The sequence below is a fragment of the Leiobunum rupestre genome, chromosome 7 (assembly GCF_980474605.1).
Source record: "Leiobunum rupestre chromosome 7, qqLeiRupe1.1.hap1, whole genome shotgun sequence".
NCBI lineage: Eukaryota > Metazoa > Arthropoda > Arachnida > Opiliones > Sclerosomatidae > Leiobunum > Leiobunum rupestre.
Window position 1 is genome coordinate 48631790 of NC_143390.1, and position 67346 is coordinate 48699135.

The 67346-nt window shown below is 33.6% G+C and overlaps 1 protein-coding gene across 3 annotated transcripts; it reads left to right on the top strand.

Annotated features, from left to right (window-relative positions):
- The first annotated feature begins 20417 nt into the window (after positions 1-20417).
- On the top strand, positions 20418-60547 carry LOC149936612 (choline O-acetyltransferase-like). Of its 3 annotated transcripts, none has more exons than XM_090181222.1 (14): positions 20418-20612; positions 30000-30118; positions 31256-31309; positions 31378-31540; positions 33538-33793; positions 36130-36335; positions 38226-38326; positions 42503-42649; positions 45869-45991; positions 46077-46215; positions 46821-46883; positions 46959-47150; positions 53325-54995; positions 57869-57980. In XM_090181222.1, exons 1-13 carry the CDS (start codon positions 20448-20450, stop codon positions 53571-53573), a joined length of 1977 nt encoding a protein of 658 aa, XP_090037348.1. In that variant the 5' UTR covers positions 20418-20447; the 3' UTR covers positions 53574-54995; positions 57869-57980. The 3 variants fall into 3 exon arrangements, with proteins under 3 accessions (XP_090037348.1, XP_090037347.1, XP_090037346.1); XM_090181220.1 differs by lacking the exons at positions 20418-20612; positions 53325-54995; positions 57869-57980 and adding exons at positions 59948-59990; positions 60072-60118; positions 60446-60547 and having other exon boundaries at positions 30024-30118; XM_090181221.1 differs by lacking the exon at positions 53325-54995 and having other exon boundaries at positions 57895-58337.
- Positions 60548-67346: the final 6799 nt, after the last annotated feature.

Sequence of the window (67346 nt, forward strand, 5' to 3'; positions counted from 1 at the left end):
CTTAGCTAACTTTTTAAAAGCTTCCCGGAAATTCGTCATAGCACTGCCAACTTCTATAACGCATTTCCTCGATCGAGGTTGGCCGTGGTCAAAACCTAGGGCTGGGCTACTTCACTAAGCCTAGGTTAAAAATGTGTTCTAATCTATAAGTCTTTTTTACAATTTTAAGTCAGAGACTTAACATCACGATCACAATAATAATAATACTAATGTGGTCGTTAAATTAAGTTTAATAAATTAATATTTTTTTTCTATTAAAAAAGTATACATATTTAAAAACATAACTTTTACCACAAAATTTTAACTATGACTTTCTTTAAAAGTTAAACTTTTAAAGATTTGTTCAATGAAGCTGGAAGTCGCTGTTCCACGGTCAACTTTAAAGCAATTTTATAACCACGTGACTACTTTTAAACGTTTCTACCGTTTGATGTCGCTCAAATGTTTCCCGAAAGAAATTTTACCCAGTATACCTCGCAATTTACGCTATCGCCTATTATATCTAAAGACTGAGTTCAAATCTCCATGGTAACGCAGGATTTGTAGAGGAAAATGATTTCAGAAATTTTGGCCCGTTAACACGGTGATTAGAGCGCTGATGGTTTGGTTGGGTTAATTTATTCGCGTGAAGGCTTGGTATAGAACCAGCCATACCGGGTATAGCCACATGGTTAAATCCGGCTCTAGCCACTTGAAAAAATGCTTTTTTTTGCCTTTTTAAAAAAAATTACAATATGAATATTTTAGTAAAATAATAGTTTTTATTTAGAAATTTAGTTTATTTTTTGTTTCATATTTAGAAACCGGTATAGTTTTACCAGTTTTTCGGTATTTTCGTAACCAAGTCGGTTACGTAATTTAGTCCAAACTAGTCCATATGTTGAAAATATTCTTTCTTGGCCAGCTGCCTCTGTCGGCGCGTCATACACAAAAACTAGGGGGAATTTCCCGAGGAAATCAAAAGAATTCAGTTATTTTATATTGTTATTTCGCTTTATTTGTTTAGTTTCTTATTTACGACAATAACTGCAGACAATTTCTACTTACATAAGTAAAAGGTACTGTTTAAATTTTAGCCGGTTATAACGAAAAAAACCCGGTTATAGCCAATTAAAACCACTGGTCTGGATTTTTTCAAAAAAGCCGTTTTTTTTCCAACCCGACGCGTGTCCGCTGGGTGGCGAGTTAAACGCTGACGTCCTTTAACGAAAAGTTATTTACTTCGCGATTCAAGCAGGGTGGTTCGTTCGATCGCCTTTACGCGATGACGTCATGAGTACGTCAAACTCTCTAAACAATAAGCCGTGAATTGCAAAAATAGTAAGTAATTTCCCGCTCGAAAGGATCACTCCGCGCGCAAACGCCCAGGAAAGTAAATTATTTTAGCGAGGCGTTGAAAAGCTCAAAGGGAAGATTGAAAAGTGTAGTTAATTCGCGGTTCATTCGTCGCTACCGCGGAAACCTCCGCGCCCCATCCAGCCCGCTTACAAAAATAATAAAGAAAGTGATAGAAGCGTTCGGATATTACAACTCTTCGTCGCGTCTCCGAAGAAAGTGGCCGGGACCAAGGTTCCCTCCCGTAATGGGAACGCGACTTTCGGGAGGCGCATTTTTGAGAGACAGTTTTGGAAATGGCTTCGAGGAAGGTCGCCGAATGTTTTCGTTGAGCGTTCGCCGGTGTGGAAGACGGCCCCTGCCTGAGACGTGTCAATCACGAAACGCCGGAAAAATTACGACCATTTGTATATTTGACGCGCTTGGCCCGGGCCCTGGGCGCCTCGTGGCTGCGGGGGGGTTTCGGAAATCGAAAGCTCCCTGGAGATGATCTCGGACGCCGAGCGCAGGTGTCTGAATCTCACCCCTCTCCGGAAGGAACCGTAATCAAATTATCCTCGCGAGAGAACGCGTCTATCTCTCCCTTTTTTTTAGTCCGGCGCGTTCAATCGAGCGCCGGAATTATACGCTGATCAAGGAACCAATTTCATCAATTTCCTTTTGACTGACGTCATTGCCAAAAGGAAAGCGGATCTTGGGTATCTGCAAATTGACATTCAGGGTATACAGGGAGAGTTTATAAAGGGCTTCGTCGCTGTCTGTTCTAGGAATTTGGAGGCGACTTACTTATGGGGCTGGGCCGCTGGAGTTAACGCTTAAAAGTGTAATTTTAGAATTTAATTATTTTTATTAAGCTAAAATTAAGAATTCGATTATTGTTATTAAGCTAAAATTAAGAATTCGATTATTGTTATTAAGCTAAAATTAAGAATTCGATTATTGTTATTAAGCTAAAATTAAGAATTCGATTATTGTTATTAAGCTAAAATTAAGAATTCGATTATTGTTATTAAGCTAAAATTAAGAATTCGATTATTGTTATTAAGCTAAAATTAAGAATTCGATTATTGTTATTAAGCTAAAATTAAGAATTCGATTATTGTTATTAAGCTAAAATTAAGAATTCGATTATTGTTATTAAGCTAAAATTAAGAATTCGATTATTGTTATTAAGCTAAAATTAAGAATTCGATTATTGTTATTAAGCTAAAATTAAGAATTCGATTATTATTATTAAGCTAAAATTAAGAATTCGATTATTATTATTAAGCTAAAATTAAGAATTCGATTATTATTATTACTAAGCTAAAATTAAGTATTTAATTATTATTATTAAGCTAAAATTAAGAATTTAATTTTTATTATTAAGCTAAAATTAAGAATTTAATTATTATTATTAAGCTAAAATTAAGAATTTAATTATTATTATTAAGCTAAAATTAAGAATTTAATTATTATTATTGAGCTTAAATTAAGAATTACACAAATATTCAGTTAAAATTAAGAATTACACAAATATTCAGTTAAAATTAAGAATTACACAAATATTCAGTTAAAATTAAGAATTACACAAATATTCAGTTAAAATTAAGAATTACACAAATATTCAGTTAAAATTAAGAATTACACAAATATTCAGTTAAAATTAAGAATTACACAAATATTCAGTTAAAATTAAGAATTACACAAATATTCAGTTAAAATTAAGAATTACACAAATATTCAGTTAAAATTAAGAATCACACAAATATTCAGTTAAAATTAAGAATCACACAAATATTCAGTTAAAATTAAGAATCACACAAATATTCAGTTAAAATTAAGAATCACACAAATAAGTTTTAAATTAATGTTTAATAAAAATTCGGAATTAAATTTATTAAAAATTTGAGAATATTTAATATTAACTAAAAAATATTTCATTTAATATTAACTTAAAAAACAGTTCATTTAATTATAACTTAAAAAAGAGATAATTGAATTAAAATAATATGTTAAATTTAATAATGAAATTATTATTGAATTATAACTAAGAATTCCATAAATAATAAAATAGTATGTTAAATTTAATAATGAAATTATTATTGAATTATAACTAAGAATTCCATATCGTCAGTCCCCCTGTTATCGGACAACTTATAGAAAATTCATATTTAAACTAAGGTAAACAGCAGATAGCCTTTTTTAAACTTCAGAACTATGGAATTTGGAACATTATTGACCAGATGCTCTCGAAATTGTTTTAAAAAAATATGTAAATTAGTGCTAAGTTGAAAAATTAATTGGCTGGTACGAGTACCTATTATCGGACATTTGGATAATGAATCGGACACCACTGGTTCTTTTATCGGACGATGTACCTTTGGTTCGGACACTAGGAGCTTAGAACCGGACACACGAACTTAAGTTTCGGACACCAGTGCCTTCTAGCTGGACAAAATAACTTAAGTTTCGGACACCGGTTCCTTTCAACCGGACAAAGGGCCCTTAAAACCAGACATTTTCTACATTTCCACTGGTTCTGACTTCATCGAGCGTGTTGCGGGCCCCGTTAAAAATACAGCTTCAATACTGATCCTAGACATCACCGGGTTTCATTGCGGGCCCGAGTAATAATTGCGCTTCTTTAAGGCCCTGTACATCATTGAGCTTCGCTGCGGGCCCTATTAATAATAGCTCTTCATACCGATATCATGGAAACTCGTTACGAGCCCCGGTATCTGCATAACTTTTTATGGGCCCCTGATATCATCAAACTTCACTACGGGCCCTTGAAACCTTTGAGCATCGTTGCAGGCCCCAGATTTCATGGAACCTTGATATCGGGCCCCAGATATCATTTAACCTCGTTACGGGCCCCAGATATCAATTAAACTTGTTACGGGCCCCAGATAGCATTAAACCTCATTATGGGCCCCAGATAGCATCAAACCTCGTAACGGGCCCCAGATAGCATCAAACCTAGTTACGGGCCCCAGATAGCATCAAACCTCGTTACGGGCTCTAGAAAGCATTGGTCCTATATTTTGACCCCTAGACATCATCGAGCCTCGATAATTCACCTCGGATTACAGGTATTTCGATGTAAAATGATCTGGTTCACACTTCTCTAATTGTAACTAATATAATCGTTCTAGTAATAATTTTTAATGACCTTGACGACTTGGTTCAAGGTCATTGTATTTCCCGTATTCAGTGACCCCCTAAGCGAGCTATGCCACATGAATAGTTTAGGTTTTCCGTGAACTTCAATATCTCTCGTGGTAGTGTCCTAATGTTAAACAAAGACCAAATATTCTAGAGGGTGGTCGTTATCTGAGGGTTTCACCCCCCTAACGTCGGAAAATATCATCCCCCCTTATTTAACTTTATTTAATGAATCAATTCCCGTTTATTTTCCCTTGTTTATAATTTTTTTGTGTTAAATCCTTATTTTTCTGAACTAATAGGCATGATAGATGTCTGACACACAATCCGAAAATTAGTATAAGACGTGTCCGATAACAGGGTTTTAATTACAACACCTAATCGAATTGTTTCTTTGCAATAAGAAAACGCAAAGCCATTTTTGCTTTAAGAAAATTATAGTTAAATTTTCAGTCTTTTCATTGATACCCAGAATGTATAATTGGCAACTACTAAAGCACTTGAAAATATTATCCAAAAACCGGAGGGAAAGTAATTTCCTCTCCCCCTTCTTAATTTAAAACAAAGAAAACTTAGTGACCCTGGTTCGATGTTACTTTCTTCTTACCACCGGGTCCCGCACCCTTGTTAACTATTCTGAAATATAAATGGAGATACCACCTATTGAAAAATGTATTTTGTTTGGTTTTTCTTTCGCGGGAGTTTTTTTGTATAATATTATACAAAATTCTGTCCGATAATAGCAGCGTCCGATAATAGGGGGTCTGACCCTAAATATTAAAATGGTATGTTAAATTTAATAATGAAATTATTATTGAATTATAACTAAGAATTCCATAAATATTAAAATAGTATGTTAAATTTAATAATGAAATTATTATTGAATTATAACTAAGAATTCCATAAATATTAAAATAGTATGATAAATTTAATAATGAAATAATTATTGAATTATAATTAAGAATTCCATAAATAATAAAATAATATGTTAAATTTAATAATGAAATTATTATTAAATTATAACTAAGAATTACATAAATATTAAATTATAACTAAGAATTCAATAAATATTAAATTATAACTAAGAATTCAATAAATATTAAATTATAACTAAGAATTCAATAAATATTAAACTATAACTAAGAATTCAATAAATATTAAATTATAACTAAGAATTCAATAAATATTAAATTATAACTAAGAATTCAATAAATATTAAATTATAACTAAGAATTCAATAAATATTAAATTATAACTAAGAATTCAATAAATATTAAATTATAACTAAGAATTCAATAAATATTAAATTATAACTAAGAATTCAATAAATATTAAATTATAACTAAGAATTCAATAAATATTAAATTATAACTAAGAATTCAATAAATATTAAACTATAACTAAGAATTCAATAAATATTAAATTATAACTAAGAATTCAATAAATATTAAATTATAACTAAGAATTCAATAAATATTAAATTATAACTAAGAATTCAATAAATATTAAATTATAACTAAGAATTCAATAAATATTAAATTATAACTAAGAATTCAATAAATATTAAATTATAACTAAGAATTCAATAAATATTAAATTATAACTAAGAATTCAATAAATATTAAACTATAACTAAGAATTCAATAAATATTAAATTATAACTAAGAATTCAATAAATATTAAATTATAACTAAGAATTCAATAAATATTAAATTATAACTAAGAATTCAATAAATATTAAAATAGTATGATAAATTTAATAATGAAATAATTATTGAATTATAATTAAGAATTCCATAAATAATAAAATAATATGTTAAATTTAATAATGAAATTATTATTGAATTATAACTAAGAATTACATAAATATTAAATTATAACTAAGAATTCAATAAATATTAAATTATAACTAAGAATTCAATAAATATTAAATTATAACTAAGAATTCAATAAATATTAAATTATAACTAAGAATTCAATAAATATTAAATTATAACTAAGAATTCAATAAATATTAAATTATAACTAAGAATTCAATAAATATTAAATTATAACTAAGAATTCAATAAATATTAAATTATAACTAAGAATTCAATAAATATTAAATTATAACTAAGAATTCAATAAATATTAAATTATAACTAAGAATTCAATAAATATTAAATTATAACTAAGAATTCAATAAATATTAAATTATAACTAAGAATTCAATAAATATTAAACTATAACTAAGAATTCAATAAAAATTAAATTATAACTAAGAATTCAATAAATATTAAATTATAACTAAGAATTCAATAAATATTAAATTATAACTAAGAATTCAATAAATATTAAATTATAACTAAGAATTCAATAAATATTAAATTATAACTAAGAATTCAATAAATATTAAACTATAACTAAGAATTCAATAAATATTAAATTATAACTAAGAATTCAATAAATATTAAACTATAACTAAGAATTCAATAAATATTAAATTATAACTAAGAATTCAATAAATATTAAACTATAACTAAGAATTCAATAAATATTAAATTATAACTAAGAATTCAATAAATATTAAATTATAACTAAGAATTCAATAAATATTAAATTATAACTAAGAATTCAATAAATATTAAATTATAACTAAGAATTCAATAAATATTAAATTATAACTAAGAATTCAATAAATATTAAATTATAACTAAGAATTCAATAAATATTAAATTATAACTAAGAATTCAATAAATATTAAACTATAACTAAGAATTCAATAAATATTAAATTATAACTAAGAATTCAATAAATATTAAATTATAACTAAGAATTCAATAAATATTAAATTATAACTAAGAATTCAATAAATATTAAATTATAACTAAGAATTCAATAAATATTAAACTATAACTAAGAATTCAATAAATATTAAATTATAACTAAGAATTCAATAAATATTAAATTATAACTAAGAATTCAATAAATATTAAATTATAACTAAGAATTCAATAAATATTAAATTATAACTAAGAATTCAATAAATATTAAATTATAACTAAGAATTCAATAAATATTAAATTATAACTAAGAATTCAATAAATATTAAATTATAACTAAGAATTCAATAAATATTAAACTATAACTAAGAATTCAATAAATATTAAATTATAACTAAGAATTCAATAAATATTAAATTATAACTAAGAATTCAATAAATATTAAATTATAACTAAGAATTCAATAAATATTAAACTATAACTAAGAATTCAATAAATATTAAATTATAACTAAGAATTCAATAAATATTAAATTATAACTAAGAATTCAATAAATATTAAATTATAACTAAGAATTCAATAAATATTAAATTATAACTAAGAATTCAATAAATATTAAATTATAACTAAGAATTCAATAAATATTAAATTATAACTAAGAATTCAATAAATATTAAATTATAACTAAGAATTCAATAAATATTAAACTATAACTAAGAATTCAATAAATATTAAATTATAACTAAGAATTCAATAAATATTAAATTATAACTAAGAATTCAATAAATATTAAATTATAACTAAGAATTCAATAAATATTAAACTATAACTAAGAATTCAATAAATATTAAATTATAACTAAGAATTCAATAAATATTAAATTATAACTAAGAATTCAATAAATATTAAATTATAACTAAGAATTCAATAAATATTAAATTATAACTAAGAATTCAATAAATATTAAATTATAACTAAGAATTCAATAAATATTAAATTATAACTAAGAATTCAATAAATATTAAATTATAACTAAGAATTCAATAAATATTAAACTATAACTAAGAATTCAATAAATATTAAATTATAACTAAGAATTCAATAAATATTAAATTATAACTAAGAATTCAATAAATATTAAATTATAACTAAGAATTCAATAAATATTAAACTATAACTAAGAATTCAATAAATATTAAATTATAACTAAGAATTCAATAAATATTAAATTACAACTAAGAATTCAATAAATATTAAATTATAACTAAGAATTCAATAAATATTAAATTATAACTAAGAATTCAATAAATATTAAATTATAACTAAGAATTCAATAAATATTAAATTATAACTAAGAATTCAATAAATATTAAATTATAACTAAGAATTCAATAAATATTAAACTATAACTAAGAATTCAATAAATATTAAATTATAACTAAGAATTCAATAAATATTAAATTATAACTAAGAATTCAATAAATATTAAACTATAACTAAGAATTCAATAAATATTAAATTATAACTAAGAATTCAATAAATATTAAATTATAACTAAGAATTCAATAAATATTAAATTATAACTAAGAATTCAATAAATATTAAATTATAACTAAGAATTCAATAAATATTAAATTATAACTAAGAATTCAATAAATATTAAATTATAACTAAGAATTCAATAAATATTAAATTATAACTAAGAATTCAATAAATATTAAATTATAACTAAGAATTCAATAAATATTAAATTATAACTAAGAATTCAATAAATATTAAATTATAACTAAGAATTCAATAAATATTAAACTATAACTAAGAATTCAATAAATATTAAATTATAACTAAGAATTCAATAAATATTAAATTATAACTAAGAATTCAATAAATATTAAACTATAACTAAGAATTCAATAAATATTAAATTATAACTAAGAATTCAATAAATATTAAATTATAACTAAGAATTCAATAAATATTAAATTATAACTAAGAATTCAATAAATATTAAATTATAACTAAGAATTCAATAAATATTAAATTATAACTAAGAATTCAATAAATATTAAATTATAACTAAGAATTCAATAAATATTAAATTATAACTAAGAATTCAATAAATATTAAATTATAACTAAGAATTCAATAAATATTAAACTATAACTAAGAATTCAATAAATATTAAATTATAACTAAGAATTCAATAAATATTAAATTATAACTAAGAATTCAATAAATATTAAATTATAACTAAGAATTCAATAAATATTAAATTATAACTAAGAATTCAATAAATATTAAATTATAACTAAGAATTCAATAAATATTAAATTATAACTAAGAATTCAATAAATATTAAATTATAACTAAGAATTCAATAAATATTAAACTATAACTAAGAATTCAATAAATATTAAATTATAACTAAGAATTCAATAAATATTAAATTATAACTAAGAATTCAATAAATATTAAATTATAACTAAGAATTCAATAAATATTAAACTATAACTAAGAATTCAATAAATATTAAATTATAACTAAGAATTCAATAAATATTAAATTATAACTAAGAATTCAATAAATATTAAATTATAACTAAGAATTCAATAAATATTAAATTATAACTAAGAATTCAATAAATATTAAATTATAACTAAGAATTCAATAAATATTAAATTATAACTAAGAATTCAATAAATATTAAATTATAACTAAGAATTCAATAAATATTAAACTATAACTAAGAATTCAATAAATATTAAATTATAACTAAGAATTCAATAAATATTAAATTATAACTAAGAATTCAATAAATATTAAATTATAACTAAGAATTCAATAAATATTAAACTATAACTAAGAATTCAATAAATATTAAATTATAACTAAGAATTCAATAAATATTAAATTATAACTAAGAATTCAATAAATATTAAATTATAACTAAGAATTCAATAAATATTAAATTATAACTAAGAATTCAATAAATATTAAATTATAACTAAGAATTCAATAAATATTAAATTATAACTAAGAATTCAATAAATATTAAATTATAACTAAGAATTCAATAAATATTAAACTATAACTAAGAATTCAATAAATATTAAATTATAACTAAGAATTCAATAAATATTAAATTATAACTAAGAATTCAATAAATATTAAATTATAACTAAGAATTCAATAAATATTAAATTATAACTAAGAATTCAATAAATATTAAATTATAACTAAGAATTCAATAAATATTAAATTATAACTAAGAATTCAATAAATATTAAATTATAACTAAGAATTCAATAAATATTAAACTATAACTAAGAATTCAATAAATATTAAATTATAACTAAGAATTCAATAAATATTAAATTATAACTAAGAATTCAATAAATATTAAATTATAACTAAGAATTCAATAAATATTAAATTATAACTAAGAATTCAATAAATATTAAATTATAACTAAGAATTCAATAAATATTAAATTATAACTAAGAATTCAATAAATATTAAATTATAACTAAGAATTCAATAAATATTAAACTATAACTAAGAATTCAATAAATATTAAATTATAACTAAGAATTCAATAAATATTAAATTATAACTAAGAATTCAATAAATATTAAATTATAACTAAGAATTCAATAAATATTAAATTATAACTAAGAATTCAATAAATATTAAATTATAACTAAGAATTCAATAAATATTAAATTATAACTAAGAATTCAATAAATATTAAATTATAACTAAGAATTCAATAAATATTAAACTATAACTAAGAATTCAATAAATATTAAATTATAACTAAGAATTCAATAAATATTAAATTATAACTAAGAATTCAATAAATATTAAATTATAACTAAGAATTCAATAAATATTAAATTATAACTAAGAATTCAATAAATATTAAATTATAACTAAGAATTCAATAAATATTAAATTATAACTAAGAATTCAATAAATATTAAATTATAACTAAGAATTCAATAAATATTAAATTATAACTAAGAATTCAATAAATATTAAATTATAACTAAGAATTCAATAAATATTAAATTATAACTAAGAATTCAATAAATATTAAATTATAACTAAGAATTCAATAAATATTAAACTATAACTAAGAATTCAATAAATATTAAATTATAACTAAGAATTCAATAAATATTAAATTATAACTAAGAATTCAATAAATATTAAATTATAACTAAGAATTCAATAAATATTAAACTATAACTAAGAATTCAATAAATATTAAATTATAACTAAGAATTCAATAAATATTAAATTATAACTAAGAATTCAATAAATATTAAATTATAACTAAGAATTCAATAAATATTAAATTATAACTAAGAATTCAATAAATATTAAATTATAACTAAGAATTCAATAAATATTAAATTATAACTAAGAATTCAATAAATATTAAATTATAACTAAGAATTCAATAAATATTAAACTATAACTAAGAATTCAATAAATATTAAATTATAACTAAGAATTCAATAAATATTAAATTATAACTAAGAATTCAATAAATATTAAATTATAACTAAGAATTCAATAAATATTAAATTATAACTAAGAATTCAATAAATATTAAATTATAACTAAGAATTCAATAAATATTAAATTATAACTAAGAATTCAATAAATATTAAATTATAACTAAGAATTCAATAAATATTAAACTATAACTAAGAATTCAATAAATATTAAATTATAACTAAGAATTCAATAAATATTAAATTATAACTAAGAATTCAATAAATATTAAATTATAACTAAGAATTCAATAAATATTAAATTATAACTAAGAATTCAATAAATATTAAATTATAACTAAGAATTCAATAAATATTAAATTATAACTAAGAATTCAATAAATATTAAATTATAACTAAGAATTCAATAAATATTAAACTATAACTAAGAATTCAATAAATATTAAATTATAACTAAGAATTCAATAAATATTAAATTATAACTAAGAATTCAATAAATATTAAATTATAACTAAGAATTCAATAAATATTAAATTATAACTAAGAATTCAATAAATATTAAATTATAACTAAGAATTCAATAAATATTAAATTATAACTAAGAATTCAATAAATATTAAATTATAACTAAGAATTCAATAAATATTAAACTATAACTAAGAATTCAATAAATATTAAATTATAACTAAGAATTCAATAAATATTAAATTATAACTAAGAATTCAATAAATATTAAATTATAACTAAGAATTCAATAAATATTAAATTATAACTAAGAATTCAATAAATATTAAATTATAACTAAGAATTCAATAAATATTAAATTATAACTAAGAATTCAATAAATATTAAATTATAACTAAGAATTCAATAAATATTAAACTATAACTAAGAATTCAATAAATATTAAATTATAACTAAGAATTCAATAAATATTAAATTATAACTAAGAATTCAATAAATATTAAATTATAACTAAGAATTCAATAAATATTAAATTATAACTAAGAATTCAATAAATATTAAATTATAACTAAGAATTCAATAAATATTCAAGTTACGAACTAAATAAATTAAATTATGTTATATTATTATTAATGATATATGATTCTACTGCGTTTCTCGCCAAGTTCGGTTTCACGAATGCAGATAGGCATCGCACTATATTTGGTCTTTGGACAACTTGTTATATATGTTTTTATACGTAGCCGACGCTTAAGCGGGCACATGTGTGCCTATCTATCTCTCGCTGCTGGAGGAGTCTAACTGCGGTGGCCAGTGACGTTAATTTTTAAACAGCCCAGATGTGCCGTTTTCCGTTTCTCCCGTCGCGTAGCGCCAGCTCCTCCTTGCTTCTCAATATATTTATACGAGCAGTGGTAAACCCTTGTGGCTATAGTTTGCTACGAACACGGTGGACGTGAGTGCGAAAATTATTCACCGAAATTGGGACCAAAAGTTTTCCATTTTTACTATTTTACAAATTATTAGCTTCTCAATTTTGCATTAACCCCAAATCGTAAACTATTGGTAGAATAGAGCGTTCTATAAAATCGGCCCAAAACTGGCTAAACTTTTCATACAGACTTTAGAGCTAGTTCAGCAGGACTAACAAAATTTGTTATTTTTTGGTTTAAGAGAATTCGGCTTATGACAGGCTGTCTTTATATGAATATTTTAGAGACGAACCTTTTCGGAGTTGTAGGAGGGACCCTAGGTGCTGAAGTATGTTTGGGGTTAAGAATATTTTCATGATCTAAGTTTCTTATTAAACCCGTGGATTTGGGACTAGTATTTTGCTTACTTACCATCATACATTTATTACAAAAATCATTTATAATAAGAAAAACGGCGCGGAAAGCCGGAAATTAGTAAAGACTAGGCTGCAACTACGCTACTCCTAAAAATCGACTGCTCTCAATTTCTTACGGGTTTGCCAGATTAATATTTATGATTTATCTCTCACACGAAAAACCGGCCAAACCTTCACCTACTCCGAACTCAAAAGGGGGAAAGCACACCACACCGATTTTATAGAACGCGCTTTTGTAGAGTACTTTGGACGTTTGTGGTTACACTTCTTAAAACTTAATTTCCACGAGCGGGCGTCAGTGCCGTAGCTAGGGGGGGGGGCGTTTTGGGGGTGACACCCGACCGTTTAAACTTACACAAATTCGAAAAAACCTTTTTACACGTTTTGACTAAAAAGTAGCCCACCATGATATCCGCACTGGGCGCCACCCATGCTATAGTAAGTTGCAGGCTAAGAAAGACAAAATATATAGTACAGTCGGCGCAAGGATACCTCAGACCATTTCCGGCCAGTCGACCGCGCGTAATTTAAATTTGACCACTTTACGGTAAATTTAAAATTTCGTGAGTTTCATCGTTTTTTCGCGCCATCTAGGAACCGAAATTGGAATCTATTTTTTAAATTCATGTTGTCATAAGTGTAATTACTGAATGCAGCTAAAGAAGGTTCGATAATTGAAGCTCCAAATATTTTAAATAGCCCAAGAGGTGACTATAAAAAGCATGATAATGGTTTATTGTTAACAAATAAAGAGAAAAATATAATTTTAAACGTCTATAGCTCATTAAGACAACGTTACCCCCAAGAAAGCGTGGTAACTATTTTAAAAGATACTGCCTATTTAACTGGTAAGAGGTAGAAATAAATTTACAAAATTAAATAAGTATACATTCTATTTTAAATTTAAGAATGATAGGAATGCCTTATCTTTTAAATTTGCTGGCCACCACAATTACGAAATTAAAAATAAAGATTCCAATTTCGGTCTCTAGATGGCGCTAAAAGACGACAAAAAGAGCAAAATTCGAATTTGACCGTAAAATGGCCAAATTCAAATTTCGCGCGGTGGAATGACCGGAAACGATCTGAGGCATCCTTGCGCCGATTGTACTATATACTTTGTCTTTCTTAGCCTGCAACTCACTATAGGTACACGACTGGCACTCGTAACGACGTGTCACTCAACTTTGGGACGTACAAATGTTTTTACGGGCGTTAAAATATTAACATTACCAAGCTTTACTCCTGGTTGGGAGTAGTACAAAGCGGTGTAAATAAAGAAACACGACTGATTGGTCCTAATTGTAGTCTGATGTATAAATTCGTCTGCTGCTTCCAATTGGATTGGCTAATGCGAATTAATCGTCAAAGCATTTAGGTTAAAAGCAACAGAACCATAAGTAAAATTCGAACAGAATTTCAAGTGGCTTTTCCAGCCATTTGGGTTAAACTCTGACGCCGTCTTGGAAAATATCTTTATTCTTTTTACGCTACAGATAAGTGAATAATTTCCGCCTGTGAGCTTAAAGGGAGTTTACTCTAAAACGAGAAACGGTCTTCGACTAGTTTTTACGTAACTAGTGTCAATTACCGCTAGGGATAATTTATTGGAGTGTAGATTGTACGCAAAAAAAGCTACGTCTAAAATCTTACCAGTTTCCCTATACTGAGTAAAATTCAGAAATATTAAGGGGGAAGACTACTGTGGCCATTGTCTACTTTCACGCTATTTCAAGCTGAACTCTTTTAATTTTGTATTTTAACTTATATAATTAATATTTAAATGTAGAACAGCCTTTTATTTAGTGCCTAAAATAATTTTGACCATTTTAAATTTAAAAGTAATTAAGTTATTACGTTTTAATTCGAGCCCCCGGAGCTAAACAAGTTGGGCAAGTGCCCAAACTACCCTTTAGTTAGAACCTTATATCTCGTTAACTATTAATATTAGAATTATCAAAATTATTTTAAGCCCTAGAGGAAGGTTCAGCCTAATAAAAAAAATATAATTCACTTATGTGATTGTTAAAACAGAAACGTTCAGCTTGAACGAAAAAGAGGCTTTTACTGTATTCTTCCCCCTTAAAGGTATATTTTACGAGAGTATAGCTCCGACTTCCCTCTATTCAATTCAATTCAATTCAATTTTTAACTCAAAATACCATATTTTATCCCGGAAAAGCTAAAAAAAAAGAGGTTAGATTTTTGACCAGTAGGTGGCTCTGAGATCAATTGAACGTCTATATTACAGATTCTAAATCGAAAGAGGAAAAAATATCTTTCCCATCTTTTCTAGCTAACCTTTTTTTCATTCTCGGAAAGATATAGCTTTTATTCTTCGTCGTTGCTACGGAGCCCGATCTTTTCGGCAATTTACGTAGATGTAAAGACTACCCGTGATCAAAAAGCTTTCTAAATTGTTTATTCCGTATTACTTTATGGCCCTATAAACGTCGTGTTTCGTAGACGAAACGTTATACTTCAGCTACTGAATATAAGCTACTAGTGTATTTGTCATTGTTAGCAGAATGAGTTTTAGGTTACGTTTATCTCAAATTTCAAAATAAGTACCTTTAATAACGAAGAGTGTTTATAATCATAAATTATAATTTCCGATTCAATATTTGGTCATTATTTCGTCGTAGTAAACGCGTCAGTTTTCACTGAAAGAGTTTTAACTTTCAATACTCCCTGAACGCGTCAAAATTCTAAGAATTCTTCCCTTAATAGTGGGCTTCTACCAGTGGCGTCGCTAGGGTGTTTTAGGCGGCGCTTGAGCCACCTGTCAAATTTCTGAAGCGCCACCTAAAATTTCCTAGAAGCGCCACCTAAAATTCCCAATTTTTCCAATTCACTTGTCGAAAAGTTTCTTCGAACTTAAAAATGGGTATCAAAAATTTAATTTTTCATAGTCAGCCTCAATATTTCAACTTTAAAAACCTTTTTGGGAGCTCCCCCCCTCCCCCATATCACTCACTATAGGACGCCCCTGACCAGTGCTAATGGCTTAAGCGCCACCAGTTTTGAAATCCTGGTGACGCCACTGGCTTCTACTTCTCAAAAGGTCCTTCTCACAGGAAGTGACGTAATTTCTTCCCACGATTTCTCTTGAGCATTCTCATTTGGTCAAAAAGGGGGATATTATAATTAAAAATGGTAGCTAATATTCTAATCAGTTTACTTGGTGCTGAAGAAAATAACTATGATATTTTTGTGGATGAAAATAAATTTCAGATAATTTCCGATGAAATCTTCCTTTTAAATTAAAACTCAATTATTTTCTTCCGTTATATAATGCCATGAAATTGTGTAAAAATAATATTAATTGTCAAAGGCTTAGTTTAAAACGTTCGTGGGAATATCGTAAGCCGCCATCTTTAGAAGAATCTTTTTACTTTTGACGCTCTTTAGCGAGATCTCACGGAGAGTAAAATTCTCACGAAGAACTCTTCTCAAGAGCAAAATTCCTTCTTAGAATTTTGACGTTTACCCTTGGCCTCAAGCAAAAATTAGTTACCCGGAAATGAAACGGAGAGCCCTCCAAATTCGCTCGCGGCGTAGTGTGAACTACTTCATCAGGTTGAAAAGTTTTTAATGTATCAAAGAGGTGTATAGTACCTTAAATAAATTAACTAATCCTAAGATGAAAGTGTAGTAAATCGAAGCGAGTAAGACGTTTAGAAGAAACGAATACGGAGCGAACGAGAGTATTTTCCCCGCTAGCAACCTGGCAGGGGGCAGTGTTATCGGGCCATCGTTTTTGCCCAATTTCTGAAATCGATGACTCAGTAGGTAGCTTGTATATACGTATCAGACACTGGTGGTCCTTTTCCAAAATAGATCCGCTTCAGTCTGGTGGTAGTCGTGGAGCGGAATCGCTCGTTATTGCCTCCGAGGGATCTACACCCGAGGATCTATCCAGACTAAGAGAGAGAGAGAGGTGCCGGGGGGGGGGAGGGGGCCAAAGGTTGCGCCTATGCCCCTATTACCTCTACACTCCTGCAGGGCAGAGTCGGAGAACATTTTCTACTTTGGCCCATTTTATCCCGAGCTTCCGCGAAGGTAGACTAAAAATACCAACCCTTATCGCCCACCCTTGGCCCCCTGAACCTCCCAGGAACCCCGCGTACCTCCCTCTCCGTATCTCCATTGAATTCATCGCTCGAGATAGTATATTTTCGTGGGTGGGGAGGGCTGAGGCGTGCTTCGAATCTTTGTCGATTCATTACTGGCCAGTTTCTGGGCCGAAGTTTTTTTGTCGGCATCGCTGCGGGGATAGAACGCCATCTCCCGGCATATTCTGGCGCGCATTTGCAATGACAAGTTAAGCTCCTTTGAGAGAGAACGCTCCGGCTAACTAGAAATCCCCGGCACGCCACCACTCGCGCCCGACCCCCTCGTTACATCATGGTTAGTTCGGAGACAAAAACACAGGGGGTGCTTGGGAAAGATATAGCAAAAAGTGGTAACGAACCTGCCACCCGCGGATACAGGGTGTTTCAACAGGTTGCGCAAAAATTTGAAGGAGTTGTAGGGGGTGAGTTGAGAAGTATGCCTGTTTTTGTCCCATTTTCCTACGATGAGTTAAAAGAGCGCCAGAGAGCTTCCAAGTGTGGCCTACTAGCCCCTGCAACGAGCGCAAAACCAAGCAGCGGGGAAACGCGAAAATTAAGGTTTGGATTCGTGTGATAGATAAAAAAGGACTTTGTAAACAAATCGAGGTAACCAGCGTAAAAAAGTAAACCTAAACAATATTTAAAGTCCCCGCTGCTTGGTTTTGCGCTCGTTGCAGCCTACTTCCAGAGGCTAGTAGGCCACACTTTGAAGCTCTCTGGCGCTCTTTTAACTCATCGTAGGAAAATAGGGTAAAACAGGCATACTTCTCAACTCACCCCCTACAACTCCTTCAAATTTTTGCATCACCTTTTGAAACACCCTGTATAGAACCAAACGTTTCCTTTCGGGGATTTTTTCTGGATATTTTTTTAACTCTCTGGCTCCAAATAATAGATCATAATCTTATTTATCGCCGCGACAATGGAGTCGCACATTCGTCCAACATTTTCTTTTGATACGTAGATTAAATTCGTTTCAGCGAGGCGCACTATTTTCAATTCCGCTAATGAGCTTCGCTTTTTCATAATGAATGCTAAAAGTATAACCGAATTTGAAATTAAATCGTTTAAAAAATCATAAAATATGAAATTTAAAAATAAATAATCTTTTGCCGCTTCGTTGAATTTGGCGCTCCCGGCAACCGCCGGTTTTTCCTGTAGGGTAAATAGTCTGTGCTCCATAGAACTATAATAACCTTACGCGTTTTCTAACTCCGCCTTAAACCGTCTATTGCCGCATGGTGACGTGCTCATTTAATTGACCGTAAAATGGCCAAAAAATAGTGCGCTGGATTGAGAGATATTTACCGTTTTATTTCCAAAGATAAAAATCAGCGCCACCTAGCAGACGATAAAGTCTTTATTTTTTCAAGGCCAGCAAAGATTAATAAATGTAAATTTTCCAGTTCGTTCTCGTTAAGTGAATTCTTTAGTCACGGTCCTAAAAAGGATATTATAGTTTTAGAATTATGCGGGTTGTTAGACATTTCAACACACTGGGTGTTGTAGTTCACTTCTGGTGCTTGTTATACGCTACATTAATCACCCGCTAGATCTGCGTCTATTTAAAGGATTATGCTCTGGGCAACAATCTTTTTTTTTATATTATCCCTGGTGATCGTGATCGATTTAAATGCCGGTTTTCGGTTTGGTCTATTTTTGGCCTACTAGCGCCTGTAAAGGTGTTCGTACAGCGGTGTTCTCGGAAAAGCCGACATTGATTTTACGTGGTTCTGGATAAAAGTTAGTTTAAGCCTTCGTTATACTGCCCTACGTTTCAGAAACGCATTATCTCCAAAAATGGCATTTCGAGATAAATCGATTTTTGTAATTCTTATCAAAAATAACAATACTACAGTATTTAGGTAACTGAAAACTAGTTGTAAGGGGTTTCGTTTAGTCCGCAATCTAAATATGACAACGACATAATTCGTTTTGTACGTTTATATTTGGCAAAAATTCTTGGCAGAAACGCATTATGTACTGAGTAATGGGCATTGCGACTGTTACTCGGGAATGAAGCTGAAGAAGTTAGAGCAGACGAAATTATACGAAATGAAGACTCTTATTGGTTAATAACCACATAATGCGTTTCTGCGGAGTCTTTTCGAAACTTTATGATTTTAATGAGTTTTTGCATTTTCACATCTCGTAAACTAGACAAGATAGAAAAACACGGACTTCAAATCTGGAATCAGCGCCTTAAATTTAATATAAGGAGCATTAAAACTCAAAAAGTCAAAAATGGTCGATTAAGCGTTTCGGAAACGTAGGGCAGTAAAAATCGCGTTCAAAATCCTGTACAATGCCTAGTGCTCGGATTTCGAATAATTTTTATCCATGAATAAAATAAGCTCGGCGATATTTAAATAATATTTATTTAAATAACCAATAGTTGAATAAAAATTGTAAAATGTTGAAATAATCGAAAGTTAATAAGCCTATTATTTAAATAAAACAAACAATTATTTAAATAAATTCCACTTTTATTCAAATAAATGCTTGGTTGCGTAAAAAACATAATTAATTAAGTTAAAATGATATTCTTTTTACCAACGTTTTTTAAATAAATCGGAACATTTGTGGATAATGAATAAACAATTCCGAGCACTAACAATGCCAGTATGCCACACGTTTACCGTACGCTTAACCGGTCTATTAGCGATAAATCTTCTTTTCGCATTAATGAATATCTTCTTAATTTGTTCGCGTTCAGGTCCAGCTTCCCAAAATCCCGGTTCCGGATCTCGGGATGACTCTGCGCCGCTACCTGCGAGGACTGGAGACGGTGGTCAAGAGCCCGTCGCAGCTGGAGCGGACGCGCCGCATCGTCGAAGAGTTCGGACAGGAAGAGGGAGGACTCGGACACAGGCTACAGCGAAGGCTCTTGCAGTTCGCGGACACTCACGACAACTGGGTAGGCAGCGCGCAATTACGCATTCGGCCACATTCGCGGAGACACAGAAAGAACGAGCCTTCAAAATAGGCCCGTCTTGTTTTAATGTAGAGCTTACGTCACTGTTTCTTATTTTCACCAAGAACGCGTGGAAGTAACTAATAATGAAAATATTATGTTATACTTCTCAAACATAATAATTAATTATTATAATTTATTTTATAATTAATTATTATAATTTATTTTATAATTAATTATTATAATTTATTTTATAATTAATTATTATAATTTATTTTATAATTAATTATTATAATTTATTTTATAAATAATTATTATCATTTATTTTATACTTAATTATTATCATTTATTTTATAATTAATTATTATCATTTATTTTATAATTAATTATTATCATTTATTTTATAATTAATTATTATCATTTATTTTAAAATTAATTATTATCATTTATTTTATAATTAATTATTATCATTTATTTTATAATTAATTATTATCATTTATTTTATAATTAATTATTATCATTTATTTTATAATTAATTATTATCATTTATTTTATAATTAATTATTATCATTTATTTTATAATTAATTATTATCATTTATTTTGTAATTAATTATTATCATTTATTTTGTAATTAATTATTATCATTTATTTTGTAATTAATTATTATCATTTATTTTATAATTAATTATTATCATTTATTTTATAATTAATTATTATCATTTATTTTTTAATTAATTATTATCATTTATTTTTTAATTAATTATTATCATTTATTTTTTAATTAATTATTATAATTATCAATTAACAATTTTATAGTATATAATTCTTAATTACTTCTAAGCGTTCTGCTTTCACAAGTCTATAAACACCAAACATCTAAAACCTAATTTAAAAATGACGAAATGTCTCTCAAGCTATGTTGACTATTGGGTCAGCGAAGTGCTTAATTGCGCACCTTAAGGGCAGCAGAGTTGGAAGGCGAATAAATAGTTGATCTTTAATTATTAAATAATATACTCCACGGCCCTGTCTCTAAACGTAAAAGCTCAGGTTTATGTATCTAAATCTACAATAACGTATAAATATAAAACAATATGATATATAATATAATTTATATAATATATTATATATTATCTAGAATATATTTATATATACTTAGGGATAATAACTATGTTGGAACTATTCTTAGCGTTGACCCCAATCCCTCTCGTGCTAGAAGAGTGAGACAAAATCCAATCAGCCCGATATCTTAATGGTTTCCTAAAACTGGCGGCTTCTGACGAGAAAGTTAGACCATGGTACACTCAACATAGGTATTCTCCCTATACCTTATACATTATAAATTAAATTATAAATTGTAAATTGTAAATTTATACATTATACGTTATACATTATATGTTATATATTATACATTATACGTTATATAATATATGTTATAAATTATGTGTTACATATATATTATGTGTTATATGTTATTTACTATGTGTTATATATTATTTATTATTTTTATATATTATTTATTATTTTTATATATTATTTATTATTTTTATATATTATTTATTATTTTTATATATAATTTATTAAGTGTTATATATTATATATTATGTGTTATATATCATTTGATATGTGTTATATATTATTTATCATGTGTTATATTATTTATCATGTGTTATATATTATTTATCATGCGTTATATATTATTTATTATGTGTTATATATTATTTATTATGTGTTATATATTATTTATTATGTGTTATATATTATTTATTATGTGTTATATATTATTTATTATGTGTTATATATTATTTATTATGTGTTATATATTATTTATTATGTGTTATATATTATTTATTATGTGTTATATATTATTTATTATGTGTTATATATTATTTATTATGTGTTATATATTATTTATTATGTGTTATATATTATTTATTATGTGTTATATATTATTTATTATGTGTTATATATTTATTATGTGTTATATATTTATTATGTGTTATATATTTATTATGTGTTATATATTTATTATGTGTTGTATATTTATTATGTGTTGTATATTTATTATGTGTTGTATATTTATTATGTGTTGTATATTTATTATGTGTTATATATTTATTATGTGTTATATATTATTTATTATGTGTTATATATTATTTATTATGTGTTATATATTTATTATGTGTTATATATTATTTATTATGTGTTATATATTTATTATGTGTTATATATTATTTATTATGTGTTATATATTATTTATTATGTGTTATATATTATTTATTATGTGTTATATATTATTTATTATGTGTTATATATTATTTATTATGTGTTATATATTATTTATTATGTGTTATATATTATTTATTATGTGTTATATATTTATTATGTGTTATATATTATTTATTATGTGTTATATATTATATATTTTATATATTTTATATTTTATATATTTTATATTTTATATTATATGTTATTAGGACCTCTAAAGGTCTTAATCCGTCCCTGGACCTTCGTGATACAAATGTAGCATTTCTTTGGCGGCGAGGCACATCCTTTATCGAAGCTATAGAGCTCTATTTTGTGAATCCGTGTAATAGACGTCTAGTTTGCCGTCAGTGTTCTGGTGTCAGTTGTAAGGCGGACGGGAGGAAACTTCAACTTTGTAGCGGAGGTCTTGGATCCAGCTGAGGAAGCAACGTGGATGGGAGGCCGGCAGTGTTGTCTACGAGATGTCTTACTTTCGACGAGGTTGCCAGGGTGGGGCCACTAACTATACGTGCGGAAAACAAAGGCGTTCGGATAGGGATAGCCAGGGGCCCTTCTGTCGGGGCACTTAAAGGATGAGATTTCGGCGTTTCCCTGGCAACGGCACGCTCCGGATCACCCGTCCATCTATCCCATTTCCCAACTCGACAATCTCTCACTCTCTTTTGCTTCAAAACGTGCTCCTCATTTCAAAGCGAAGCGAGCGTCTCTTACCTCCGGAAATCTTTCGTACTTTCTACGCGGTAATGACTGCAAATTATATACCTGTACACTTGGAATTTTTAATACTAGTGTTGTTAATTTTCCGGAGAAATGAAATGCGGAAAAATTTCCAGCGCAAATCGGAAAATAAAATATTGAAACATAAATTACTTTTTAAGGGTTTTTAATGTTTTTAACTTATTATCGATATAAAATGTCTATTAACAGTAAACATACTACAAATATTAATAGTGTTACATTTTTAATCAGTTTAAACTAGTCTAGAGGTTTAGTTTTACTTTCAGATTCGAAAAAATTATGTGAAAATGCCGCATTATTTAAATTTGCGAACAATATATTAGACTAATCATGGAATGAAAACTTTTTTTTATTTTTTTCGGAAAATGAAATCGAGTACTTGATTAAGGAGAAAATATTTCTTATTCGAGTCGAGTAACTAAAAAAAACCCTAGAATAATATTTTTTAACGAGTCGGGTTATCGAGTACTTGATTAGGAGCTGGTTTTATTCAAGTAATTATAAATTAAATTTAAAAGGAGTATATTCAATGCTGAAAAATATTCCTTTAATTTAAATGAACCACAGTTTCCACAACTTTGTAGGTACCGTTTATTGCCCCCCAAAAAGTTGTAAAAACCCCTCGGCGAGTTTAGAGAGCAGCTGATTCGAGTAATCGGGTACCCAAATACGCAATTTTTAGGTATTCGGTAATCGACGAGTATTCTCTAAATACTTATTCGAGGTCGAGTTCGAGTACTCGCGCAGCTCTAAAATCTACTCGTTTTACTCCTTCTGAAAAGGAGGTTTAAAGGAGAAAATCGAATTTGGTCGTCTGCTAGCCAGAATTTATCTGCTAAAACTTAAAAAGCCACAGGCAGCCATTTTGAAAAAAACGTTTTTACACCAACGTTTGCAGCTCTGACCACTCGTGCCTTTGGCTTTAGAAATGTTTGGCGCCACTGTACAGGGTAATTTGAAAAAATTAAGTGGTTTTCCATAAAGATAGCTTTGTAGGTTATATTCCCTTTAAGCTACGCCATTTTGTATGGGAATCATCAGGGCCTTAGACATCATTCAAAGTGTATACATAGGTACTTTCCTGGTAACGTATCGTCTATATAAGGTGACCACATGGATTAATTTAATGAAGGAAGTTTTACGGTCGAAAAAACATAAATACAAAATAGCCATCTAGTAACGTTCTGCAGCAAATTGGAATATCTATACTCGAAGTCACTGTTACCTTCGACCACTACCAAAGGCGGGGATTGTTCGGCCTCCGCCGGAAATATAGTCCGCTAAATTAAGTGATCTATGTGAAATATTAATAGATTAAAGTTAGGTGAAATGTATTCTCTGCCACTAGTATGAAGTAAGAGCTTGAAAGGGCTTGTACAAAAAAAAGTAGCATTTTTATAAAAATATTTTCCCACTTCAAAGTTGAATTTAAAAAGAGAAGTACCTCCAGCACCGTCATTCGAAATAACATCTGCTTCTACATTAAAAAAATCATGGCAACCCTGTTTTAAAATATTTTAGAACTAAAGACTAGCGATTGGACAGAAAACGGTTAATTTTTCTACGTAAATTAACATGATGATTTTTCGGCACGAGCTTGAGTGCAAAGTCCGTAAGTTGCGAGATAATCTTTCATCTGTGGGTGACTAAGGCCATCTATTGATCAGATAAAGAAGTTACTCGGATGTTTACTTATGTTAAATGCCAACCGCTTTAGTTGTCTCAGGTAACATTGATTTCTAAACTACGAAAGTAAACGGCTCTTTACGACTCAAAATTCCTGTCACAAACACTATATGTTGAATTATTTTGTTCTAACACAATCATTTAGTAAAACAGTGGTAACCCGCGAAGATAGATGTTTCGAGTGCACAATATTAACAATCGAGAGAGATGGACACTTATTTCGTAAGATGTATACTATTTTCTTCTGGTAACCTTTTTTCGGAATAATTATTTTATGAGGTGGTTATAATTCAAACGCAAATTAAATATTTTAATTAATCAGAGACTTTTCATAATGGTGACAGCGTAAGTAAACATATTTCCTATAAGTGTGACAACTCGGTCACTCCGTAAAATATCGAAGTATCGGGCCACCCGGTAGCAATTTTGTAAACATGTTCACTCGCTAGGGCAATTTAAAACAAATGCATGGCCTACAACTCACAGAGAGTGGAAGGCTATCAGCGAAATGTTTTAACACTTTTCGTACGCAACGTCTTGTTTTCGACGTTTATTCCCATTCGACCGAAATCCCATTCGACCGAAAGAATTTTAAAATGTAGCCCAATTGGCGGGGTGATTTGGTATTTTATTTATAAGGTATGTGCTATCGAAGATCCATGTTTAGGTTAGGTTAGGTTAGGTTAGGTTAGAATAAATAATTATTATTGATGTATAAATACCCTCCTTTATTAGCTATCCGCTCCATTGCAAACGACTTCAGTAACTAAATTGAAAACATAGCAAAAGCCAATTTATATAGCAGCGTTCGGTCGAATGGGACACATAAAAGCGTTCGGTCGAATGGGACACATAAAAACCGCACGTTTCGGCGGAATTCGGTCGAATGGGACACCTCAAAAACCGCCTTCGGTCGAATGGGATTTCGGTCGAATGGGACTAAAGCGTTTTCGAGGCGTGAAATAAACAAGTTGGCCTAAAGGTCATGTAAAATATCTCCATGGATAAAAAAGTAAGTTTATACTCTAAAAAATGTAAATACAACACCATCGCTCATCGGACTATATTTATTCGCACCTCGAAAACAAGTGAGGTAGAGGAGTGGTTAGCACTTTCGCCTCGCAGCAAGAGGAGCCGGATTCGATCCCAGCAGGTGGCACTGGGTGAAAACTGGGAACCACTCCTTCCGCGTTGAGTTTGAAGTTATCTCCCCACTGACTCACGGGGTTTTCCCCCGAGCTCTTCGGTTTCCGCTTAAATAAAAACTTGTTGAGGTTAACGGTAATAGTGAGTATAGGGAACTGTTAGTTCGCGTGGCATGAAGGGCTTGCCACCACCCTCCTACGCATTGTAACCCGGCCACCTGAATTAATGGCTTTAAAAAGTCGCTTAATGACTTAGGCCTAAGGTGTTGCCTTGGGTATTAGCCTAGCTGATTATTATTATTTATGATTATGTTGGCTCGTTAGGATTAATGTTTAATGCGCTTCCACTCTATGGGCTACAACTGTCATACTTATTACTATATATCATTTTACTTTTGGTAACAGTGATATGAGCAATTTAGGGAAAGTAGAGGGTGGTAATAGAAGGCTCAAGGAAGAAGACGTCACTTGTGAAGAAAAACCACGTAACGTTTCGGATGGCGTTTTGGAAAATATTGATTCAAATAAGAATGTATTTATATCAATGACTATTATTGGTTGCTACTATATTTAGGGTTAGGTTCGTACGGAACCTGGATATCCTGGATAACCTGGATAAGGCAGGCATTTCCAATTTGGTGAAAAAAGTCAGGGATAAGTCAGGGATTTAAATAATATCGTAAAAAGACAGGGATAAATCAGGGATTTCCTTAGTCAACAAACTTTGCATGTATCTTCTCTTGGGTGATCATGGCTGCCACCTTTTCCCGAGAGAGGAAAGTATGCTCTTATAAAATATTATTCAGTTTGTGATATTTAAAAAAAATATTGATTCACTTTATACTTTTACCTATGAAAACAGGAAATGATTAAAATTAGCAGCAATATTACCAAAAAGGTCAGGGATATTGCCAAAAATTAATCAAGGATAATTTGGATAAGTCAGGGATTTGAAATCCAAAAAATATGTACGAACCCTGTAGGGCTTCTCCCAATTCACGCATGCCAACAGGCTCCTCCTCTTATATGTCAATCAAATCGATCTGGTATCTCATTGGTTCCAAAAATTAACATCTTTCGAAGTACACCGGGAAAAACCTCATTCATAGTACTAGCCTATCTTTACAACAAAGTCATTATAACATAATTAAAACTTTCAACGATTTACTGTACACTATAAAACACTTTATTGTTTAAAAAAATATCAAGGTTAACGTTACATGTTTCGGCTAGTTTGGCGAGTACGTCGCCGTTCTCAAACGTGTATACATAATTCGTCTTAGTACTTATAGGTCTACAGAATCGTTTGTAAATTTTCAGCCATACCATCTCAATACACGTGACCAACCTTCAACATTCTAATGATTCTATTGCCCTTCGAGTTGGCTCTAGCGACCCGATACCATACTCTTACAAATTTTGACCTCAAATATCACGGACGACAAATAGGTTCAGTGGCACACCCAAGGGGGGCAGGTGGCCCGGGCCCTTCGGGAAGAAAAAGACTCATCGCCCCCCCCCCACCCAGAAATATTCCTGGTTGCGCCACTGGATAGGTTTTTAAGATTTGGGTTTCGTTAGAACACAGTTTTTTGCTAGGTCTGGCTATGGTCAAAATCTCCTTCAAATTGGTTAACTTTTATTATAACCAAGAATGTATTTATAGGGAGAATGTCTAGGTCGAGACGGTTTTTAGCCTTTCTCTCAATCCACCCGTTGGTCCCCCCAGTTCGCTCCTCCGCTTAAAATAAAACGAATAGTCCCGGTATTTCATTGGCTGCTTAAAATTTACGTCACCTAACGCGATGGTAATCAAACGCCGGTGACGTTTTGTCCTTCCCCCCGCGCGAGACGGGGAAAAGGCGTTCAACGTGCCCGGCGATTGTCGCAACATAATAATTCTTCCTAAATATAAATAAATACATTCTTGTTATAACTAATGTACAAAAAGTCTTTTTGAGGAGGAGATAAATCTCGCTTCGCTCCAATAACTCATTGAAGCAAAAGCCACGTAATTCGTGGTTACGTGGTTTTCGCTTTGAGACGTCGTAAAAGGGCCGCAGGTGGAATCGTCGGAAAAGTTTCGTCCGGGATCCAATTTTTGATTGTCAAAACATCCTGCTCGTTCACCGCGCTCTCTCGCCGCCCCTCGATCAACCCGCCCCCCCCCCTCGATCAGCCCGCCCCCCAAGGAACCATTGCCGACGCTTCCAATCAATAAATACAAAAACCTTTCTACGGCCGCGGATACACTTCCCCCTTTTTCGCGATGCGCCTAAAAAATAGATGAACGCGACCGGTAATATTATACTCTTTTTCGTGTTTCTCGCGGGTGTCGTGCGAGGAACCTATCGCGTTCTAATCCCAATCATTCGAATTGCCTTTTATCAGGAGTTTATTATATTTCCATTATAGAAAAGTATCAGTCTTTTCATCGTTCATTCAAATTATAATACTATTATATTACATTATACAGCGTGTTTCAAAAGGTTATGGAAAAATTTGAAGGAGTTGTAGGGGGTAAGTTGAGAAGCATGCTTGTTGTTTCCCCATTTCCTACGATGAGTTAAAAGAGCGCCAGAGAGCTTCAAAGTGTGGCCTACTAGCCTCTGGAAGTAGGCTGCAACAAGCGCCAAACCAAGCAGCAGGGAAACGCGAGCATTAAGGTCGGGGTTCGTGTGATAGGTGAAAAAGGACTTTGTAAACAAATCGAGGTAACCAGCGTAAAAACGTAAACCTAAACAGTATTTTAAGTCCCTGCTGCTTGGTTTTGCGCTTGTTGCAGCTTATTTCCAGGGGCTAGTAGGCCACACTTTGATGCTCTCTGGCGCTCTTTTAACTCATCGTAGGAAAATGGGGGAAAAACAGGCATACTTCTCAACTCACCCCCAACAACTCCTTACAATTTTTGCATAACATTTTGAAACACCCTGTATAAAATATATTATACTACATTATATTCATTAATTTTAAATGTTTTTATTATATTATTAGCAGTGTAGAGATCGATTCTTCTGTAGATGCATTTAAAACTTAAGCTTTAATCAAAATGGTATTGATTTATTGTTGGGGACAATTACTATGTTGAGACGTATTTTAGTGTTGCTCATGCTCGAAGGTTAAGCTCCTTCCCTCTAAGGTCAATCGTAGAAATTGCTTTTATTATAACCGCTCTACTACGTGCTCCGCCGAAACTTAAGGTTGTATGTATACAATTGTTTGTGATTTTACTGGCGATGCTACTGACTCTCTAATAACCAGCCATCTAGCGACTTTTAAAGCCAGTAATTCAGTAGGCCAGGTTATAATGCGTAGGAGGGTGGTGGCAAGCCCTTCATGCCACAGCTCCCTACACTAACTATTACCATTAACCTCTACACCTCGGGAAAATCTCGGGAGAAAAGCTCTTTAACCAGTGGGGAGAGAACTTGTAGGAGTGATTGCGAGTAATTACTATAAAGAATGTATTGCGCAAATACCTTGGTTGAATATTTATTTATTTCCTCTTTGATATGAAAATAATTTTGACTAGAAATCTTTGGTTGATGATAGGTGACACCGATATGGTTGGAAGACATGTACCTGAGGAACCCTTTGCCGCTTCCCGTCAATTCAAACCCATTCTTTCTCCTTCCGAGGCAGTACTTCCGAAATTACTCGGATCAAATCAGGTACGAATTGCGAGGCCCATGTGCTAAGGGAGGAAATCCTTTAACAGGGGTAACGCCATTAGAGGTAGATTTTTAAACTCCCCAATTATTACCAGATGGGGCCAGAGGTTAGAAATTTATGTATGGTAAATTATCTAAAAACTTTTGTTTATAGTTTTAACAAGGTTATTCAATTTTAGAGGTTATATTACTTTATCTTTCGAATGGCACCAATAAGTCAAATTTGCGTTCCTCTATTTAACACTATTTTATCGTTATTGCGCCATCCAGGTTACCTATTTATAAACTGATGTTATTTGAATTATTTGAATAATTTTAAATAAATATTTATTTATTTTTCGTAAGTTAAAGTAAATAAATGTATAATGGATGTCTGGTCGAAGTGCTAATGATAATAATAATAAATAAATTAAATTCACAATTAACATTGATTTCGATTTTCCCAAGAGCTTCTATTTATCTGCAATAGAGGGCGGCGTTAAAAAATCAACATAACCTCCTTCACCAAGATGAGGGGAGAAAGTTTGACTTATTGTGTGACCCGTGTTTCTATTACTAATATAACGTCGTATTCATACCTCCTAAATGTTTATTAACCATGGTTTTAAAATAAAACATCGCTTAAAAGTATAATTTTTAATTTTCCGGAAAAAAATAAATGCTAAAAAATTTCTGGAAATCGGAAAAAAAAATTGAAACTTATTCGACAAAATGAGACGAAAATGCCGCCAAATTTAAATTTGCGAACAATATTAGGCCAATAATGTATTTATTTATACTCAGGGGGAATGAATATGTCGAGACTATCGACATACCGGGGCCCCAACGGGTGGAATTGGAGAAACGCTAAAAATAATCTCGACATATTCATTCTCCCTGAGTATAAATAAATAAATAAATAAATAAATTTTAAGAGTGGGAAATTTTCCGACTTACAACTCTACTTTAAAGATTGTTAGACATAGTTTTTTTTATAATTAATCAGTGTGTATTTATTCCGTTCCCGCCAAAAAGTTCAAATTGGCGTCATCTAGTATAAATAAAAGTATTAAAATCGAACCTCTAAATGTTTGTTTCCCCATTTTGAAACGAAAATTTCGAAACGCAAAGTTCTCAAATTCCTTTTTTGATCTGTAGGTTCGCCGCTAGGATGGTGGCCTTCTGCCTGCGATACAAGAAGGAGATTGACAGGTAGATGGCGCTTAACGATGAACAAATGAGATTTTAAGTGACATACCCGGCGTATGAAATAATTACAGTGGTCAACGCGCTCCCGACACGGCCAGAGGAGGGAAGCCCCTCTGCATGTCGTGTTACGCCCGCTTTTTCGACAGCTACCGGCGACCGGGTCACGTCAAAGACACTCAATTCGTCACCACCGATGACGGGGCCCCGCATTTTATCGTCGCTTGTAAAAACCAGGTGAGTCTCTCTCTCCGTCTCACTTATTTCTAGGATCTTTTTAGGGAGAGGTCGGCGTACTCCCTGTGTTTTTCGCGCAACTCGTTCGTCAGTTTCCGGACGGCAAGTGCTGTTTGGCGCCATCTATACGGGTATCCCAAATTACATACAAGAAAGTACCAATTAATTTATGGTAGTGATATTTATTTTTTATTTCAATATCCTAATATTGAAATAGTAGTTATATAATAATATTATAATGTTAATATTCAGTAGATGTCGCAATTTAGTGCGCACCCTTTATTCTGTCTAAAAATTATATTGGTTCCGCAAGCGGTCGTTAGATGGTGCGATTACTTTATGGTATAAATATAATTATTTTATTTTCCTAATTATTAGTAACATAATAACAATAAGTATGACAATTAACGAGATTTACAACCAAACTGATTTTCATAGTTATTGCGTAATCAAGATGTTTTCTCAGCACAGAGCCCACTAGTGTCTAAAATACGCGAGACTTCCGCTAAGCCGAAATATCTGGTTTCCGATAGATAGGCGGAATATTAGGCTAAATAGATAAAATTTAAAAAAGTTTTTCTTGGCGCCACGAGCTCATGTTTTTTATCACGCGTGATTCGCACGCGGGCTTCAAAACAAAGCCAAAACCCCTCGCGACTCCAGAACGTGCTCTCCGATATTAGGTTTAAATTTTAATCAAAAAGTAGTCGTCCAAAACGGTAAGTCGCGAGTCCAAGTCACAGCTTGAAGGGAGTATCATTGCCGAATAAAGGTTTGGTTAGAAAATTAGCATTAAAGCAATAGGAAGTTTCATACTTATTGTTATTATGTTACTTATGTTAGTAATAATATCCTAATAATTTAACAGAAGTTATAATGTTATAAAATGTTAAGATTCCATAGATGGCGTATGGTAGTGTACATACTATACTCTCAAGATTTATATACCCCCGTACCGTAAGTAAATACATACCGGGGGTTTATAGTAGTGTACAGCCTTTATTCAAGTTGCCGTACTGCATTTTGACGTCGTTAGATGGCGTGATGAAACACAGTGATATTCCCCCTCTATCTACTCCGCCAGCAGACGTGTGACGAACGGGTTGCAGCTCCATCTAGAAGGATGAAATTGGGGTGCAGCATGAATGCCCATGCCAACCTCAAACTCTTGGACATAAGTCAAAAACTTATATCGGTTCTTTTACTCGGGCTTGAATAGTTTTTACTACCCATCTTATTAACGTTTAATGGAAATAATGGGTCCCGCACTACTTCATTGGGCAGTCGCGGAGGAAATTATTTTCCGTAGTTTGTCCTTTACAATCTACGAAATGCAAATTGCAAACGTAATGATGAAATTTCCACAGTAATAGTCTCACGGTTAATTATTTCAAGCCATTTTTTGGTTACACCTAAATGTTTCTTATTTCTACCCGGTTTAAGTTATATTCTTATAATCACTACGGCAATTATTAAAGCAGCAGTATTTCCCATTATTTAACTCACACAAAAACGCATTCTACTTAGGCTATTTAAACACTCATATTAAATTTGTTTCCACTATTAAAATCCGTTCGGAGTTTTTTCGCGACTAAACTTTCTTGTACTGCCTGAGAAATTCAAAATTCCAAAGCTTAGAACAACTAGCAGACGAAATTCCAAAAAGAAGTAGTTGCTCTTTCTGTCATGGGATGGCGCTAAAAATCGTGTCCAAAGGTTTGGGTCATCTTAGACAGGAATCCACACGTCTACTTGGAATGCTTATCGGGGCAGATTTTCGTCTCGATGCGGCTGACGGTTTATTTGACGTCACTATGTTAACATAACAAGCAACTATACGTGTGAGGCGGGACCAAAGCCGTCAGAGTGATCTTACGCTATACGGCAGGATAAGCATTCCAAGTAGAGGTGTGGATTCCTGTCAATAACTATAGCTAGTGACCGTATTTTATAGAAACACTTCTGAATAATATTTTTAGTAACATGATTGGTTTTAGCTTTTCGCGGCCACCATCGACCCCAAGCTGGATCTCTTGAACATCAGGGAGTCGGAAATGTACTTCTATCGTCAACTGCTGGCCATCAGTCAGTGTTTGGGCAACAGCGACACCGTGACCGCGACGGGGCCGGCTGTGGACGAAGGCCCGAACTTGGTCGGGGGCGGAGACCCCAACCGCTCTCACCCTCCCGTCGGATTGTTCACCACGGAAGACAGAAGAGTTTGGGCCAAAATATACGAACATCTTCAATCGGGTAAATACATTTCAAATGTGGCAAACATGCTAATGACCCTACGAGAGAAGTGACTAGACGTAGCAACGGTTCCTAATTTCATTGATTTCTATGAAAATCGCGAATCAATTGCTAGGCTTAGTTATTCGTGCTGTTTTGATTAATTTAGGCATGGGCCAAATAATGATAAATCCAGGACATAACTCTATGCGAAAAACCCGTCCAACAGCGCTAACACCCGATCACTATTGCCCCCTATTGGGAAAAACGCGCGATCGCGGACTTACGTCATTTTGGGGGCAAATGTTTTAGGGACAGTTTTCAAAAATAATACACGTGGTCGTCGTAGTAAATATCCTGGAATATTTATTCACAGTTATCATATATAGTGTGGTTATTAAAGTAAGTACTTATTTGTATACGTACTAAGTTCATAATTAGTATAATATATATAATTATATAATATAATATTAAACATATACTTTCCTAGAATCGTTAAAATTTATCAAAAAATGAGAGGCGAAATATGGCAGGATTTTCGAATTACAACCGCCACTTATTTCCGAATTCCGACTCAGTCATCAATAGATGGCGTTCGGGAAACCGGAAACTTGCTTGATTTTGCCCCCAATTTTTTATTATTTTTCCTCCTTTTCCCCCCTACTAAAATGGCCGCCTGTGTCTTTTAGTGGATGGCCGATTTAGTACGTATGAAGGTACCAGAGTCATGTCCTGGATTTATCATTATTTGGCCCATGATTTAGGTTAGGTTACGTTATGTTTAGGGAGCTGTTAGCTCGCGTGGCAACTGGCACGTGGGGCTTGCCACCACCCTCTTACGCCTTAGGTGGTTTATTTTCGCTTGTTCCGGGATTTCGGAGTAGGGTAAGAAGAGTAACGCTATGACGTCATTTTACTCCGATTCTGTGCTGGCGAATAGTTCGAGTCAGAGTAAAAACGTTTTTCCAACATGGCTGTCTGTGGCCTTTTTAGGCTTTTTAGCAGATATATTCTGGCTAGCAGACGACAAAATCCGACTTACTCCTTTACACCTTCTTTCCAGAAGGAGTAAAACGAGTAACCCTAATACTTCGGAACAATTAAGCGAACAGTTTATGGGGCGGAGTAATTCTCATCTCCGGAACAGGAGAATAAAACCTTTTAGGGTAAAAAGGGTACACTTTTAGTCCGAGAACAGGCGAAAAGAAACCACCTATTGTAACCCGGCCACCTGATTTCAAAGGCAATAAAAATCGCTGGTTGACTTGGGCCTTGTGTATTAGCCTAGCTGATTTTTATTATTTTGGTTGAAAAATTACTTTGGGTTGCTAGAGGATTTTTGACCAATGAAAATTGGGAACCCCGGTTACGTTTAGTCACGTGTATTACAAATAGATACAAGAATAAATTCAGGTACCTGAGAATGTGGAACTGCACAGATTGTAAGAACCAAAACTCGCATACTTTGAAGTTAAAGTTCATCTGGATTCCATTTTTCGTGACGCATCATTATGTTCACGTTTTGTAATTAAAAAACAGACAAACTAACTGCGATGATGGTCCTATATTCTTAGATACCTGAATTCATTTTCTATGCTATAAGTTTAGCATACATGTGCCTGTTTACTATCTTCAATCTGCGTGTGACATTTTAACTGAGAGCTATTTTTAAAATATCCGCGCATTAATTTGTGCTGTACTTCCGAGTGAGTCATTAGCCTTAATACGCGTTCTTTGCCTCGTCGTGTGATAATTTGTTGCGCATTTTTATCCCTAGAGGCGCTTATCTTTTTCGTATGACGTCAATTTTCAGTCACCCCCAAAACATAGCTATACAGTAATTATATCGACTACTAGGCCAGTGATGGGCACTTTCGTTAAAGAACCGCTCAGCTCGCACACCGCTCATGTGATATCCGCTCACGCTCGCGAAATTTTCGCTCCTCTCTTTTCACCCTATTTTGAGCGGTAAAAGTTTCGCTTTTCTCTCTTCATCCTTTTTTGAGCGGTAAAAGTTTCCCTCCTCCTTTTTCGCTCATTTTTAAGAGGTAAAATTTTTGCTCCTCTCATTTCCGTTTTGCGATCTTTTAAAAAGATATTTTGCCGCTTAATTTGGCTCAAAATGAGAGGAGCGCGCCCATCACTGTACTGGACTCACGTATGGAATGTAATTATAGACTTATGGCTATACATATCCGTCTAAAGGTAATTGTTAGCGGTGTGTTTTGTCTTTAGGCTTGTCAGGGAAGACTTTCGCTTCATATTTTCTGTTTTCCTTTCTCTTCAATTCTCTTTCTACGCTCTCTTCATTGTCTGTCTGTCTGTCGGTCGGTCTCTGTGGCGCTCGGGGGTTACAGACCGCACGAACTCGGAATCGATCGATCTGTTGGAGACGTGTTTGTTCGTCCTTTGTTTGGACGAGCCAATGAATCCTTTGCCCAATTACGCCACCTATCGAAGAGAATCAATAACTCTCGATATTGCCGCTATGGCCGGCAACCTCTTGCACGGCGGAGGCTGTAACCAAAATAGTGCCAACCGATGGTACGACAAGTTTCTACAGGTATTTTTAAACACTCATTCTGTCTGCTCACTTAAATTAATCTCTGTATATAGCGCTTCAAACTGATTATCAGTAAACAGCACTTGGCGTTATCTGAAACGAGAAAATATTTCTGATAAATCAGATATCAGATCAGATATGGACATAGAAATCTCATAGGTAACTAGAATGCTGCCGTGTAACTGGCAAATGGGCCAAACGCCGTGGCAGACGATAGCCAGATCTCAGCCAATCAGAGCTCAAAGAGTGGTTCTGCCAAGAATTTAATGTCACCAGAGAGAATGACGTCACCTATCTCCCGCTATAGTAGCGGATCCAAGGAGGATTATTATCCTCCTTGGCGGAACCACTCTACGGCCTCTCATTGGCTGAAGGTTCAAGGCGAACTGGCGTCAAGCTCGGCCGTAGGCGGCAGCATTCTAGTTACCTATGAGATTTCTATGGATATGGATCAAAATTCTAATTAAATAGTTTAAACCATAGATATATGAAATAGTATAGATCCACAATTTACGAGGGACTGATATGGAAGTGACAGCTAGCAGACAAAGGGTATTTTCTGGATGCGCTACGTTATAGCGCCATCTTTCCATCAAAAGCAAAAAATTAAACGTTACTATAGGGCTATCAACATTATTAGGCCTAATCTACCGCGATCTATTTTCCAAATACTAATTTTGAACACCGATAGATGGCACTATTACGTAGCGCATTCAGAAAATATGGGTCTTCTGCTAGCTGTCTCTTCCTACGGGCCCGTATGCAGGTTTGGTATCTATGTTGTATCATATGTATATGGTTTAAAACCTGAAACTAATCTGAATTCAGTTGGCCGTTTGAAGCACTATCTTGTACATCAGCATGCTCAGCTGAAAGTTTCAGTCTAGAAACGCTTAAATCCAAAAATCGTCTGCTATTTCACCATCCATTTAGTTAACACATATTAAAAGCAGATGACGCTATTGTTCATAAACTCGAAGCCTATTGGGTAATTCAGCAACTCTTGATAATGCACAAATGTGAACGTCACTATCCAACAAAAATGTTTTTACTTGAATTTTAAAGTGAAATGTTTCAATTTCCCTCAGTACTCTTCCCCCTTACGCCTACCGTAGTGAGTTACGGCGCCATCTGTGTTTCCTATAGGGTACTGATTTAGTCTACACGATCCGTTGCTTATTTCACGCTTTCACTAGTTTAAAATTATGATATTTATCATATTTTCAATTACCATTTTCATCAAATTTACTTTGTAACTTAAAGGACCAGCGTCGTTAATATTTAATTGTCTAAAAACCTTTAAAATGTGTAGAGCCTATGCTAAAAAGACTTGGCGAAAAATCTGCTAGTTGACTTAGACAAAATAGTGAGAAAAGTCGATTTTTAATGACGCTTGTCCTTTGAAATAATTCCTTAAGCCTATTCATTTATATGTGATCGATTCGTCTGCTTTTTCAAATTCAGACGTTTTCAGATAAGTTTTTTCACACTAGCGTTTACTATAAGTGTATAATATTTTTACATAAGTGTGACACTTCCTATTCTTCACATGCAAAAGTTTTACTGGGAGTTATTCACATGACAGACTGCATTACGGGCTTCGCCGCCGTTTTGCGTCCACTTGCTAACGCGTCACACGTGGCCTTTGACAGTGCCTCGCTAGGGGGAGATTTTCTTCTCGCGATGGCTCCACTCCGTTACTAGCTCTAAGTAAAATATTCCCCAAAGTGACAAACTTATGGAAAAATATTATACACTTATGGTAAACGCATTTCCACCAGTTGCTGTAACTGATTAATAAACTACGATCTCCGAAATCAAACTAAAAAATAAAGATAATTTTTCGTTTTATTTTGAAATCTAATCAGGTCGCCATTAAATTTATTTAAGATGATCATCAGCCGCGACGGCGTGTGCGGCGTCTTGGTGGAACATTCGGTGTCCGAAGGAGTGACAGTCCTCAAATTCTGCGAAGAGTTCCTGGAATATGTGTAAACACTTCTCTTATTTCATACATTAGAGACTAGAGCATAGCGTTTGCCGAAAATCACCCGCGGTTGCGGCACGGCACGCCGATTTTCCAAAACTCCTTGGGCGGCGTTGATTGTTTTCGGCGGCGGCGACGGCGCGAAGGGGTTAAAATTTTCACCCTTTTGAAAATATGGAAAAAATAATCTAAAATCGAGGGGTTGGTCACTCTGCGAACTCGGTGTACACTGCCATACCTTTGACAGTGCTAAATGGAACTCGCGAACTCTTGAAAATATGTACCTTCAACAGTGAGAACTCGGTGTACAGACTGTCTTACCCCTCGTCTAAAATGTTTTCGAAAGAAAAAAATAAAGTTACGATGAACAATTTTGCGGCGGCGGCGGTTCGGCGCTAGTTAAAGTATCGGCGACGGCGGCGTGGGAGCGGCGGCGCTTTGCTCTATTAGAGACACTATTGACGATAATTTTTCATAACACGATTAAAACATATCTTTAATCGTTTGATCAAAATCACTTAGAAAATAATCTATTACAAACTTTGAGTTACTTTTGATATTTTTTTAAAACATTATCAGAAGTATACAGGGTGTTTGAAAGATTGGTGGTAAGATTGAAATTCTACGAGTTCTAGAGGTAATTTTCCCTCGAAAATGTTCATAGCGATCAGCATGTCGGATTAATCAGCGCTTTTAAAGGGAATATAACATCAAGTATTTGGTGTGGAACACCAACGTTAGCAGCTCTGGCCGCTCTTGATTTGGCTTCAGAAATGTTTGGCGCCACTGTACAGGGGAATTTGAAAAATTGAAGAGGTCTTCCATTAAGATTGCTTTGCGGGTTATATTCCCTTTAAGAAAGAAAATAAAATTTAGGCGCTTATTTTTGAAACATCCTGTATAGTATACATGTATCTCTTACGTGATGATTTTTCAAAACGCGTTTTGGATAAAATCAATATTGCAGTAATGCTTCAAAGAATGTACACTCTAAGAATTGAAGCTGTAGCTCCATCTAGTGGAGTAAATCAGAGTTAATCTGGTACACACGTGGTACTTGCGAAGGGCATCTACGAACGGAACTAGCTTTTTCGCGTGTACCTTGTGCAATGCCCTAAATTTGTAACTATCCGCGGAAGGCGTCGACACCGCGACTTTAAATTCATTGGCCGTACGTTCTTTGACTCGTAAGACTCTGAAAAATTATCTCAAGATTTTAGCATATGTAAAATAATCTCTCGTAAGTATAACTCTGTATAACATTTCCATAAAAAAACAATTTCAACGAAATCTTGTTTCACACGTAACATGTCTTTCCATAAAGTAACTTGGCCTTCTTGCTGTCATGTTTCTTTTACGTCACTGTCTCCTACTTTTACAAATCCAGGAGCGCGTGATAGAGTCGCCAGAGGAATTTCGCATTTTCTAACGCGCGTGCTACGATTTTACATTAGATATATGAAATAGGACAAGGGCCCGTGGGAAGAACACGGAAGATACAGCTAGCAGAAGACCCATATTTTCTGGATACGCTACGTTATAACAGAGATCCTGCGCTTATAGAGATATGAAACTCCCACATTGCGGGAATAAATAACTAAGAGCGCTGCAAAATATTCGAAAGCGGGAAAAAGGGAATAAAGCGGGGAAAATAACTCAGAACGGGAAATTTCGAGGGAAAGGTTAACGATAGAGAAAACTATATAGTGCATGCTTATTTCTAGACCTTTTTGTTTATCGTACTTATTTCTAGACCTTTTCTGGACTCGCTAGAACTGATTCACTGCGCAAGGTTGTTCACTGCTTACTCGAATCAGCTCTTGTTCTAATTCGAATCGTCTGCTACGGCCCGGCTGGGTCGTTACCCCAAGGATCCTATCCTTGGTTACCCGTATCCATGCCGTTACGAACTTACGGGCCATATCATTTATTCATTTCGAAGCAGGGCTGCAGTTGGGCGGTTTTCCAGCCCAATTGGGCTACTTTCGAAAAAATACAATGAACCAATGTTCACTCAGCTTCCAAAACTAATGCGATTCTTTTTGTGCTTGCCTTATTCTAATGCAGTAACAGAGCGGCTGTTTAGTAGTTTAAAATCTATTAAAACTGAAAAAAGGAACCGATTAGGGAATTATACCATTTGTGGCCTCCTTAAACTTAAATATCGAATGAAAATCGTCATCACTTAGTCCACATTTATTTTAAGTGCCGTCGGTTAGAATTTAGCGGGAAAAATTTCGGGAAAAATGGTTTTCCGAAACGGGAAAAATTAATTTATCCGCTCGAAAAAAAGGAAAAAATAAAGTCGCCCGTGTGGAAACGCTGCTCCCAATACCCCAGCGACCCTCTATTTTCTGCCATCGGTGGCGCCCCTCGACGTCTGGGAGAAACTCCGAGAAAGCTTTTGCGATGCCATAAGCGACAAATGGGTTTTCTCCCGGCCGAGCGGCGGCGCTGATGATTTAATTTTTCTTGACGCGTTTTCGTGAGAGTTTCATATCTCTATAAGCGCAGTGACTAGGAGGATCTTTGGTAATAGTGCCAACTATCGGTGTCTAAAATTAGTATTTGGAAAAAAGAACGCGGTAGATTAGGCCTAATAAAGTTGATAGCCCTAGAGTATCGTGGAGTTGAAGTCACGTTTAATTTTTTTGCTTTTGTTGGAAAGATGGCGCTATATAGTAGCGCATCCAGAAAATACGCTTTGTCTGCTAGCTGTCACTTCTGTATCAGTCCCTCGTACAATTTTGGATCTATACTATTTCATATATCTATGGATTATACTAATAAAGCTCTGTCTTGTGACGTAAGAGAAAAAATTTATATTTCAATTTTTTTGTCCAATTTATTTTATAGAAACATCTTTTATAGTGGAACCTAAATAGAAAAATCGGATATTCTTTATGCTATTGGAAAGGTTACCATGGAAACAATGGTCTCGTTATCGCGAGGCACTAGCTAATTATGTTTAAAGTCGCGTTATTCGATATCTGTTGGTCAATAAGCTTTGGAGGTGCTTCGTAAATAAATATTTAGTTAAAATATTAAATATTTCACGAATTATTATGGATAATTTTATTTAAAGGGCACCTTAAAAGCTACATTAACGGACAAATGATGGCGCCACAAAGTTTTAATTACTATCTTAAGGTTATAAATATTTTAGTTTGGCGTTACTAGTCGCATTTAAAAAGTTGATACCATTGAGTTGGGAATATTAATCTAGAGGTCCGATCAAAACGTCGGATTTCAGTATTTAAGTTTAAAAAAAATTAGAATACAGCCGTCAGCTCCCAAATGACGAGAAAACTTTATCATTCTACCCGTGGCGCCGTCTATCTCTCAATGGTTCGTTCAAATAAGACGCGTTTTCCGGCGAAAAGATTTTTTTCAAAAATAATGGATGGCGCCACGGGTCATTTGATAACGTTTTCTCGTCATTTTAGAGGAGACGGCAGTCACGGCACATTCGTTATTTTCAAAAAGGTTTTTCGCGGGGGGCAGATTTGATTGGATCTCTAGATAAATATTCCCAACTCAATGGTTGATACACGTTTTTCGTCTCTCTGTTGGAAGAAGATTTGTCTGAATTAAGTCAATTTGATTAAAATCACGATTTTTTTTAAATAAAATCATTGGTTGAAATCACCTGTTATACTTCAAAAGTCAATTCCGCGAAAACTAACTTAAATTTTGTTTTTAATTATAAATTAGTTTAATTCAGATTAATTTAAAATGAAGTGTACGTTCAAATTCAAATCAAATTCAAATTATTTTTATTAACATATGAAATTAGAACCATAGGGGTACAAGGGCCAGGTCCCTGGTTTGTTTGTATATCAAACTGGGTAATTTTTGGTTAAATAAAAAACTGAACATAATAACAATATTAATTAATTTGTCAATACAGAGCCATAAAACGTTAAAAATAAGAAAAAATCAATAAAAATACGATTTAAAAATGCAAAAATCCACAAGGTTTCATTAAAGAAAAGACCATTATGGCATACTTACGAGTGATTATGTGACAAGAAACAGTTCTTTAGTTTATCGAATCGCCAGCCAAGCGATAAACGTGATGATTGTTGTATGTGATCGAACGAATTAACGCGTCTTTTTCCCTTGATTTTCTGGTTTTGTGGTTGGTGTCTGTGTGTTCCTCCGAAACCCATTGTCATAGCGAAGGCGTGGAAGAAATGCCAGACCTGTCTAACGTCCACTTAACGCCGAGCGGAGACTCCGTTCTGCCTCGCTTTCAAAAGCTGAACTGGAAACTCGATTCCGATCTCTTAAAAGCGCTCGACAAAGCTACGATCAAGATGAACAAGTGAGTAACAGTGTCACCATACATTTATAAATATCTATCGCGTAAGTGTGTCAGCTACTGACAGCTAGGAACAACAAACACAAGGATAACGCCGTTAGCCTTTAAACCCGCTAACGCCGTGTTGTGTTCAAATTTCATTGGACGAACCTTTACGCTGAACGTTTTACGAAAAGGGGGAAGACAATTTCCGAATTTTCCCCTTCCGACGGCAGCAGGCGCTAAAGTAAGGATCCTATATGTCAGAAGGATATGAGGCGAGGGACGAAAAATGGCAGTGCCGTTGGTGGGTCATGCGCGATAAAGAATCCGTCTTTAGATTCCGTCAAGGGAAAAACATGGAGGAAGCACCGCGAAAATATGTCCTTGAGGGAATAGAAACAAGACGTCCCACGTATAGAGGCTCTCTTAATATCGACGGGCTGGCCGGAGGGCTACCTATCCTTCTAACATATAGGATCCTTGGCTAAAGCGTCTAACCAATGAAAAATGTACGCAAGAAAATGCACGACTTTTGACGGGTTGCGTTCTCCTTGTGTGGGGTGCTGTATTTGTTGCTCCTAGCTGACAGCCATTCGAAGAAAAACTGTTCAATTTTGGGGGACTTAAAGCGTTTTCCATTTGACTGCTCTTGAGCGCTCTAGATCGCTCTGATCAACATTTTGTGTTCCATTTACATGCTCGGATCTGCTCCGATCAAGTTTCGCGTGTTCCATTTCCCGCTCTCGGGTGTTCCGAGATCGCCCAAAACCGATCCCTTTAGATTTTTGGGCAAAATGGCAGACCAAGACGCGAAAATTCAAATTACTAGCAGACGAAAAACAACAAAGCGCGGGAATATCCTAATGGCATGTTCCATTTGCGGTTTTACTCTAGTCGATTGGGCCGAGATCTATGACGTCAAAGACAGATTCGGAGTAAATCTCGAGCGAGTTTAATACCAATTCATATTAAAATTTCAATCAAGATTAAAATTTGTAACAATTATTAGCTTGTGATATTTTATGAGAAAATTTTAGACCTGTAGAATTAATTTCGTGGAGAGTATAAAGCTTGGTTTCCACTAGCACGCGTCATTATGTTAATATTTTGGCGCACATAAGATATTGGGACACACCAATTTGGATTGTCGTGGTGACATTCGGTTGACACTAAGCTAAAAAATAACAAGTAAACCAAGGTAATGAAATGAAAGGTAAGAGCGACTAATCATTGGTAAGAATAAGAATAATGAAAAAGTATTAAAAAATATACATATAGAAATTGAAAATCGTTAAAAATCAATTAGCTTAGATATAGAAGCACTTTAAGACATTTGAAAAAAATCAAATATTATTTCCGAAATTTAAAAAATCAAAAGAAATCTAAGAATATTTCGAAATACGACAAAAATCGAAGAAATCATGCGGTTTAGATGAAAAAAAATCAGTAATCTTTAATAAAAAATCTAAAAAATTCAAGATTATTTATAAACTAAAGAAATTGTTGAAAATCAAAAAAATCACGGAAAATCTTTGGTAATCACAAAAAATCAAAGAAATCTAGGTAAAACAAAAAATAATACGAAAATCTTTGTGAAAATTTTTTAAATCACAATTTTTTTTGTAATCGGAAAATCTTCGAGAATCAACGAAATCTTTTAAAATCAAAGGAAATCTGTGGTAATCAAAAATCTGGTGTACATTTTTTACTTAAGTGGCAGGCCCCTCGATCTCGAGCAATCACGTGGAAAACGCTAGTAATTATCGATACACGCTCATCGATTTGTAGTCAAGGTGAGCGTGTGCAGAGAGCCACGCCTATCGCTTCCTCGACTAAGAAATGCGTAACTCGTTCTGCGCATGCGCGAAGTTATCGAGAAAAAACGGTTGTTTTATTATATATGGCAGCTTTTTGTGATACCTTCGCACTTGCGCAGTTTTTCATGTAGAATTATAAAATATTGCTCTTAACACCATGAGATTTATAGCGTTTTTAATTTGATTGCTCGAGATTTGCTCCGAATCTGTCTCTGACGTCATAGATCTCACCTCAAACGACTAGAGTAAAATGGAACATCCCATTAACATATTCCCGCGTTTGTTGTTTTTCGTCTGCTAGTAATTTGAATTTTCGCGTCTTGGTCTGCCATTTTGCCAAAAAATCTAAAAGGAACACGCAAAAATTTGCTCCGATCTCGATCTCGATCCGTTGATCTGTCGAAATCGGCAGATCGGTTTTGGGCGATCTCAGAGCACCCGAGAGCGGGAAATGGAACAGGCGAAACTTGATCGGTGCAGATCTGAGCACGCAAATGGAACATAAAATTTGGTGCAGAGCGATCTAGAGCGCTCGAGAGAGCTAGTCAAATGGAAAACGCTATAGAGTAGTAGCACTCCGTAGCTTTGGCCATGGCCGCCATTTTGGTCGCAAATTTTTTATCTATAGGAAAGAGCATTGGTGACGTACTAGGACGTCACAGTGCCATTACTCTATTATCTTTAAGTTTTTGTCACGCGCGATTTGAGGCTCGTGGCATTAGCTCGCGCTTGCCGAAGTGGAGCTATAACGTAGGGGATAGTATTTTATCGTTAATGTAATCCCTAAGGTGGTGCCTTGGGTATTAGCTTAGCTGATTATTATTATTATTTATCAAATTAACTATTCAACGTTAATCCATATTAGTAATCATATCGACTAACTGACACACTCATATAATTATAGACTTATCAGTGGCAGTGCTAAGAATTTTTAGTTACGTAGGCCAAGTTTAATTTAGAACCATTAGATGAATCAAGAATGTATTTATTTATATTTAGGAAGAATAATTATGTTGCGACAATCACCGGGCACGTTGAACGCCTTTCCCCGGGGGGAAGACAAAACGTCACCGGCGTTTGATTACCATCGCGTTAGGTGACGTAAATTTTAAGCAGCCAATGAAATACCGGGACTATTCATTTTATTTTAAGCGGATGAGCGTACTGGGGGACCAACGGGTGGATTGAGAGAAAGACTAAAAACAGTCTCGACATAGACATTCTCCCTAGGTATAAATAAATACATTCTTGCATGAATTTTAGTCTCGCAAAATATTAACCCTCAAAATTTCAATTTTAAGGAATTTAAAAGATTTTCGTTAGTTTTATATTTATCCCCTTGGAAGGGTTTCTGGCGGGTTTAAATTTAAACTTCTGGTATAACGGGCTGATATATCGTTTTGTAAACTGCGTCCGCGTGCAGATTGTGCAACAACACTGACCTCTACGTCCTCCGTTTCATGGATTTCGGGAAGAATTTCGTCAAGTCGATTAACTTCAGCCCGGACTGTTTCATTCAATTGGCCCTGCAACTCACCTATTACAAGTAAGCTAGCTCTACACCTTAATACGCGTAGAGTAGAGTCAAGTATAGAAATTCCTTTGAAAAATGCGTAATATCCTGGCTCTAGAGTACACCGAGAACTGGTCAGTACTTACGAGAGCGCCTCCTTGAGACAGTTCCACCTGGGCCGAGTCGACAACATCAGGGCCAACACGTCCGAGGCTCTGCAGTGGGTTAAGTCCATGTGCGGCGAAGTGCCTACCACGGTAAGGAGGACATTTATCCCAATGGTCAGAATATCCCTTAGTGAAAAAATAACGTTTCGTAGAGCCAGAAGTATGTATGAGATAAGTAACTAATAGTCCATTAAAATTAACCTTCGAAGGCTCGAAGTACATCGGAAGGGCTAATCACTTCCTAAAGCTCTGTACACCGCTTACACGCGTATGAAACCTAGGAGCAACAAACACAGCACCCCTCACATTGAGAACGCAACCTCTTGCGTACAATTTTCGTTGGTTAGACGCTTTTGCGCCTGCTGCCATCGGAAGGGGAAAATTCGGAAATTGTCTTCCCCCCTGCCCGTAAAACGTTCAGAGTAAAGGTTCGTCCAATGAAATTTGTACACAACACTGTGTTAGCGTGTTTAATGGCTAGTTGCGTTCGCCTTGTGTTTGTTGCTCCTAGATGAAACTGAGTGCAGCCTTTGGTAACGCCAAAACTGTAATCGGTGACGTAATCGGTTTAATTAGTACAGTTAAAGCTACAGGCTTGATTAGGGAGAGTGATCGGTCACTCGAGGCCCTTTTCAATGTTTGAAGCGAACAATGGGTACTTTTCTCGTAAGAGATATATTATTTACTTCCGATAGAACGAAGAAAAGTTGGCTTATTTCAAATTAGCGATGAAAAGGCAAGGCGAAATTATGAAATACGTGAGTAGCAGTCAATGAATGTAATTGAACGTCGTGGTCCATGTAAGCAATTCGTTTTCCTTTGGCGGACGGCAGACTTTATCGGGCGAGGGCCCGGACAATCATTTGATGGCCTTGCGCGAGATGGCGCTCCTGGAGAAGGAAGAGGCGATGTCCCCCTTGGAGCGAAGGGAAGAGGAGCCTGTGTCCAAGCTGGACGAAGAACCCGAACTCTTTCGAGATAAATGTTACCAACAGTATTTGAATTTCAAACTATCCACTAGTCAGGTAGGAGTCGATATTACACAGCGCTTGAAAACGTAAACGGCAGAAACTGGTATCTGAGTGTAGACGTTGCTTCATGCTGTACCCATAAGAACTTGTCGAGGTTAACGGTAATAGTTAATGTAGGGAGCTGTTGGCTGGCGTGATATGAAGGGCTTGCCACCACCTTCCTACGCATTGTAACCCGGCCACCTGTTTAAAGGCATTATAAGTCGCTAGATGACTTGGGCCTAAAGTGGTGCCAAGGGTATTAGCCTATCTGATTATTAATCTACACTCAGATACAAGTTCTCCCGTTCACGTTTGAGAGTTTCCAGACGTACGATAATTATCGTACACGTCGATAATTTTTTGGGACGTACGATATTTTCAATGGCGTACTATATCGGGTGTTAACTAAAAATCGATACAAGCCCAATAAGTCCAAATGTATTTTAGCTAGGAATTTCAAACTTTCAGAACACATATAACAGGCAGGGGGTCACTTGACAACGGAAATTTCGATGACCTTGAACCATGTCTTCAAGGTCATTTAAAATTTATCTCGAGAGCCATTAGAGATACAAAATTGCTTTCGACTAGAAAAGTGTTCTCCTTCACATTTTAGGTGTAAATACCTTTGATTAGAATCATTTATATAAATCCATTGGTTCTCGAGATAAACTTTGAACGACCTTGAACCATGAGTTGAATGTCATCCGAGTTTTCAAATTCTTAAGACGCCCTACCAGACGAGTATGTCTATAAAATTTTGACACTCTAGCATGAGCACTTTTCGAATTAATAGCCCTTCAACCTGTGGTCTTTGGTACATTCTTTTCATCACGACCTTCCTGTTTTTGTCTAAATTTCCTCGACTTCTTGTTGGTCAGATTAGGTGGTATCAAAGCATTTAGACCTAAAATGTGACCGTGAACACTTTTCTAATTGAAACCAACTTTGTATCTCTAATGGTTCTCGAGATAAACTTTAATTGACCTTGAAGACGTGGCTCAAGTTTATGGAAATTTCCGTTATCAAGTGACCCCCTGCACGTTCTGTGTGTCCCGAAAATTTCAAATTCCTAGCTATTGGCCCTGTATCGTTTCTTAGTTAACACCCTGTATAGTACCAATTTTTCGATAATTCTGCTTGCGCGTACGATAGTTTTTTAAATTGACTGAAAACCAGTTAAAACTGTAGACTTTTAAACATAAGTTTTCAATCAGTCGAAATTTTAAGTTATAATAAAAATTTTGATTTCAAAAGTTTAAAGTCAGTATTTCACATGAAATTCAAATTTACCGCCAGTTTTCAGGCGTACGATAATTTAATTCTGAAATCCATAATTTTTGGAGTTTCATGAACTGGCAACGCTGACAATGGGGGTGGCTTAACCTATATAGATCTATTATTATTGGATGAGCATTTGGCTATAATGGGATATAAGTGTATAGAAGATTGTATTCGGGTTTACAAATAATAAAAGGGTGTTTAAAGTATAATTATATTCCATAAGCGCGTCAGTTAGTCGAAAATAATAAATAATAGCTATGTATGCAGCGAAAAAAAAGGCAACTTAAAATCGCTATGATGACTAGGCAAAGAGCGCGTTATAGGCCTAAAGACTGATTTGCAAGTCCACTAAAAATGTGTGGTCATTCTAGAATTAGCTCTCACAGACACGCTTATGAGAAACTTATTAAGGCTTAAGGCTGTCGCACACTATAGAAAAAAAATCTTGAAATTGCTACTGGCATCAAAACTTCTTTTGGGGGGAAAATGTTTTCGTTATTGGCGTCGGGGAATTTGGCTGTCGACACCGGTGAATTTTTTCGTACAGTCGCACACTATGAGGAAGCACTGTTACAAAATACGCGAGACCGGGAGTGCGCGCGCATCGGTTTGTTTTGGTTTTTACCTCTCCGAGGGGACAAAGTCCCCTAGGAGGGGTTATACCTTCACCGTGTCTGTCTGTGGGTCTGTGGGTCTGTCTGTCAGGCCTGCGAACGCGTTCGCATTTGTGTAGCAAAGAGTAATCATTGCGTACGCAGTTTCTCGAAGGGTTGGCAAAACCACCGTGTGACGGTGAGCGTTAACGGATTGCTTTGCGGTTGAGTTTGGTTGGTCTTTTTCCGTCAACGCTCACCGGATATTTCGTTATTGTTATGTTGTAGGTCGTGAATGTTGATTTCGTACGTGTTGTGACTGTTGTGGGTGTTGAGTTTGTGTTATGATTGTTGTGGATGTTGAGTACGTGTTATGACGGTTGTGAGTGTTGAGTTTGTGTTATGATGGTTGTGGATGTTGAGTCTGTTGTGTTTGTATGGGCGTTTTCTCTCCAATTTTTTCTCAATGACTTTGGGACGGACCGAGTGCTGAGTGTAATGCTACCTCCCAACGTCCAATGACATTGTTTCCACCAGTTGTACACGGTATTCGTCTTAGTATCAATTTGCGAATTTTTGGCACCGGCCGGGAATCGAACCCGGGTCTGCCTCGTGCAATAGATGTTACGGTGTTTTTTTAAAAAACAGCTTTGGCGAATGTCCTTTACAAAGTTATAAAGTTAGGTACTATAATTTATTCTACATCATTTTAAATATTTATAAATTAAATTAATCTTATATTTAATTAAATATTTATAAATTATATTAATCTTATATTTAATTAAATATTTATAAATTATATTAATCTTAAATTTAATTAAATATTTATAAATTATATTAATCTTATATTTAATTAAATATTTATAAATGATATTAATCTTATATTTAATTAAATATTTATAGATTATATTAATCTTATATTTAATTAAATATTTATAGATTATATTAATCTTATATTTAATTAAATATTTTAGTATTTTAATGTAAAATGTGATCGCGATCAGGAATTGAACTCGGGTCGTATTGTTACAATGCGGATAGTTCACCGCCGAGCCATTGACTTCCTTAGGGAAAATGTTCAAGTAAAGGAACAATTATGATTATGAACTAAACGGATTAATACAATATCTGTACATATTGTTTATTGAATGATAATTATTCAAACCTCCCGCGGAAACTATATCAAAGTAATAATATAGCGCCACCATGTGGAGAACTATCAATCAAACCGGGTAAAAAATATAATCTCTTCAATTTTTCGAACTTTAGTCAAATCTTGACGGGTCTAAAAAACGCCAAATTAACGTATATAAAGCCGTGTTATAAAGAAGATTTAAGGCCTTTTCACACGAGCCAACTTTTCAAATCAAAATGCTGAGTCAGCAAAAATGGATCAGTGATCCATTTTTTACTCGCGTACTTTTTTGGTGGATCAACTCATCGAACTTTTATTCACACGAACCAACTAGTTGACTCAACTCAAGTTGACTCATCTAGTTGGGTCAAAAAGTTGGCTCGTGTGAAAAGGCCTTTAGTCTTTCTTAGTTCTTGGCTGTCAGACGAACTACTACAGGACGGGGTCCTGGTGTCGGTCAAAAGTTATGAGGTAACTTTGCGGTTTTAATTAGTATGTTCGGTCTTCGGTCAAGAAAAGAGTTAAATTGTGTTTCGCGTTTGGAACGTGAGTGAATGGACTTAAGTGTATGAACAGTGCGTGTTTAAGACTGAAAGTGTTAAAGTAATTGTGAACTAACTCAAGTCAGCTGTAAGATAAAATTGATTGTTTTTATTTTTTGAATTGGAATAACCTAATTATACCCTTGAAAATATCAACTCAACCTGTGAGGCTAATTAAGTAGATTGGAAGTAATTAGTAGCGAACAGCTCTCAGCTGTTAATTAAGGCAAGAGTTTAAAGTAAGGTAGTTTGAATTTAGTTAAAATTACTCAGTATAATTTATGATATTTACTTAAGTGTAAGTATGTTTTGGTTTATTTTTCAATCACGATGAACTAAGACAAATCTAGTCTTAGACACTTGAGTACCAGTTCTGTACAATTACGTAGGAGGGATATATATTGTTGGGTTATTGATGAAAGTTAAATCTAGAACGTTCCATAGACTGTTCTGAATAAAAATAAACATTTATAATTTTGCATAATTCTGGTTGCCATTTTATTTTCTAATCACTCGCCCACAACATTACAGTTCTGGCAATCCAGAATCAACTAAATTTTCGATATAACGGCGACGGGAAATTATTATCGTAAATTTATCGCGCGGCCTTAGAGAATATTCTTTTAACAAAATTTCGATAAACTATCGTTTAATTAAAATCGACCCGATTCCGTTAAAATTATAAACCAAAAAGCGAACGGTCGTTATAAAACCCTCTGTAGATATTTCTTTCATTAACTTTGTATTATATTCAACTGACAAAATTGTACTGTAAAAAGGGTGTAATTCAATTGTGCATTGTTATAGTACGTCTAACTCACTGTTTTAACTACTTAACTAATGATATTCTGAATAAATTAAAATTGGTCGTTTTGTCTCAATTATTTTAATTAAAATTTAAACCGGGCGGGATAGAATTGGGATAACATTTTTAACAAATAACTCTAAATTGCGGAGATATATCTTTAAGGGTTATCTCGAGAAATTAATACCACTAGGGACAATTCTTCCGAGGAGAGGTATATTTTGGCTTGCCAACTTGTTAGTATTACAATTTTTATCTTTTCGTATTGTAGATATTACGTTTTAATTTGATTTTCTAGACGTATAACTGTTATATAATTTAGTGAAACATTCTTATTTGATAAAGCTGCGTAGTTAGAATTTACTTAAGGAGAATATAACCTTAGGTATTTGGTGTGGAACACCAACGTTTGCAGCTCTGGCCGCTCTTGGCTTTGGCTTTAGAAATGTTCGGCGCCACTGTACAGGGTAATTTGATAAATGGAAGGGGTCTTCCATAAAGATTGCTTTGCCGGTTATATTCCCTTTAACTAAGAAAAATACTAAATTATTTGCTATGGAAATACGAATATTACGTCGAATCGGTCACATCCCTACCGTTTTCTAATAAAATGGACATAATATAATTTTCTGCCATGTTTTTACTGACTGAACAAATAAACCCTTTCGAAAGAAAGAAATATACCAACACGCCGGTGTTTCAAAAGTTGCGCAATATTTTCTCGCTCCCAATTGGTTGAAGAGATAAGGAATGCCGTGACGTCAGAGCGGTTCTCCGAGAGGAGCGACAAAAAGTTGAGGCTAGTTGAACTAGTTACTCGGTACGGGTGACGGATTTGGTCCGAGCGCGTGATCGCCGGTATCAGCCTCATATTTTACTCGCATAGTGTGCGATATACATCGCCGGTTTTGGTACCAGCAACTGTTGCCGGTACGGGAAACTACATAGTGTGCGACAGCCTTTAGGTGATTTTTTAGTCCAATATGCGATTGATGACTATGAAAGATAATAACTTAAACCAATGATATTTTCAATGATTCGTCCTACTAGTTTCGACGTGCTTGGCACTTCATCATCAAGAATATAAAATTGTGATATATATGCACAATTGTAGATTTATATATTTAAGGGATAAATGTTTTTGAAGGTCGTGATCGACATCTGGGATAAGAGCAAACGCACAAGTGTATCTTTATATTTCAAAAGTGTGTCAGTTAGTCGAAATAATAGCTCACTATGACGACGAGAGAAAAGCACGTATAAACTTCGTCCTTATTTTAAAGTTTGGTTCAGCGTTACCGACCGAGTTGTAAATTGAATGTGTGAAAGCTAGTCTGCTCATTCAAAATAATTTCTGTACAACAACCGTAAGTTGCCTGCTATTTCCTCATACATTTCGTTGACGCTATTTTTTTGTTCGAAACCTGTTAGGCCTTATTCTGAAGTCCACCAAAAATGCGTGGTCATTCTGGAAATGGCTTTCGGTAAAGCTTCAACTGGGAACCGACCAAGGGCGTATTTTTTTTTGAGAGTCACACGGTATGGTGTCGGCTACAGCCTTAGACACCAACTACCAACCAAGGGCGTATCCCGGATTTAATTTCGGGTGGGGTTCTAACTTTCGCTCTTCTTTGAAACCTAAAAGCAACTTACGATCTGAAAAGTAATGTAACGTTAAGCACCCCATCTTGATCCATTTCGGGGGGAGGTTGAACACCCAACCCTACTCCTTAAATACGCCCTTGGAACCGCCACACTTATGAGAAATATAATAATAAACTTACGCAATAATCAGAAGTTAATGAACTTCACCATCTCCGTACACAGTTACCCAACGAACATGGCATCTTGGTGGGATACGGTCCGGTGGTGCCTGATGGCTACGGTTGCTGCTACATCCCGGCCGAGAGCAACATCATGTTTTGCGTCTCCTCATTCTTCAGCTCCGACGCCACCAGTTCCGACTTCTTCGCCTTTAGTCTGGAAGGATCCCTTCTGAAGATGAGGGAACTCTGTTTGTACCAGGAGGACGACAACCCCCCGTCCAATAATCCCAAAACCAGGGGGAAAAGATAAAAAATCACTTATCCCACACTTCCGGTGTCGAGGTCGATGGGTAGAAACCCACAACGTAGTTTCTCACGAACCCGACAATCATTCGCGTCTATGACAATCTCTCTACCGTTGTTGACGAATGCCAATGTAGAATGTTAAATTAATTCGTGAGATATACATATTACTGCCCATACAAATACGTTGTTACATTTAAATAATTTATTAAATAGAATTGTTACGCGCGATAATCGGGGCCCAATGCTGTAGACAATCACGCGTTCTTACCGCCAAGGGTTAAGCATTTACGCGAAACGTAGTCGTTAGTAGTACAGAATTTGAGACGGTAAACTCTATTTAGTGATCACGTGATAGATCCGTTGCACGAGCTTAATTGGCTATCCTGTCTAGAAATTTCAAATCAATGACGTTACGAAACCTTGGATAAATAAACTAATGGATGCGAAATCTCCAATTCTTCAAATTGCATAGCACGCCAGCGCTCCTATCGAGAGAATCGAGAATGTTTTCCACTCAAAAGTAACGGGTAAAAGTGTTACATGATGTCTTTCGTTCCGTCGTTTGCATTTTATTTAAAAAAAAAAGCCTTTGAAACCAATATTTGTTATAATGCGCACTTTTTTAATATTTGGTTGGAAATATTTCCAATATCAGAAACAGTGGCGCCACAAGCGGCGCTGCTGTAAAAGAACCAAAACGCCCCATCTAGATTCGGGTCCAGTAGTTTATTTCTCCAAGACGAGAGGCTGCGGTCTCAATAACCAGACTCGATATACCTCTTAGGTGCTTCTTTTACCTATTTTAAATTTTTATATTAAATATTTTACGTACTTATAGACGTTTTTTTGTGCCAAAACGTGGGAGCTGCCATTACTGCTCGCTATTGTCTAAGTGACTGTAGTTGTGATTGAAGGTTGTGATTTTAGAAATATCCCGCTTATGTTTGGTACTTTCCTGATGTTGAACGAATAGGTTAATTTCTGGAATATATTTAAGGAAACCATATTCCAAAATCAATTGAAATTTGAAATTGAATATTCAGTCTGTCATTCAGATCCCTAAGTCTATTTTTTGAAGTAACTAACAATGTAAGTGCAAATGAAATATATGACCTACTAAAAAACTACCATGATGCAGTGTTGCCTGTCGCGTTTTGTTCAAAATGGTGGCAACCACGTTTTGGCGCTGAACAAAGTCTATATTCTTGAAAAAGAAATATTTTCTAATTTAACTAGTTTACTTTTTATATTGTCAGATAAATATTCGTACGTGAGACTTTGTGGCATAGGCCATTAAATGATCTGAAATATGGCCTGATACGTTACGACAATCAAAAAATCAAAGATGTGTAGGAAGTTTTTAAATGTTGAGAGTTAATACTAAAAATTTCGACAATCAAAGTCACTCGTTTTGTTGTTGGAGAAAGTAAATATATATTTAATTAATGTTAGAATTGTTCGTAACTATGTATTAAATGACAATCACAACTTGACAAATCAAATGAAAGCGTATAAACTTGACAAATTATAATGTTAATAGAACAGAGTAGTTCGGAATTGTACTAAATATACCATTTTAATTTTAATTTTTTAATCATTTGAAGTCAATTAAAGTTAGTGTGGATTATATTTAATGTTATCATAAGTAACACGAGTCCTAAGTATGACACTTCCTTTTCTCCCGACGCTAATAAGTCTGTTACACCAATGACCGTATAAGTTATTACTTGGCTAAGGACAATCAAATCTCCGACGGCTGTTACTGGTCTTTGTTACTGCCAGGTAACTATACTTTTTGAAAATTGAAAATGTTTCAAAAAATAAAATAATTATAGTGAAAAAAAAACAAAATAAAGATAAATGAGAAAGGGAGAAGGGTGTGACGAAACTCCCGATTAAGTAATCCCTCCGAGGCAGACTGTAATGAATCAATGACTTTTTGGGTCATACTTATTTCGCTTGTGTTATGTTGATATTGATATTGATATTATTATTATTATTATTTAATATTTAAATATCGTCACAATAGGCGCTTAAATAAAAGACCTTTTCTTTTCACTTCCCTCCTACTTGGAGATAAGGGGATCGCTGAATGAAATATGTCCGGTTTGTCGGTTACCAGATTCACCTGGCTAGCCAAAATGTCAATTTCAATCCATACTCGAGTCAAATGACGTCAACTCGGTTTCATAAACTCATTTGTTCCTTACCGATAGTTTGAATTTTTTCAAAATTTCAAAACGGTGCTATTAGGTGGTTTTTTTTTCGCCTGTCCGAGGACAAAAAGTGTAAACATTTTACCCTAAAACGTTTTATTCGCCTGTTCTCGGGGTAAGATTTACCCTGTCCCGAATTTTGCAGACTCGAAAACAGGTGTAGAGGGAGTATTCTAGCTTATATAGAAAATTCGTCTGCTTAAATTTTGTTTCACGAAAACATGACGGATTTTGAACATCTTCACATCTGGGCGATGTGGCAAGCTTTTTATAACGAAAATCCAATTGTTAAATGCTATTTAATGACTTTAGAAGTCGCTTGATGACTTAGGCCTAAGGCTGTGTCTTGGGTATTAGCCTAGCTGATTATTATTATTAAATAAATGATAAAAATAGTCATATATTGATGACCTCTCCACCGGTCGCCATCTTAATTAAAACAAAATTATGGCTGCTACGGCAAATAAATAACCTTTAACCTTTAACTACTCCCTTCTTACTCCAAATCGTTGTTTTCGTCAAGATAGAATTGGAGTAAAATGACGTCATAGGGCTACACTTCGTAACCTGCTCAAAAACCCAGAACAGGCGAAAAAATCCACCTAATATATAGCGAGGGTCGACGCCAAAACTCTTCGTTAGGCCTAACACAATTTTTTCGCGTCAAATCAATAATCTTGGTAAGCCTTGGTTTCCACCAGCTCGAGTAATATCGCGTCAGACAACTTTGGGACGTAAAATCGTTTTACGCGCATAAAGAAAATATCTTATGACGCGCCATAGGGGAAATAAAGTTTTAGGCCTAACACTATTAATTGTAAGTTTTTCACGTCGACACTTTCACCATAGCGGCGTTTTGCCCTTTTTGAAACGAGCCCTTACAAGGACCATATAACGAGTAACTTGCACGTCCACGCTCTATATATTACTACTTCCTAGCGAATCGCTGAATGGGTTTTATTGAAGCGTCTATTGAGTAAGATTTTGATGGAGTCTTATGGCGTTTTTCTTTGTGTTGCTCCGACTGAGAGAGCACTCCCTGTTGCTCCGTGGTCAGTGCTGGAGCAACGAAATTTTAGATAAAGTTAAGGAAGAAGAGTTGCCAATTAGTTATTTTTAATTCTATTACAATTATCATCATCATCATTCTAAATTTATTAATTTTAAAATGGAATTTTGGATGAAATGATACGTACCAGATATATCTTGTTTAATCTTAAGAGAAAGATTATCAAAACTTTGCTATGCATCATTTATTTAAAATTTTAGCATAGAATACTGCTCAAAACAGAAGCGGCTAAACGTAGCAACGGTTCCCAATTTAATTCGAAGCGGATTAAGTCATCGGCTTCGTGATTGGTTGGAATAATTAATTTAAATTTTGAATCCTTGCTCCGTTTAGTCGCACGTGTATATTTGTATATTTCTTACACCGCGTTTAACTGAAAGTACGGATAACTGGCGCTAGTTACGTTAAAAACAATTCTAGCGCGTTTTAGCAGACGATTTTTAGATTTATAATATACTTAATTCCTTTAACGGAAAATGACCTCATGCATAAAAACTACTTGTCCAAGAAAAACGCCATTAGCTATTTCTATCTTTTCTGTTTCGGTTTTAAGGGACCAGTTAAAAAATAAATGCACTTTTTATATTTATATTTGCCCCAGAAAAGGATTTTTTTTTCAAATAAGTTGCGTATTTTTAAACCGAAATTGTGTTTAAAGCGACGTTAATTTGAAACACTGTTAAATCATGGACACTGTATACAGTGTCAATGGTTAAATTCTATTGTTAAAGATTTATATGATATCACCAACGCATAGAAGTAACTAACAGTAAGTACAAGTACAATGAAAATATCAAATACTGGCACCATGAAATTATATTTCTCAATCTTTGAAAGGAAATTGAGTGGTGCCCTCTAGTGCCTACATTTTCATATGGCCGTGGAAAATTTTAAATATAATTAAATTTTTTTAACTATTATTATTATTTATTATTACTATTTATTTATTATAAATTAAATTAAATTGAAATTTAAAAAAAATTATCTGGCCATTTTTGAATCAGAACGGGATAGAAATATCCCAATTTTTCATTTTCCAGATGGCGCTAGAGACATATTTTGAGGGCGTTTCCATTCTGAGAAGATCATGGCAGCTACGAGCAAGTGTGTGTTTGTTGCTCTTGGTAACAGGCGACGATGTTATCGTTTTTAGTTCTAAGTTACTTCTACGCGTTGTCGATGATATCAAACTCCTCGTAATGCCACAATCAAAATGTCCCCGACTCCCTAATCTGGGGAATCAAACAATACTATCGTGTGTTGTTATAAACGAATATATTTGCGGGAAACAATCAAACTTCGGGTTTTACAGGCGCGTACTGAATATCCTATCAGAAAAGGTTAGTTTTGTTGGTTAGTTGGAGCTGAAGTATATATAAAATAACTACATAGTATTTATCTTGTTAAATATATTTATAATGTGACGTATAGTGATGGAAAAAATGTACTCGTTTCAACGATATAAAATGTAATATTTAAGAAATATGGACTATTATCGTCATTAAAAATTGATATGAAGTGATACCCGACTTGCTAGTTTCATTCTTGGACTTATTTCGATGCTACAAACAAAAAACAAAAACAATCTATCATCCGAGGGGTAAGACACTCTGCGAACTTGGTGTACACTGCCGTACCTTTGACAATACTAAATGGAACTCGCAAACTCTTGAAAATATGTACCTTTAACAGTGCTAAATGCACGAACTCGGTGTACAGATTATCTGAGACTGTCTTACCCCTCGCTATCATCAAGAACGTATTTATTTATATCAAGAATGTGTTGAGATGGGCAACACTCTGTTTGACTCATGATCTCCTCAATTCTCTCGGTAAGGGAGGTGAGACACTCTGGTACGATGTCAGCTAGGAGCAACAAACACAAGGAGAACGCAGCTAGCCTTTAAACACGCTAACGCTATGTTGTGTACACATTTCATTGGACGTTTTGCGGAAAGGGGGAAGACAATTTCCGAATTTCCCCTTCCGACGGCAGCAGGCGATAATACGTTTAACCAATGAAAACTGTACACAAGAAAATGCGCACCTTTTGACGGGTTGCGTTCTCCTTGTGTGGGGGGCCGAGTTTGTTGCTCCTAGATGGCCGGCTGTCTCATTGTCGGTGGATACGATTTTACGGGAATCATGGAACCAGAGGCTGTAGTTGCGGTCACATATTATCTGTTAACCGTTGGATGATTTTTCCTCACAGTCGGTCAAAATGCTCCTTCCTTAAGAGTTAATCAAATCGACAAGTTATTTTATTAGCTCTCTAAAACCTTCACACGCACGTGATGCCTGAAAAAAACCGCATCCGTTTTTTCTACCTTCCTCGCCTAAGTTTGAATCGAAAGGCAGTGTTGGTTCAAGCAAACGACTGTCGAAAGTACAGCGCTAAATCCACCCGGTGACGGAAAAGAGAAACTTAACGCGTCCCGCAATGCATGATGCCATCTGCTTTGGTAAGAGAGAGGTGCGTAGAGAGAGAAAGGGGGAAGGAAGAAGCTTCAATTTATCTCTACCAGGTGCCGATACTATCGCCTGATTTCTTCTTTTTCGCCCGTCCAGTGGTGGTACAAAGGACGCTATGCGCGTTTCAAACTTAGAGGTTATAGGCTTATATCCTTTCCCCTCAAGTATAATAATGCTTTCTAACAATTCTTCTTAAAGCCAGTGGCGGCTCCTGTCTAGTTGCATTTACTCGCACTAGATTTCGTTAGCGTAATAATCAAAACCAGTTTAAGTAAGCATCAAAATCTAGCCTAAAGCCCCATTTTCATGCTCGCTGGTAGCGGATAAAAATCGTCAAAATTCGCTTCCGCCACTCGCAAGCGTGAAAATAAAGCTAAAATATCTGTTTGAAACAGATCGACGCGGAAAGTGAAAAAGTGTATAGCTGAAGCGGATTTTGTCGATTTTTACCCGCTACCAGCGAGCATGAAAATGGGGCTTAAAAGGTGCGTGGCAAATAGGGAGCTTCTCGCGTTGATTGGCTTTTCCGAATCTCGTAATTATTAACTTATAGGCGTAGAAACTTTCGCGCCATCTTTTGTAAAAGTTGTTAACTTAAGTTTAAATTTTGTCCATTATCAGATTTTATCTGCGATGAAGGTGGTATTTACTATTCAATTGTTCGGTAGGTGAATGTAAAAATTACTATGGCAGTTGCCTTCCCAGAACGCAGTGTTACTCTTTTAGTAAGGATAATCGTTTCCAGGGTCAAAAAGAACTTTGGGTCAACGCTGTGAGGAGCACTCGAGTCACGTAAGCTTTTGCTGGTTATCATTCATTATAGTACTGATAACGGGAATATAACCTACAAAGCAATCTTTAGGGAAGACCGCCTTCAATTTTTCAAATAACCACAAACATTTATAAAGCCAAAGGCAAGAGCGTCCAGAGCTGCAAACGTACGTTGGTGTTCCACACCAAATACCTGAGGTTATATTCCCTATTTTTTCTGAACATTGATGTTTTTGAACCACTCTTGACACAGTTAACACTTTGACAAAAAAGGTCTTGATTCTCAAAATACCGGTACTAGTGCATCTATTTCATTTAATAATGAAGAAAGTGAAATGTAAATTACAGATTCACATCAAATTTAAAATTCATTGCCGTAAACTGCTGCTTTAGTGATCAAAGTGTGTTCATTGCCGTAAACTGCTGCTTTAGTGATCAAAGTGTGGAATGTAATTGCTCTAAAACCCCAATTGTATTCTGTTCTACCACTTCTGATGAAGTATCACAATCAACCCAGACATACGAATGCACAGAAACCAATAAAATTAAAAATTGTTCAGGCAAAGACAAATTTGACGATGATGAAGATTTACAGGGTTTTCTAGGGATTAAAAGCGTAACAACCGATGAGAAACTAAAGGAAATAGCTAGTGTAAGTTGTACTATTCGAAATTTCAAGTCAGTTCTGTGCGCATACTAACATAGCGGATATCGTTATGCTAGGAGATGAAAATTTTCATAAAATAAAAAATAATTAAACAAAAATAATTATAACAATGTAAAAATAAAAGTTATTTGTAAAAACGCTTGCTTTTGTCGTATTATAAAATATTTAATGCTTTGTTTCGTTTTTCAGTTTGAATATTTTATATTTAATGTATAAAAATAAAAAATAATTATTGATATTTAAATTAATATGTAAAAACGTTGATTTGTCGTTTTTATAAAATATATGTTTAGTTTCGACTTTCGGTTTGAATATTGTTTATTTCGTTCTGTGGGAGTCCAGCGATATCCAGAGAATAAGTAGAAAACGTCTTTTACTGCTTTCCCCCTTTTTGTTCTGGCAGATTGACGGTGGTGAAACTTAAGTTGGGAATTTCATATGCTGCCATATCAGTAATATTTGGGGTGCACCGAACCTCTGTTTCAATAATTTTTACTCAAGTATTAGATACTTTGGTACTAAACACATTTGATCGAGGCCTACAGTTATAGTACTTTTCTTTTAGAGGCATCTGGATTTAGTCCCATTTCACCCAAAATCATTTATCCCAAACTACTTTTCACCCAATCCCATTTGACCCAAACCCATTTTTCCCAAGTCCATTTCACCCAAATCTATTTATCCGAAAAAGATATAAAAACGACATCATACGATTCTTCGAACTTCTAACCCATTTCATGTTAACCAAAACACCAACTGCGATAAACCTACTACTTTAACATCTTAATATATGCAACTTAAAAAAACTTGTTTTTTAAAAAGATTAAACATGCAATACAAATGTATTCAAATTTAATTTAATGCCATAAATAAATAACTTTAAGAATTTTGGGTGAAGTGGGAATTGGGAGAAGTGGCTTTGGGTCAAACGGTACCACTCTTATCTTTTGGTTAAAGTGGGAATTGGGAGAAATGGATTTGGGTCAAATGGGAACATACCATTAGACTGTACCGAAATAAAAACAGAAACCCCACCAACAGTTGAGCAACGTGTGTTAATGTACTCAACTTATAAAAGTGCATTCACTGTTAAATTATTAATTGTAATCACGCCATCTGGATTATTTCTTTTATCTCTAATGGATATGGTGGCCGTGCTGGAGACTGCTTCATAACAAATGAATGTGGAATTTTATAGAGGAAGGTGACTTATACCTCGCTGACAAAGGTTTACCTAGTATTGTATCTGCATTATAAGAGAAGAATTCTGTACTTGTTATGAAACCGTTCTCACTTTGGTCTTTGGCTATAATTGACAAAATTGTTAGAACGTGTTGTGTTTTAGCAAACATGCAAGCACCAATAATTAAATTTTGACAACATGATTTGGAATTATTTCCATTGAAAATAACATGGGAATCTGAAGTATTTTAAGGGTCCCCCAACTGACCAAATTGCATTTAAACTTGGTTTAATTTAATTTTAAAATCAATTTAAATTTTTTTAACGTTTTTGAAATTTTCAAAATTTTTCATTTCTTAAAAGGTTTCACTGGGGGGGACCCTTAAAATCCTTCAGATTCCCATGTTATTTTCAATAGAAAAATTTCAAATCATGTTGTCAAAAACGTTTTCGGTTGCCGTGGCAAAACGAAAGCCCGTCGCAACTTTTCCCTTGCAGGTTTTTTAAGGTACATGGAGATGTACACTATACCCAAGTTTAAACAAAATCGGTGATTATCACCTCGGGTCGTCTCGTTGAAGTAACTGTCTTTAATATTATAAATAAAATCGGAATAATTTGAATTTAAAAATATACATACAAAAAATACAAATGGTTGAAAAAAGGGTCTGAATAATCTTGAATCTGATTACCTACTAAGCTCAACTAAAAACCTTAAATATTTTTCGTGTTTCAGATTTAAAGGGGAATGGTCAAGCTTTAACCAGTGAGATAGCGCTATAGCCCGTTAAAAACTAAAATATTAAGTGGTTAATTTTTAATAAAATAAATAAATTTCGGGAAATTGAAAAGCGCGCGTCCGCTGCGAAACCTGGTCATAAATCGGTGAGACACTCTTTGCTTGATTAAAATTTAAAAACAACATAAAAGCGCCCGCTGCTGAAGACGCGAAAAATTTGTTTGCACGCGCGGCGCGTTCCAGTTATACGAGACCTAAGCCTAAATTGCGCGATTTTAAAAGTTAGGATAGTTCGCAAATCGCTCACTAAGATGCTTCTGGCGCTGGCGATACACCTTAAGATGGCGGCGAAAATTCAAACCCAAATACTTGGCGTTATTTTGTGTTTCAACTTTTTAGGTCAAAACAATTCTTTCAAGACAAAATAAGGTACGTGTAAGTATATTGAAGGTCTTGTTGATCTTTTGATATGCAAATAAGGCGATATTTGTAAAAGCTTGTCCGTTCCCCTTTAAGAAAACTCATTTTGAAAAATTTACGCTTCCTTAAATCAATATGTAAATGTAAATTTAAATAAAGTTTTTAATAATAATAATGTTGTTGTAATGATTTTTTTTAAATGACTAGGGGGTAACAAAAACTTCCTAGAGATAGTTATAATAAATATATAATAAATTTTAAGTATATCTTTTAACCAATTCTCTAAGATAAAAATCAAAATAAAAGTTTTGTAGTTTGGGAATTGTGGTTTCCATAAATTCTTCGTCCCAGGAATTTAGAGTAAAATACTTTTCACCAGTGAGTAAACGTAAATATGACCAAAATCTGCATCTGCGTTGTATAAAGAGATTTGTCTTTGTGTGTAGTACCAAGGAGGATAGGAAGGGAGGCGAAGTAGGAGGGATAAACGCGCCAGTATCCTTGTAAGAAGTTTAGCACGCGCTCGGCTCGAAAATGTCGGAAAAATGGCGGCAACACGTAGCGTAGCGGCCGCAATCTTGCCGCCATTTTTCCGAAATTTTCCCACCGAGCGCGCGCTAAACTTCTTACAAGGATACTGGCGCGTTTATCCCTCCTACTTCGCCTCCCTTCCTATCCTCCTTGGTAGTACAATAGCTCTTTATAGAAAATACGAGGTCACGTGATTAAATCATCATGCAGTTAAAGTTAGAGAGCGCGTGCATATTTTTGTTTTTGTTGAGCTCGCGCGAAATCGCACGAGACCCGACTACATTCGGCATTGGAGTCGAGTAAGAATTACTTCTCACATAGGGAAACGAGCCGGCAAGACCAACTACGTTTTGGAAATTTTGATCGCCTTCGGCGTTTCGTGTGTTTATTTAAATCTCCCTTTGCTACCCCATTTTAATATCTTTCAACTATCACATAATGGGTATGAATTAATGTTCTAAAGTTTCGATTAAGTTTGATCCATTACAGTGGGGTGGAAAGTATAATATGGGCTAGCCCATCTTTTTTATATTTGTCTTTTTGAGCTTCGGTTGGTTTGTCCCAGACTTGTTCTGTAGATGTTTTTGAATATTGACTGACTAGAATTACCAAAATAAATAACTGAAATAAGGTGTTTGCAAAGATAATTTCCAACTTTACACTCGCCATGTTTATCCACAACATCTGTGTTCTTGTCAATCTGATACACCAAATACAAGTCGTAAGATAAACAATACTCCAGTTCTCTCTAAATTATTTTAAAAAAATAAGCTTACTTACCTTCAAAGTTACTTTATATGATTGGTTTTTCACATTTTTCTGTGGCAAAACTTGAGCTGTTATGACAAAAAAAAAAAAAAAAACACGGACGCAACGAGGCTTACTGATGGGGAACCATTTGGCGACAAATTTCCAAGTTTCTGACGTCTTTTTTCCAGAACTTTCGATACATGTTTACTTTCATAAAGCTTTTTACCCTTCTTACGGACTTCTTTCGTTTACACTCCAAATCAATCGACTGAAACCCTTGTTTAACTAACAAGGAGACGACCCGAGGTGTTTCTCACCGATTTTGTTCAAAGTTGGGGGATTGTTAGACCATGGCCAACTTCGCGCGCTCACTACGCTCGCACCAGGCGGCCTACCCAAAAGATCAAAAATAGCGAAATTCGTTCTTTGCCGCTACGGAGGCGCTGGAGCCACCTCCGGACCTAACTATTAGCATAGAATCGAATGGAACGATTATGGTTTTTCGTTCTTTTAAGTAATTTATTGAAAACTATTCGATATATTCGTCGATGTCAGAGGTAGAATAAACCTTTTTCCATGATTTACAACCCTTTTCAAAATTTTCTAATTCATTTTTTCCGCCGAGATCGACTATTTCCAAAAGTGCCACCGCTCAGGCGCCAGTGAAAATCACATGTTTAGAATGGAATGTAAACTAACCGACATGTGGAATTTTTCATCAAACGTTTTGGTTTGGATTTTAAACTATTTGATTTCAAGTAGATAAACAATTAAACTGCTATTTAAAGTGATGCAACTAAAATTTTAGTGTAATGAGCATAAAAAATACTTTTAATATTTTTATTAAATAATTTGTTTGACGTTAAAGTTAATAATTGAATTTTTTCATTAAATTTTAGAGACATATAGTTGGAATAATAGTAATAATGAACGAAAAAATGAATGAACATTGGTAAAAAAGTATGAATACTGGTAGATATGAATGAACGCTGGTAAATATGATTATATGAATACTCGTAGATATGAATGAACACTCGTAGATATGAATGAATACTGGTAGATATGAATGAACGCTGGTAAATATGATTATATGAATACTCGTAGATATGAATGAACACTCGTAGATATGAATGAACACTGGTAGATATGAATGAACGCTGGTAAATATGATTATATGAATACTCGTAGATATGAATGAACACTCGTAGATATGAATGAACACTGGTAGATATGAATGAACGCTGGTAAATATGATTATATGAATACTCGTAGATATGAATGAACACTCGTAGATATGAATGAACACTGGTAGATATGAATGAACGCTGGTAAATATGATTATATGAATACTCGTAGATATGAATGAACACTCGTAGATATGAATGAATACTGGTAGATATGAATGAACGCTGGTAAATATGATTATATGAATACTCGTAGATATGAATGAACACTCGTAGATATGAATGAACACTGGTAGATATGAATGAACGCTGGTAAATATGATTATATGAATACTCGTAGATATGAATGAACACTCGTAGATATGAATGAATACTGGTAGATATGAATGAACGCTGGTAAATATGATTATATGAATACTCGTAGATATGAATGAACACTCGTAGATATGAATGAACACTGGTAGATATGAATGAACGCTGGTAAATATGATTATATGAATACTCGTAGATATGATTATATGAATACTCGTAGATATGAATGAACACTCGTAGATATGAATGAACACTGGTAGATATGAATGAACGCTGGTAAATATGATTATATGAATACTCGTAGATATGAATGAACACTCGTAGATATGAATGAATACTGGTAGATATGAATGAACGCTGGTAAATATGATTATATGAATACTCGTAGATATGAATGAACACTCGTAGATATTAATGAACACTGGTAGATATGAATGAACGCTGGTAAATATGATTATATGAATACTCGTAGATATGAATGAACACTCGTAGATATGAATGAATACTGGTAGATATGAATGAACGCTGGTAAATATGATTATATGAATACTCGTAGATATGAATGAACACTCGTAGATATGAATGAACACTCGTAGATATGAATGAACACTGGTAGATATGAATGAACGCTGGTAAATATGATTATATGAATACTCGTAGATATGAATGAACACTCGTAGATATGAATGAATACTGGTAGATATGAATGAACGCTGGTAAATATGATTATATGAATACTCGTAGATATGAATGAACACTCGTAGATATGAATGAACACTCGTAGATATGAATGAACACTGGTAGATATGAATGAACGCTGGTAAATATGATTATATGAATACTCGTAGATATGAATGAACACTCGTAGATATGAATGAATACTGGTAGATATGAATGAACGCTGGTAAATATGATTATATGAATACTCGTAGATATGAATGAACACTCGTAGATATGAATGAATACTGGTAGATATGAATGAATACTGGTAGATATGAATGAACGCTGGTAAATATGATTATATGAATACTCGTAGATATGAATGAACACTCGTAGATATGAATGAATACTGGTAGATATGAATGAACGCTGGTAAATATGATTATATGAATACTCGTAGATATGAATGAACACTCGTAGATATGAATGAATACTGGTAGATATGAATGAACGCTGGTAAATATGATTATATGAATACTCGTAGATATGAATGAACACTCGTAGATATGAATGAATACTGGTAGATATGAATGAACGCTGGTAAATATGATTATATGAATACTCGTAGATATGAATGAACACTCGTAGATATGAATGAACACTGGTAGATATGAAAGAATCCTGGAAAACAATGAAGTATCACTGGTGTATGGTGATCAAAATATGAAAATCCATAATTGAGGTTTGTAAACTAGTTCCTTTACTTTCTCAAATCAAATTGTCCTAGTTATGTTATCAACTACG

Bases quoted from the DNA above. Each gene is read 5' to 3' on its own strand.
- LOC149936612 (XM_090181221.1), top strand. From the start codon at position 20,448: ATGACTCTGCGCCGCTACCTGCGAGGACTGGAGACGGTGGTCAAGAGC. The intron at 31,310-31,377 runs GTAGATGGCGCT...AAATAATTACAG, and splicing joins TACAAGAAGGAGATTGACAG to TGGTCAACGCGCTCCCGACA. The intron at 46,216-46,820 runs GTAAGGAGGACA...TACTTCCGATAG, and splicing joins GCGGCGAAGTGCCTACCACG to AACGAAGAAAAGTTGGCTTA.